Below are 72,089 nucleotides of genomic sequence, written 5' to 3' on the forward strand. Positions count from 1 at the left end.
AGCTTCAAGAAACTTTCTCAAGTTTCAAGGTATGGGAACATTTACTTAGGGCTTTTTCAGGTATGGGACCAGCTTTGGGTATTAGTAACAACCTCACTGGGCTAACCTGAGGAACTCTGTGAATACCTGGTAAAAAGTTTCCAAGAAGTATATCCTTATTCTTTGTCCATTTTTCCAACTGTGCCATGTATTTAGATAATTTAAGTATTCCCGGGTTATACAAGTCCTTATAAAATTTCAGAGTATTTTGCAAGTTGAAAAATATTTTGAACAAGCAACATTATCAACATCTTTGAAAGGCCTTAGGAAAGTCTAGTTAGAAATTTCCTGAAAACAAAAAGTTGGCATGTATGTGTGTTTGCTCAGTCATGGCCGACTCTTTGTGACCCCATGGACTGTAGTCTGCCAGAATCCTCTGTCCATAGAACTTTCCAGAATGTAAGTAGAGAAGAAATCTCTTGATTAAATATAAGGTCTTAATTTTGAAGAAAGTATGATACTGTTAGTTTTATCCCTGGTATGCTAGTAAATAAAGATTGAATAATTTAGGATCCAGGATAATTGTTAAGGAGAATAATTTCTTGAAACATGGTTACCAAAGTGTAAAATTTCTTATCTCCACTGAAAAGGGTTTTAGAAACATAAAATCATAATCACATCTCTTAACAACTCAATTTGGTCACAGGGAATCTATTGATTAAAGTCAATACAAAAACTCTTTAATCAATTAAAAAGTCTCCATTAATATGAAAGGGCTTTTTAGTAAATATTTTATCTTTTGTGTGTATAGAATAAAAATTCATTATACCTGGTCAATTTTCCAAGTCTGAATAATTTTTTTAATATATTTAACAAATATAATTGCTGGTCTCCAACTGAGAGGAACCAGACCCTTTGTTCTGGTATTTCCATCTACGTAACATTCCAAGACTGAGCCAGTCATGAAAACAATTTTCAGTTTGTCTCCTTTCCTCATCCATTGATTTATCTTTAATTCTGTCATCTAAATCTTCCTGAGAGATTTCATCTTCTTCATCACTAATTTCTTCTTTATTCGGCATGTTTTCATCAATTCATCACAATATTCTCTATTAAGAGTCTTCTCAAATCAACTTTTACTCCATTCCCATCTTAAGATGCCATTCTCCTACATTCCTCTTATTGGTTAGAAACCCAAAGTTTGACATCACTGCTTGGGTTATAATGTCAATGTTGATTAACTCTATGACCTTGAGAATATATTTTACTTTGAGTCTCATTTTTGTTATCTGAAAATTAAAGATTATTTCATTGTTTCCTTTGTAATATTGTGAGTATTAAATGAGCTAATGTTTGTAAAGTACAAAGAATGGCCAGACAGAGTAAACAATATTTGTTAACTATAACTATTACTTTAATAATTTTATTAGTGCATATCTTTTTCCTCTATTTAGTTCAATAAAGTACCCTCACCCTCTAATGCCTAGCATATAAAAACTAAAATCTGTGCTCAACTATATTCTTTTCACATGCTTTATTTTTCTCATAATAGCCATTATTTTATAAGGTGATGTTTGCTTATCTTTTTCTGCTGCTCCTTCATTGAACTCCTTCATTGAAGTCTGTATTTACTCACCTTCAATACAGCTACATTGAAATTCATACAGACTCATTAGAGAAATATTTTACTTTCTTTTTCATTTGTTGCTATACTACTAGATGCTTATTAATGCAGTAATACAAGATGATTCTTAAACTTGATATGGTCTTATTATAAGTTGAGTTTCCTTTACGCTATATTTTTATGCTAAAATGATAACTGAAATAATTTGCTAAAAAGGTTTAAACAGCCCTTTTAAACAATGCATTGCTTCCTAGGTAGACAGTGCATGCACAATGTGAGTACAATAATTTATTAGAACTTCCATTCCAGCAGTCATTTGTACTATGAAGAGGCACAAACTCATTTTCTCGCCACCAGTTACTCCTTCTGTCCACCAGACTACTCTAAGGATCTGTTCAGAGATCTTAGGACAGCATTGTTTACTAGGCAAGGAAGAGGTTCAAAGAAAGATTGTCAAGTCTTCACATAACTTCAAGTTGTCACTGTCTTCATCATGTACTTTTCTTTCAGAAGTAAAGATGTAAGAAGAAATAGGATATATCTGACATAGTTCTTGATCAAAAGAGATGGAAATCATTTGAAAACAAATGCATTTACTGAGAATATGGGATACTCAAAGAAAAAGTTTGTAAGCTGGGAGATTAGTTTAACAACTTGTCCAGGATCCAGGGATGTAGACATGGTTGGAATAACAACCATGTCAATGCTGCAGCACTGGAAAAGGCAATGGCAGCCCACTCCGTTACTCTTGTCTAGAAAATCCCATGGACGGAGGAGCCTGGTAGGCTGCAGTCCATGGGGTCGCTGGGAGTTGGACACGACTGAGTGACTTCACTTTCACTTTTCACTTTCATGCATTGAAGAAGGAAATGGCAACCCACTCCAGTGTTCTTGCCTGGAGAATCCCAGGGACGGGGGAGCCTGGTTGGCTGCTGTCTAAGGGTCGCACAGAGTCGGACATGACTGGAGTGACTTAGCAGCAGCAGCAGCAATGCTGAAGCAATAGTATTACAATACCGCCTTATCCATTACTGTTGGGCTGACATGGTTGGGCCAACCCTGCGGTACTTATAATTGTGAGACACTGTCAGCAAGAACTGCCAGGAAATTTAGGGGGAAAACAAAACAAAAGCTTTATTACTTACAGGATCTGGAAATTATACAACATACCTGGTGTCATAAAGCAAGGTCAAGGGAAAGGGAGTGCATATATCTGGGGTTCTGCTTTTAGTGGGACTGAGGGTAAGAGTTACTTGGTTTTAGCCTTTTTTGGAGAAGTTAGTATGTAAGAGTGTAGATTCAAGTGCAAGAAGAGAAAAAACAAGTGGCTCCAATGGCCAGTCACTGAAATCAACCAAGAGCACCAAAACAAAATTGCCTTGATTCTTTATCTAATCATGTGGCTGGCACTGTGTTTGTTCCAGATAGCTTCTTTGAAGTGGATGTCTCTTTGAAGTGGCTGCCTGGGTGATCAAAGCTTAAGTCAGGCCATTGGTTTACAAAGAGAAAAAAGCAAAACAAAACAACTGTCAAGGGTTTACACTATGCTGTGAGAGTATTTTGAAGACATAGTTAACATTCACAATTAGTCCACTTTAAATAAAAGAGATTACCTGCATAATATGGGTGGAATTAAGCCAATCAATTGGAAGCCTTAAATGCAAAATTTAAGATTTCCCAAAGGAAGAATCCATTAAGACTGTAGCACCAAACCTTGCCTGAATTTACAGCCTGCCAACCTTTACTTCCACTTTGGATTTACCAGCCCCCATAGTCATGTGAATCAATTCCTTAAAATAAACACATGTAAACATACACATATACACACTGTATTTATATCATCTATGTCTATGTATACTATTGCTTCTCTTAATAATTCTTCCAGTTTTCTATGAAGGTTTCCCAGGTGGTGCTAGTGGTAAAGAACCTGCCTGCCAATGCAGGAGACATAAGAGATGTGGGTTCATACTCTGGGCGGAGGGCAGGGCAACTTATTACGGAGTCCAAGCTTGTTCTGTTCACTGCAAGAAAAGCCAGTGAACCTGAGGTGAAGTGTTGGGACTAGGAAGGGACTTTATCCAGGAGCTGGCTGACTGAGAAGATGGCAGGCTAGCACCTCAAAATAATCATCTTTTAGGGACCTGGATGTTAGATCTTTTATGGATCAGAGATGGGGGGAGGTGAGGTAACAAAGAAAAAAGACTATTTAATTCCTGCAAATATCTCCTAGAATGGCAAGCCTCAGATAGGGGATGTGTTAGTCTCACTTCTTACAGTCATTTCATGGGTGGTGTTAAATGCAACATCTCCTGTCGTATCAACAAACAAAGATGTCACATTTATCTTTGATTCCGGCCTCCCCAAATGAGGAGGCCCCAGGTGCCGAGCCATTTGCCATACAAAGAATTCAAGAATGTCACAGTCCTTCACAGAGGCAAGGTCAGGTTAACTCCCCGAGGCAGGCCATTATGTATGCCTACAAACTGGCAAGATAAGAGTTAAAGTCACTGAAGCAGATCCAAAATAAATTCAAAATTAACCCTTCCTGGTTACAACCCTACTCCAGTATTCTTGCCTGGAGAATCTCACGGACAGAAGAGCTTGGCGGGTTGCAGTCCATAGGGTCGCAAAGAGTTGGTATATACTATTGCTTTTCTTAACAATTCTTCCAGTTTTCTATAGGTGATGAAAATTTCCCTAAACCAAGTCAAATCACCACTTAGCCCTTGGGGTTATGGCATGAGATCAATGGTTAGAACTGTTCGTTTACTTCCCAGGTCTTGAGAGGAGGGCAGACTGTACATTATTCGCCAGCTGTCCCTGAAGCACTAGACACAAAAATGTTGGGAGAACAAAGAAGAGAAGAAGAAAACAAATCTGGAACAAGAGATAAGGTGACAAGAGAGCAGACTTTTGAAGTGATGCAGCGAAAACCATGGAACCTAAGAATGAAAACATTCCCTGCCATGTCAGTAAACAAAGGATGTTGCAGCTGCCAAGAGGGAGCTCAGGATGGAGACAGTGGGCTGCCCATTGCCAAGCCCTCGGGTGCTGTAGCCATTCTCAATGGTGCAGCCCGATGGGACTCGGGCTGGGAAAGAATAGGAAACTGGCCCTGGATAACTAAGGAGCAGATGCACTCTTCCCCTACATAGAGAAGTGCTCAATTTATTAACTTGAGATGTCCAGATTTTCTTTAACTAGCAGTAATCTTTTGATGTTCTGACTGCCTGGTCTTTGTTGCAAAACCTCCTGTATATCCTCACTCCCTTACTGCTTCGGAGCAATCCCTCAGGGCCATCTGAGAGGTTGCCTCCCTGGATTGAAGCCTTCAGAATGTCCTCCAAATAAAACATAGTTCTCAACTTTTAGATTGTGCTTTTTTTTTTTTTTTTTTTTAGTTTTCAAACCCAGGAGACAGAACATAGTGAGGGAGATTCTAAGAACAGATGTGACAGGGATGAGAGACAGTGACCAAAAGGAAATGGAAGAGAAGTCACCAAGATCAATCACCTCTACAAAAATTATGCCCTAAGTTCTCCCTTGTTCTAAGTGTGTTGGAGAAACACCATCCCGGGAGTGTCTATCTTCTGCCCTTTCTGGATGGTTCTCTTAATCAGCAGTTTGGGCAAGTGAAAAACAAATAGGCTCTTGAGTCTCTTAGCTAAGTTCAAATCCAACCTGTGCAGTTAGTAGTTATGGAGCCTTTGGGCATGTTACCCCTTAAGTGCTCTGAGCCCTCAGTGCAATGGGAGTAAAAGCAGTATCCACCTCAAAGGGTGATTCTATGAAATGAATGGATACATGTAAAGTTTATGAACATGATAATATGAAGAGACACTGTTTTTACTATTATTATTACCGAACTGTGAGATATGTCTGTTCCAGGGACTCAGTTGAAGTGGTTTTAACACTTTAATAGAGCCTGGTTTTGAATAATGGTGGACGTGACATTTACATAAAATATCTTCTTACAGAGGATGTCAGAAGCAGTCATATCTAATTAGTGAACCAAAACAATCTTTCGAAATACAGTCGGGGTATTACCTCATGTCATAGAGTCAGTTTATGGGAATCTAACCAGGGTCACATAAAAGCCAAAGCTTTGAGAATGGAAAAATTACCTCTAATGGGCCCAACGTTGATTAAAGGGATACTAACTTAAAGCATGTTAACATGTAGTGATCTCGGAGAGGCAGCAGTGAGCCGGGCCTTGAAGTGAGATCTTAGTTCCCTGCAAAGGAACTGGACCTGGGTAGCCTGGATAAAAACTAGGACTCCTAGCCATCAGGGGCTAGGGGCTAGAAACAAAATTCCCCTGACCTTTGCCACTATTGACCAATGCATTTCTCAAGGAGGCAAAACTGTCAAGTCAGGTACAAAGTTTATTATTAGAGACACAGCACAAATGGGAGATCACACAGAGAAGCAATTTGCTTGTTTAAGACAGAGGCAAGGCAGAGACACCCATGTGGAGAGAAAGGGTGTGGGTGTTCCCCTTAAGGAGGAGCAACTCAGTAAAGAAGCAGTTAAATCATTTATATAGGACAGTTCTTCTGGGCGTTTATTTGCTTTTGGCCAAATATATGTTTTCTTTCCCATGCTTGACCTGCCCTAGGATACTCACCAACATGCAGGTGCAGTTTTTTCCCAAACTGGATTCCAGCCCAGAGGCCCATGGGAGGGCCTTGTCATCATCAACTACGGAGTGGCGCCCCTCCTTTCTGCCTCCCGAGGAGCCTTCCTGCACTTGGAGGAAGTGTTAAAACAGGGTTCAGTCCTCTTTTTCTCTGTCATGCGCCGTGTGTGTGTGTGTGTGTGTGTGTGTGTGTGTGTGTGTTAGTTGCCCGGTCCGGTGCAACCTCACGAACTGTAGCTCAGGCTCCTCTGTCCATGGAATTCTCCAGGCAAGAATATTGGAGTGAGTTACCATTCTTTTCTCCAGGGGATCCTCCCATCTCAGGGGTTAAACCTGGGTCTCCTGCATCGCAGGCAGATTCTTTACCATCCCAGCCACCAGGGAAGCATCTCAAAGTGTCCATAGGAAACCAAGAAACAGGAAAAGCCTGGCTGTTTATCTGGTTAATTTACCCTGATTCTGTTACCATTTCAAAGTGTAAACAGGAAGCTGATTGCAAATGCCTCACTTGCAGCCCACCTATCTCCTGTCTCAGAAAATGCAAACAGGAGGAGAGTAAGTGTGGGACTGAAGCCCATCTATCTCCTGCCTCAGGGAAGTCCCTCCCTTGCAGGAATCCAGGGAATATTAAAGGGACTGGGAGGCTCAGATGCCATTTGAGATGTAAAGACTGCAGGCTTTACCAGTCCCACTTCTGAGGATTTGCAGTCCCTGTGCTGAGAGGAAAATTGAAGCTCAAGTAATTGGGCTTTTACTCTTTATCTGGATCCATCCCTGTTATAGAGTGAGCTGTAGTGATTGGCAAAATCCAGGCCTCCCCAGAAGCTTTGCAATGGGTATTGTGACCTTGGTGGTTTCAGTCTCCACTCTCATTTTGACTGTGGAGATGAGAACTTTGGAAGACAAATTATTCTGGCCTCTGTCAGGTCATGGAAAGTTCAGGTTCCCAGTAATCAATTCAACACACATTAACAAGATGCTAACATTTTGGATTTATTGATGTAAGATTATCTTTGGGCTATCACATTTGTAGATCAGAATTTTTATTTAAAGTATGACTTTTTCCCTCAAACAATTTCAGCAAGTAATGAGTATTTAACTGCTGTAGACTAAACTTCAACTTTAATACCTTGCAAATCACATTGCAATCTTTTGAGCTGCTTAATTTCTACCTCAGATATATCAAGTTTCTATAGGATTAAAGAAATTAACTCATAAGGTACTCACTACTAAGAAGAAGTGTGGTGATGGTATGCAAAGGACATTATTCTGGTAAATTATGTCTCGAGAGGATTATTTTCAGTTATGTTCCTTCTAATGAGGGCTTTTTGTTGCTATGAGCAATCTTTTATTTATTCAGTTTTTATTCTGAGTGGTAGGAAGCATAGAAGCACATAACATTCAAAACCAAAAAAAAAAATAGCAAATATATAGTTAGTATCAGGAGCAGCATGGGATGCTGGTGAAAAACAAAATCAATAGCAATTAAAATCAGTCAAATCAAGCAAACCATCACAAGTCAATTTTGCAACATGTAGAGTAATATTCAGTCATTTATTTTTATTTTTATTTTCAAAGATTTTCAAAGATGGAGTGACAGATATTAAAGCCCTCAGCGTGTCATAGCTCTTGGGTCTTGGACAGACCGTGTTATAGATCTCAGGTCTCGAATGGACCATGTTATAGCTCTTAGACAAATCAGTATTGCAACTCCATGTTACAGCTCTATTTTATTTAGATAATAGCAGGAAAATCCATCTTCGAGGCATGAGGGCATGTCGACCCAAAGACGCGAAGAGAAGAGCTCCCCAGTGCGCTGGAGAGAGAGAAAGAGTGCACACACGCTGGAGAGAGAGAGAAAGAGAAGACAGCGAGAGGGCCAGAACCCTTTGACTCCTCTTTTTGTATGTTTTTCCCTCCCCCTGGGCCTGCCCTATGCAAACTGGGCTTGGCCAGGAGTGCGAAGTCCTCACTCCGGTCCTCAGACCTTCCTTTGACCTTCCTCTGTTCTATTTTTGCAGGCTTTTCCCTTCCTTGTCTTTTAGCCACCGCTATTTCGGACTCCTTTTCCCTATTCTAACTACCTAACATTTTGATGCATTAAATATTCAGGCTCTGCTGTTGTTGTTGTTCAGTTACCCAGTCATGTCTGACTCTGCAATTCAGGCTCTGAGTAAAAATAAAATCTATATACATAACAGAAGACATAAGAATAAATGGCCACCTAATCACAATAAAGATTTAATAGCAAAGAACATCAGGATTATGGCATCCTATACAATCTATTTCACCCACTGATTGCATTAATCCTTCAGCTGAGAAACTCAGTTTTACTGACAGCTCGTTTAACCTCAGGGTTGTGTTTGTGCAGTAACCTTTTAACATTTGCTTGACATTGATCCCAATTTTCAATTTATATCTTTCACAGTGACTCTGTCAGTCATACTTTATCTGTTTGTATTTTCAGTTTGTATAGAGTTGTTATTACCTTAAAAAAAAGTAATGATTCCTGAATATCCTTCTTCTTTGGTGTTGACTGGGCCTTCTAAATGAGCGATGATATCTTATTTTTAGTAATAATCTACGTTGTTCTTATAGACACCTTATTATGATGACTAGGTAGACACAAGGGTTTTTCAAAACCAATTTAAGTGATGTAGCTGTTGTGGGGTTTTTTTGTTTGTTTGTTTTGCTTTGTTTAACTCTTAACAGAATTATATATTTTATTTACTTTTAGAGACACCAATAAATAGTCTATAGTGACTTTGGGTATGTTAGTCACTCAGTTGTGTCTAACTCATTGCAACCCCATAGACGGTAACCCGCTAGGTTCCTCTGTCCATGGAATTCTCCAGGCAAGAATACTTACTGAGAAGTCGTTCTCTTCTGCAGGGGATCTTCCCCATGCAGGGATTGAATCTGGGTTCCTGCATTGCAGGCAGATTCTTTACCATCTGTGCCACCAGGGAAACCATTGTGATTATATCTGCAGAGTTCATATTTTTCACCTTTAATCCAGAATAGCATAGTTTAAGCATCATATGTCATGCTCACATGTTTTATATTCCTTTTGTAATTCACTGACCCCACTTTCAACATCTGTAAAATAAGAATGTTGTACTCATCGTATAAGCAAGATATTTTTTAATGTTCTATGATCCTGTTTTCACCATTACTAGTTACTAAGTGTTCTTTTTGCATGCTAAATTTTTATTTTGAAAATAAAACCAAATACCCTTAATATATATGTATATCTATATACTGTCTTTTGATTTAAGACAGATGGCTAAGAATTCTTATCACAACTAAAAATTATTACAGATATATGTGCTTTTATATGTTTTTTATTTTATCTTAACAGAATTTCATGGAATGTCGATTCATTGTCTCTGTTAGTTGCCTGATTATCTAATAAGTAGCCTATAAAATCTGTGAGGAAAGTGCTACAACTTTCAAGCCAAATATATGTTTTCAGCTTTACCTAAAGTAAAAGTCATAAAAGATAATTGCTCTTTAATGTTTACTGAAGAATCTAATGAATATTTAAATTTATGACTTGAAATAACTTGGGTTAACTGATTTTTATTTTCAAGACATTTCCTTACTCTTTATGAATTGATTTTTATTGCTAAAAATAAAACAAGTGAACATGTGCTTTTTGATGAGTTTGAGTTATAGTGCATGGCGATTAGTCACTCTAGCTGGCCTCAGATTTAATCACCTGGGATCAATTAACTTGAATTTAATAAAAAAAATCCACCATTAAGAGATTAATAACTTACAGCAACATGGATGGACCTGGAGAACATTTGGCTAAGTGAAATAAGCCAGACACAGAAAGACAAATACTGTGTGATAGCACTTATATGTGGAATCTAAAAAAAGTCAGATTCTTAGTAACAGAGACTAGAATGGCGGTTCCAGGGGCTGTGGGCTGGAGGAAATGGGCAGACTGTGGGCTGGAGGCTGGAGAAACTGTTCAGTTATAATTTTATAACATTTATAAATGTTCAGTTATAAAACGCATAAGTTCTAAAGACCTAATATATAGCATGAAGACTATGGTTGATAATAATGTATTGTAAACCTGAAAACTGCCAAGAGAGTAAATTTCAAGTGTTCTCACTAAAAACAACAACAACAACAACAACAACAACAAAAAAAACACAAAACTGTGAGATGATGCTGTTATTTTGTCTCTAAGTTATGTTCGGCTCTTTGCCACCCCATGGACTGTAGACTACCAGGCTCCTGTGTTCATTGGATTTTCCAGGCAAGAATTCTGGAGTGGGTTGCCATTTCCTTCTCCAGGGGATCTTCCCAACCCAGGGATCAAATCACATCTCCTGCATTGGCAGGTGGATTCTTTACCACCGTGTCACTTGTTATCCAATACCAAACATCTAGTAGGTGGTAAAGTCAAGATTCGAATCTGGATTTAAAATCCATGTTTCAACACCTTGCTGTTCCTAGAGTTCAGTTCTGATATTTAGGATAAATTGTGAATTGCAAAAGATGGTAGATTGACTTCTTTGTCTTTGCTGGCTAACGCAGATTGAGCATTAATTGGTAAGACTCAACAGAAATCTAGAAACAAGGAAAAAAAAATAGAAAAAATGAGTTTTGTTTAGATCATGAGTTTTTCATTGGTACACACCCAGGAAAAATTAAGGAAATGGTAGTATAAACCAACTGCAAATAGTTTTCTATAGCATTTTGTTTTAGTATATCAAATTTTACACCAGTTGAAATAAATATTAATGATACTTTGTGTATAACTGTCAAACAGGACCTATAATTTTTTTTTCATTCATTTTTATTAGTTGAAGGCTAATTACTTTACAATATTGTAGTGGGTTTTGTCATACATTGACATGAATCAGCCATGGAGTTACATATATTCCCCATCCCGATCCCCCCTCCCAAGGACCTATAATTTTAAATTGAGGATGGGCCGAAAATTTACTTTATTAGAGGAAACTTCATAAGGCTCAGAATTGCAATAGTGGGCCTAGGTCTACCAGAAAATGAGCTAAGGAAGAACTGTCGTATAAGCAACATGCTAATCTTACCTCATCTCCTCTAATAATTTCTCTTTTCACCATGGGATATATAATGCCTCAAGTCCTATCAGATAACTTTTAAGGAAGGTAAATTTTGCCAAAATTCTCCCAAGGAGAACAAGAAATTTCATGAGAGATAGCCTAGGTATTTTGAAGAAGAAAAATTCAAAGGATAATCTAAAAGGAATGTCCCCCATATCCCAAAAAAAAAGGAAGAAGAAATCTTCGCTTTATAGAACATTTCTCTAAGGTGCAATGTTGCCTTATGGGCTTCCCAGGTGGCCACTGCTGCTGCTGCTAAATCACATTAGTCGTGTCCGACTCTGTGTGACCCTATAGACGCAGACCCTATAGACCCTATAGAGCAACCTACTAGGCTCCTCTGTCCCTGGGATTCTCCAAGCAAGAACACTGGAGTGGGTTGCCATTTCCTTCTCCAATGCATGAAAGTGAATAATTGGTAAAGAATTCACCTGCTAATGCAGGAGTCCCAAGAGATGCAAGTTCAATCCCAGGGTCAGGAAGATTCCTTTGGAGAAGGAAATGGCAACCTACTCCAGTACTAATGCCTGGAAAATCCCATGGACAGAAGAGTTACCTGGAGAATTCCATGGACAGGTTACAGTCCATGACGTCACAAAGAGTCAGACATTACTGAGTGACTGAGCATGTGAATACAGTGGTGCCTAATGTAAAGTCTAGATTCTCTGTGCTGAGAGTGGTTGGATTATTACTAGAGAGAAGATGGTTTGAACAGCAGAAGTCACATAAATGAAGTTAAATAAATGGAGCTAATAATAAGATAATATTTGAAAAGAAAGTTGTGAGTGTGGTTCAGTTCAGTTGTGTCCAATTACTTGCAACCCCATGGACTGCAACACGACAGGCTTCCCTGTCCTTCACCAAATCCCAGAGCTTGCTCAAACTCATAGTTGGTGATGCCATCCAACCATCATATCCTCTGTCGTCCCCTTCTGCTCCTGCCCTCACTCTTTCCCAGCATCAGGCTCTTTTCTAGTGAGTCAGCTTTTCTCATCAGGTGGCCAAAGTATTGGAGTTTCAGCTTCAACATCAGTGCTTCCAATGAATATTCAGGACTGGTTTCCTTTAGGATGGACTGGTTGGATCTCCTTGTTATCCAAGGGACTCTCGAGAGTCTCTTCCAACACCACAGTTCAAAAGCATCAGTTCTTTTGCCCTCAACTTTCTTTATAGTCCAACTCTCACATCCATACGTGATGACTGGAAAAGCCATAGCTTTCACTAGATGGACTTTTGTTGGGAAAGTAATATGCAGTCTAGGTTGGTCATAGCTTCTCTTTCAAGGGGAAAGTGTCTTTTAATTTCATGGCTGCAGTCACCATCTGCAGTGACTTTGGAGCCCCCCAAAATAAAATCTGTCACTGTCTCCACTGTTTCCCCATCTATTTGTCATGAAGTGATGGGACCAGATGCCATGATCTTAGTTTTCTGAATGTTGAGTTTTAAGACAACTTTTTCATTCTCCTCTTCCACTTTCATTAAGAGGTTCTTTAGTTCTTCTTTACTTTCTGTCATAAGGGTGGTGTCATCTGCATATCTGAGGTTATTGATATTTCTCCTAGCAATCTTGATCCCAGCTTGTGCTTCATCCAGCCTGACATTCTGCATGATGTACTAAGCAGCGTGACAATATACAGCATTGATATACTCCTTTTCCTATTTGGAACCAGTCTGTTGTCATGTCCAGTTATAGCTGTTGCTTCCTGACTTGCATACAGATTTCTCAGGATGCAGGTCTGGTGGTCTGGTATTCCCATCTATTTAAGAATTTTCCACAGTTTGTTGTGATACACACAGTCAAAGGGTTTGAGTAGTCAATAAAACAGAAGTAGATGTTTTCCGGGAACTCTCTTGCTTTTTTGATGATCCAACTGCTGTTGGTAATTTGATCTCTGGTTCCTCTGCCTTTTCTACATCCAACTTGAACATCTGAAAGTTCATCGTTCACATACTGTTGAAGCCTGGCTGGGGAATTTTGAGCATTACTTTGCTAGCGTGTGAGATGAGTGCAACTGTGTGGTGGTTTGAACATTCTTTGGCCTTTCTTTAGGATATGAATGAAAACTGACCTTTCCCAGTCCTGTGGCCACTGCTGAGTTTTCCAAATTTGCTGGCATATTGAGTACAGTACTTTCACAGCATCATCTTTGAGAATTTGAAATAGCTCAACTGGAATTCCATCACCTCCACTAGCTTTGTTTGTAGTGATGCTTCCTAAGGCCCACTTGACTTCACATTCCAGGATGTCTGGCTCTAGGTGGGTTATCACACCATCATGATTATCTTGGTCATGAAGTTCTTCTTCTTCTTTTTTTTTTTTTTGTATAGTTCTTCTGTGTATTCTTGCCACCTCTTCTTAATATCTTCTGCTTCTGTGAGTGTGGAGAGAATCTATTGATATTGTCAAGATTCAAGAGCCTAAAGTAATCCATGATACACATGCACACCTTTGTTTGTGACAAAACAGCTGCAGGGCAATATCTGTCCACCAGGGGGCGAGTCACCATTGTTTACCATTTAGGAAATTTCTAAAGTAATTTTGAGAACTCTCTCATTCACCCTGTCTTCCCTGTTGTCTCACGATCATTTGGTTATCTTTCAAGACTACTTTTTGTCTCTTCTAATTTTATCTTGGAGCTCTAAGAGCTGAAATTGGCTGGGAGTTAATATTGTGTCATTTAAAAGCCAACAGGAACCATTTTAAGATTGGAATAAAACTCCTCAAGCTTTCCATATTTGAAAGCCTAAATTCTTTTTTCTGTGTAGCTTGATGTTTCTGTTGAGGTAGAAACTTCTGCAAATAGGATGAGCATGACCTAGTTTTCCATGATTTACATGCTTTGGATGGTTGCAGTCCATTGCTAATTTGCTGAGGATCTTTTAGACCTTACTGAGAACAATTCTCATTAAAATCAATGCCAAAGCAGTAATACTTAAGGACACTTAGAAAGAATCCTTTAATACTGTCTAATGTTTCTCAAAGAAAAAAAAGCTCATCACCCAAAATCCTTTATTTTCAGTTAATAAAGAGTATAGATTTTTGAAACTATATAACATAATCCTTGGTGTACAGAAGGTACTACTGGAGACATTTTGCTTTTGTCAACATAAAAAAGGAGATTTCTCTCTCTCTCTCTCCACACACACACACACACTCTCACACTCACGTACATCCTTATTATAATTTCAGGACATGTGGCAAATGTAAAACTGAATGTAAAAACTGAGCTTTCTCAGCCAGTTGATTTTTAATACTTGAACCTGAAGAAAACAGAGGCTGTGTATCAATAATAGAAAACATGATTTTCTACGTGCCTTGGAAGGCACAGCCTTTGTAAGACAAATGCCTTATAAGGATCAGAGTTAAGCAACATAATGGAGAACAGCAGTTGATGTGGTTTCTGAGGCATGTCATAAATCATGTTCTATTTCACCCTGAAAATGTCTCTGCTGGCAATCACCTCTGCATTTAGGGGTCAAGTGGAATACTCATCTCCTATTAAATCCAATGCAAACTACAAAGCAAAGCTTAGTGGCTGTGCTGTGGTTTATTTCTCAAGGGACTCTGGTAATTACAAGTGAAAAAGCCCTGGACGTCTCTCATGATAGACGGTTTTGTAAAGAAATATACCAATGCACATGTGTTGCTTAGCAACATGGCTTTCATAAGGAAAAACCAATGGTTGAGTCTTTCAGAAAGTCATCACTGTGAGTATACCATATCCCAATGCCTTTAGTGAGAAGTTGAGAAAATTGAAAAAAAAAAAAAAGTACAAACACTTTTGACCCCCCACCCACATTGATGGTAAACTAGTAATGCTTATGTGTAATTTGCAATATTTATTTACTCATGCAAGAAATCACATTTTTTGAACATCTGCTACAAGCTAAGCATGCACTCCAACCATGAGGTCAATATTTACCCCGTCAGAACAGCATCCACTATCTCTTGAAGAAGTAGCCAATTACAAGTAAAATGATTACCTTATCGTAGTGTTCCCATATTTGTTAATGGCCATAAAGTTAGAAAGAAGAGCAATATTGTAGGGATTATTATTTAAAACATGTTTTGTCTAGGCAGCCTTCTCTAATTACATTAAGTTCAAAGCAGTAAATAAAAATGGAAGTTCTAGTATATAATAAAAAAACCTGAGTTGGATGCTGTATTAGATTTTTAACAAAGTATGTACTCAAATAGTAGGAAACAGACATACAAGAACACCCCTTGTTCTTGAATACAAGAAAAGTGATTGTTATAAGTAGCAATCTCATAGAGCAGAGGAACACTTCTGAACACTCCTTACATGTTCTTCTATGTGTAAGAATACCCAGAGAAGCAGTCGAGCATTCCAAAATGTGAAAACAATAGAGCAATGTCTCAAACAAAAGCAAATCTGTATAAAAGTATTGGATGAGAGGAAATTGATAAATAATTTGGAGTGTGGAAAAAACAAATTAGAATAAGAAGGTTGGAACCAAATCATAGATTATTATGTGAAAGAACTGTACTGAAAAGATGAGTTTGGATTCACACTGAGCTAAGGTTCCCAGCTTCAAAAATTATTAGCTGGATGTTGTTTGGCATGCTATTTGTTTTCCCTGATTTCTAGTGCCAACCACACAGAGTTGTGGAATTAAGTAAGTTATCTTGTGCAAAGGCGAGACCTCATATTTAAATAGCAACAAGACACAGGCAGTTTATATAAATGAGCACAAGAGAGTCTCATATAAGGATTCAGTACATCATATTTCAAATAGTATCTTAGGTTCTATTTTTATTTTTTCATGAACACAGTTGGCCAGTATGGTTAGTGTATTCAGTATGTAGAAGTAATCTTTCACAAAGAAACATGTTCTTTCTTTCATATTTTTAAAAACATAGAGACCTCAATAATTTTTTCACTTTTGCTAGAGACTAGAGTTCAAGAAAGATTTCACCACTTTTTAAATTTTACCTTATGACAAAAAACAGTGCAAATATATTAACAACTTCTAATCACATTAACTCTCAGTTTAAAAGAAAGTGGTGAACTGCAGGACCATATCCCAGGATAAAAGGAAATATTTTAACAGTTTTAGTAGATTGCCCTTTAGGAGTCAGGCTAAGACTTACAAGATTTAAAAAATAATCAGAGTACCAATATATCTTTCGATCTCTTCCTTTTAAAATGTTGAAAACCTGTTCAATTAAAAAAAAAAAGAACACTGGGGCAATTAGCATATGTCATTTGAATAAAACTTGAAAGAATCCTTGGCCTTCAGAGATTCTCTATAACTACTTATTGAACAAATAAATGATAACTGAATGATTCATTGATTGAATAGATGAATGCAGGGCCAATTTGACCCATTGTATTTGAATTCTGAAATGAAGTATGTATCATAAATGCCAGCAAATAGTTCTCAGTAAATCTTTATTCTTGTTGTTGGCCAACCACTGAACAGCTTTAAGGAGAGGAATGACGTTATCTGAACTGATTTAAGAAGGAAATTCTGTTTTATCAATTAAATTTAATTGTATTCAACACAGAGACTAGGTTTATGCAGGAATAATCGGGGAGAGGAAATTCCTTGCAATATTGTCCTGACGAGAGCTTGAAAAAGTCTACATAAGAGAGAAGCAAAGAAATAGGAACAAATGGTAGCTACTGAGAACATTTTAAAAGAACAGGCTAATCTAATTTGTTGTAAATGAATATTAAGAGAAGGATAAAAACCAAACCAATATGAAGATTTTGAGTCTTGATGACAGAAGTAAAGGGCTTATCTTAGTAGAAATAAGGAGATATAACAAAGAGTCCAAATTTGACAAGCTGCCTTTGAGATATTGATGGTTAACAAACACGGCAAGGGATACATAGGAATTAGTTGACATGCAAGACTTTTCTTTGAAAACTAGTTAAGATTTTGAATGCAAATTTTTAAATTACCTGTAAAATTGATAGTGAAAAACATGAAAGAAGATGCAGCTATCCTGGGAGGAGTCATAGAGTATTAAAAAAACAAACGATCATGGTACTCCATTTTGCAAAATGCATACATTTTGAGGACTGAAAAGAAGGATATGACAATGGAGAATTTATGGTGAGGTGGATACTGAGAGATCCAAGTGATGCAGAATCAAATAAATGATTCAAATAAGAGAGTTTCAAGAAATGTAGAAAAGCGGTCCCATGAGATAGTTTAGAAATGTCAAGTAAGTATAAGAATGAGAAGAGACCACTGAATTTGATCACTAGCTGGGCATTGATGACCAGTAACCTAGCATTTCAGCAGAGAAACACCAGTGGTGGCCAATAAAGAGTGAGCAGGCAAAGAAAAAAAAAGAAGAAGAGACATCAAATATAAAGTTTATTTGTAGATATAAGAGTCATGAAGTTGAAAAGTAGGGATGGGGTTGTGGCAATCAGATTTCACCAGCTCTTGTCCACTTATTCTCTGTTCTCTTGATATGTCTTTATATGTTTTATTTGTTATAGGTTGATGGGTTAGAGTGTAATTGTGTTGAGTCAGTCTAGATGTTAAAATAACCATTGGCATGAACACCTTGGATTATTATTAATCTATTGACTACACCTGAAAGATGACAATGTGAAAGTGCTGCACTCAATATGTCAGCAAATCTGGAAAACTCAGCAGTGGCCACAGGACTGGAAAAGGTCAGTTTTCATTCCAATCCAAAAGAAAGGGAATCCCAAAGAATGCTCAAACTACCACACAATTGCACTCATCTCAAATGCTAGTAAAGTAATGCTTAAAATTCTGCAAGCCAGGCTTCAGCAGTACATGAACCGTGAACTTCTAGATGTTCAAGCTGGTTTTAGAAAAGACATAGGAATCAGAGATCAAATTGCCAACATCCGCTGGATCATCAAAAAAGCAAGAGAGTTCCAGAAAAACATCTATTTCTGCTTTATTGACTATGCCAAAGCCTTTGACTGTGTGGATCACAATAAACTGTGGAAAATTCTGAAAGAGATGGGGAATACCAGACCACCTGACCTGCCTCTTGAGAAACCTGTATGCAGGTCAGGAAGCAACAGTCAGAACTGGACATGGAACAACAGACTGGTTCCAAATAGGAAAAGGAGTACGTCACAGCTGTATGTTGTCACCCTGCTTATTTAACTTATATGCAGAGTACATCATGAGAAACACTGGGCTAGAGGAAGCACAAGCTGAAATCAAGATTGCCGGGAGAAATATCAATAACCTCAGATATACAGATGACACCACCCTTATGGCAGAAAGTGAAGAAGAACTAAAGAGCCTCTTGATGAAAGTGAAAGAGGAGAGTGAAAAAGTTGGCTTAAAGCTCAACATTCAGAAAACTAAGATCATGGCATCCAGTCCCATCACTTCATGGCAAATAGATGGGGAAACAGTGGAAACAGTGTCAGACTTTATTTTTCTGGGCTCCAAAATCACTGCAGATGGTGACTGCAGCCATGAAATTAAAAGACACTTACTCCTTGGAAGGAAAATTATGACCAACCTAGACAGCATATTAAAAAGCAGAGACGTTACTTTGCCAATAAAAGGTCCATCTAGTCAAGGCTATGGTTTCTCCAGTGGTCATGTATGGATGTGAGAGTTAGACTATAAAGAAAGCTGAGCACTGAAGAATTGAAGCTCTTGAACTCTGGTGTTGAAAAAGACTCTTGAGAGTCCCTTGGACTGCAAGGAGATCCAATCAGTCCATCCTAAAGGAGATCAGTCCTGGGTGTTCATTGGAAGGACTGATGTTGAACCTGAAACTCCAATCCTTTGGCCACCTGATGTGAAGAGCTGACTCATCTGAAAAGATCCTGCTGCTGGGAAAGATTGAGGGCAGGAGGAGAAGGGGACAACAGAAGATGAGATGGTTGGATGGCATCACTGACTCGATGGACATGGGTTTGGGTGGACTCCAGGAGTTGGTGATGGACAGGGATGCCTGGTGTGCTGTGGTTCATGGGGTCACAAAGAGTCAGATATGACTGAGCGACTGAACTGAACTGAAGACCTGGTAATGTCAGTGGAATGTAAGCTCTCTGAGATAAGGAATCATTCCAGTCTTGTTCAACACTCTACACACAGCAGGTATCAAAAGATGCTGTTTAGCTGATTGATAAGAAATCCTCTCTGACTCACTTGTTCCAGGGTTTTGGTTGCATATATGTTTCCTTGATTGAATTCTCATTATCTTAATGTCTAGAGGTGTCAGTTTTTAAATCTTCTGATTTCCCACATTTCCTTTGTAGATATGTGATATTTTTGAAAGGTTTCCAATAAAGTGGTGACAATTAGATTAAATTATAATTTTTCATCTGATAAAACTGTATCATTAGACTATTTTTAAAGGACTATTTTAGTTGTCCCAGCTCAGGTTTCCTGAGATGCTTGGTCTTGGCAAATACTCTAATTCAGTGTTTTGAGAATTAATGGCTAAAATTATGTGAAATGATTACTTTAAAAAGAGAAAAGATTTTTGAAAATGAAGTATTTTGCAAGATTTATTACATATAAGTAAGTCTCCCTCACCACTAACTCCCAGGAATTTTAACTAAATATTAACGCATGTGACATAGTTCTACCTGCAGTTTCAGTAAGGTGATGGATTCATTCGAAATCATGTGTAGATATTATGTCCATTACTAAGGCACAAAGGTTAGAATACTGGGTGAAACACTTTCTCAGACCACTCCCTAAAATCGAGCGCATCAGAACCGCTACCATCTGTCATTCTGGAAACTTCGGTTAGGTCCTTGAGGCTCCCTGTAGCTTCTTTCTTTCAGTCTTCCTATCCAAGCCGCTTTATCTATTTCTTCCTTGTGCCTTTCAAGACAATACCCAAATCCATGACGGCTGCCACGATTCTTCCTACAATGCCACTGGCTCAGCTCCTGTATATCCTGCCAAAGCTTTCTCTCTGTCTCATTCTGGACAAAGAATTTAATACTAGATAGTGGGATTATAGAAGTGGGTTCTACCGTCTGAGCAGATTGTAGGGTTTAATCCCTAGGTGGGGAAGATCCCCTGGAGTAGGAAATGGAAATCTGATCCAGTATTCTTGCCTTGAAAATTCCCGTGGACAGGGAAGTCTGATGGGCTCAGACCATGGCGTCAAAAAGAATCAGACACGGCTGAGAGACTGCACACACACATGCACATACATAATTCTCCATCAGGAGCACAGTGTAATACAATATCTTTGTAAAAGAAGCAAGTACCTAAATCTTTTGTAATACATTGTGTGGTGTTCATAATGTAATGTATGTGTATTAAAGTGCCATATAAACTGTAAAACATGATATGAACATTAAAGAACATTAAACTTCATTACGAGTTTAACTTGAAAGAATTCAAACTCAAACACGGACTTGTTAGTGTTTTTTTTTTGATTATGATATAAGCAGAGACATATGTGAGATATTTTTAATTGATTTAAATTTTCCTCAACATGCTTTTCTAATTATTATTTATCCCTTTTAGAATAACAACTCTGATTTTATCCTAAATTATCTTTCCATCTAAAGTTTGTAATTTTATCTGATAAAAAGTATCTAGAAATTTAAGATTTCTTTTGTGAACATCTAGTGACCCAGGTAGAACAGTCATCTAATAGGAATTTTGTTTCACTTACTGGGAAAGAGATAGTGTGCTGGTACATAAAATAGAAGAAAATGTTTGTGATAAGTTCAAGTAGGAAGACACGGAATTAGCTGCTTTAATAAATCCCATGTGGAAAATCTCCTTAGCAAAAGTTTTCAGTATGTGAGTTCTGTAGCATTAGTGGGCCACACAATCTATTTATTGATGGTGATCAGTACTTCTTCTAGTGAGAAATAATAGAATAGAATGAGATGGGATGGGATGGGATGGGATGGAATGGGATGGGATGGAATGGGTTGGGATGGGATGGGATGAGATGGGAAAGAGATGTTCAGAGTTATCTCACACATCTTTTTTCTGAAATTTTGATTTTTGAGAGAAATACATACACACACACATAAAAAAAGAAAGAAAGAGAAATAGATTTTGTAGTAAAATGTATTTCTCAGTCCAGATCAAGCTTACACAGATTTGAAAACCGCTGATCTACAAAAACCTTCCCTGGCTCCTGTTGCCCTGACTGCATGGTGTTGTCCACTGCATTGGGAACAGGGTGGACAGTCTCCTAGTAGAACTATTTAGGATACACTTTCTTTATTTTTAAAAGCAGAACGCAGTACATTATTTTTATTGGAGTATAATTGCTTTACAGTGTTGTGTTTGTTTCTTCTGCACAATGAAGTGAATAAGCTCTATGCATGATACTATATATATGCCTTCCCTCTTGGACCTCTGCCCCCCCAGCCCCCCATTCCACCCATGTAGGTCATCACAAAGCACCGAGATGAACTTCTTGTTCTCAGACATGAAATTAGTTGCTTCAATAAATCTAATGTGGAAAATCTTAGCAAAATTTTTCAGTTTGTGAGTTCTATATTTTTGGTGGGTCGGTCACAAAATACAGCAGCTCCCCACCAGCTACCTATGTTACATATGGTAGCATGTATATTGCTAATCCCAATCTCCCAATTCATCCCACCCTTCCTTCCTCCCCCCCACCCCCATAGAAAGAGAACAGTAAAATTTCTATTCCTGTCCATTTTACTCTCGAAGCACAACAATCTTCTTCTGCTAGATGGAGTCATTTATTTTTAATGGGGATTTTTTTTTCTTTCTGCTAATATTTAAGACTGCTATATAAATTGTTTGAGGTTAAGAAATGCCATTCAGTGTTAAGTATCAACTGAAGAAATCTCCCTGTTTTAGGATGCGTAAATTAAAACTAATAAAAATAGCAAGAAAGACCTAATGTTGTCGCCACCTTCCAATAGGTAATAAGTGTTTTTAATATAATGTCTCCGTTAGTCCCTAGACTAATCCTGCCATATATGCAATTTTAATCTAAGAGTAAAAACGATGAAATTGAGGCTAGAAGGTAAGTCACCAAGGTTCACCAGCTTGTATCTCAGGAATAAAAAAAAAAAAAAAAGTCATCCCTGATAACTAAGTTTAAAAGGAAAAAAAATTAGGAGGATTTCTCAAGAAGAAGATGTGGAAACTAAAAGATGTGTCATCCTGCCATAACAGCTCAGAGAATATTAAAGATCTCAATTTCTCAGTAAAATCAGTCTCTCTCTCCCTAACTTAGTGTTATCACTTTCAGGAAACACTTTAAAAATGAGAGCATTTTATTCTTAATAGAGCTCATTTTATATGTAAATAGAAAATGCTTTCATATACTCAATGGTTGAATATGCAATAGAATGAAAAATAGAGACAAATAATGAATAGTTATGTGTAGTCACTGCAATATAAGCCATCTTTGGGGGTTGAGGTGAACAATGGACAAGCTAAATAAATCTTAATTCCTCATAATATAATTTGTTCAAAACTGGTCTATTTCATGATTTAAGTGGCTAGAATGAATTTGATCACTGCTTCAAAGAAGTCTGGTACTATGAGTTTAAGCAATTTAGAATTTATCATTACATACTTGCATTTCTCTGTTTCAACAAGAAGCAAAAATATTTTGTGCATGATGTGTAAAAGAGTAAAAACATTTTCATGTTTCCTAATTTTAATTTTCTTGTTGGTAATTTTTGTATTCCTTCTATATTATGTGAAATCCAATTCCCTAAGTCAATTTCATAATAGCTGGGAATCTCTAGTTTGGTTGTTATGAGAATATGGTAGCCAAATGTATTTAATGAGAATGCATTATATAACATACAAGAAAGCCTGCTCCTTGCTTGGGTCTCCTGCATGAACATTCTTGTCTTTGTGTAGAAGGGTCACAATTTAAGTAGAACTTCTCTTTGCAAGCAATACCATCCAATTCTCCACACTATTTCTTTCATATTATTTCTCAATTTGTACTCCACTTGCTCAAAAAATATTCTTTGATATTCATCATAAGTATGGCTATAATTTATTCAGAGCATTATTCAGCATTCATTTTAACTTTTTCTGGGCTTTGTAAAATAAATATGAAGACACGCAATTTGTTAAGAGCATAGATCCTTAATAACAAAATGTGACATTTTCCCCAGGCCTTTGAAAACTTAATGCTCAATATTTCCTTGATGTCAAACGCTTAGAAGATATTAATAAGGAAAACAGATACTTTAGTACCCAGAGGATGAGATGGTTGGATGGCATCATCAACTCAATGCCATGATTTTGAATAAATTCAGGGAGATGGTGAAAGTCAGGGAAACCTAGAGTGCTGCAGTCCACGGGGTCACAAACAGTTGGACACACCTGAGCGACTGATCAACAGCAAATTACCCAGAAGATTTTAATGGCTCACCATCATCAGGATGTGTTCTTTTCCAATTAATCCATTTTTACTTCTTGCATAGGGTAATGTGTTAAAAAGAGTTTTAAAAGTAAAACTGAGTTTACACTATACTGCTAACCAGCTGTATGATCTTGGACAAATAAACTTCTCTCTATGCTATTTTAAAACAAGGCAAAGCAAACAAACAGAAAACTGAACTACTACCCAACCCAACTTTGTGTTTTTTATGGATTATAAGAGTATATGGTTGTAGCACATATTATTAAAAAGAAAAGTCCAAGGAATTCCCTGGTGGTCCACTGGTTGGGAGTCAACCTATTAATCCAGGGGACATGGGCTCGATCCCTGATCCAGGAAGATTCCACATGCCGCGGAGCAACTAAGCTGGTGCGCCCCAACTACCGAAGACCTTGTGCCCTAGAGCCCATGATTTGCAACACTGCCTGGAGAAGCCCCTGCACCACAAGTAGAGAGCAACTCCCACTCGCTGCAACTAGAGAAACCCTGTGCATAGCAAAGACCCAACACAGCCAAAAATAGATAAATACTAAGTGATGAAATAAAAGAGGAAAACCTGCAAAACTGAGCCTACTGCTTTTAAAAATAACACAAAAGTGAATGGATTAATGATTGTAATTGCAACCACTAGCTTTTATTTTTGTCTATGATGATTTTTTTTTTTAAATGTTGTGATCTTTTTTTTCAGCCAACAATAAAAACCTGACAAGATAATTTGGTACTAATGGAGGGACATTGTTCAAAACATCTTTCATCCCTTTACACAGAAGCGTGCTTAAAGTTGTCACTAATAAGAAATATGCAGTGCTTCTGAGATGAAACGTTCAGCCCCTTTGAGAGGATTGCTCTGTCTCCAGCGTTTTCCTGTGTCCATCAGGAAGCACACCTGTGTGCAACATAATGCAATATGTGTCAGAAACACCAAAAAATAATAGACATTTTCAATCAAGACAACTTCTGAGTAACAAAAGATATCAAGATAGTTTTCCACATTTAATAAACAATTTATATCTAAAGTGCTGTGCTCCCTTGAAAGAAGAGTGAACCAACTGCTAACATTTGATATTCTGAAAGCAACAAATTACATAGAAGGTACAAGTCTTGTCTTGGGGCTTCCTTTCCAAAAAGCTGGCAAGAGTTGAAAAAAAGGAGATAGCCCACAAACTACAAAATATTTCTAATCCTTTTCTGGCCAGAATGATAAAATACGAGAAAAAAAAGTGAACTGCAAATATATCACAAAACAAGTATTGACTAAAACAATAAAATGAAAGTTCTCATTTAAAAATCTGCCCCTCAAAATGCACATTAAATTTAGGTGACAGGATGAAATTCTAAAATGATTACTCAGAAATTTCTATTGAGCTCCAGTTTCCTATATAATATAATCTAAATTTGTGACCATAATATCCATGGCCAATAACCTTTCTAGTTCAAGCTCAAGATTTTTCCCACACACAAAGGGTAAGGGAGTATCTCCCTACAAACTGTGCATATTTCACGTGTCCCATTTCCTTTCTTGTGACCTTCCTCTGCCCGTTCAAATGTACTGTCTTCTAGGTTCTAACTTGATGTTTACTTTTTCTGGGAAAGGTCTTCCGATCTTCATGTCTTGTCTTGTGAGATCATATCAGTCTCACTAAAATTATAGTTAGTTTATAATATTGTTTATAACTGTGTATCAGTTCCATTACACAATTACTTAAACTTGCATTCTCCAGGACCTAGCTTAAACTCTGGTATATAGCAGGAACAAATAAATATTTGTTTAAATGAACTCATTTTCTTGTGTTTGAAATATGAATCTCTTTGTGTATATGCTTGTAGCATGAAATAGTTGGTAGATACAGCTGAAGAAGTTCATAGTAAAGTACCCAAATGATGAATTGCATTGAGATTTTGAGATACTTTTGAAACTGTGATGTCACCTTCAAACACTCAAAATGAATAAATGTAGTTTGAGATCCACTTCATCACTGCTGGCACATACAGAAAGAGTTGAAGTCTTTTTTGTGGAGTGTACTGAATGAGTCAGACAAATCAAAGAAAATTCTCAGAATGTCCAAGAGATATTGCAGAAGTCTATAAACCAGCAATTGGTCTCAATTGGTCTTGACTATTTGAAATAGAGTGAGAAGATAACCTACATCTTACTGTTACTTCTTGGTCTAGGATGATCAGAATAGGCGTGATCCTAACAGACAACTTAGCCATTCTAGAGCTGAGGAGCTTGTCACAAAAATACCATTTTCTTTCTCTAATTGCAACTGAACAAGTTATTACACTGGTGATAGTTCTAAACATAATTACAACTACTATATTTATATGCAATTGTGGAATAATATTTGCTAAGAAAGTATTCAACATTATTTATGAACTATAAATATATTTACTGGATAATCATCATTCACAGCACCTCATTAATGCATGAAATGATATACTATTGCATTTTTACTGTCCAAGCCCTATCTGAAATGTGGGTAGGTCTAGTGTTCACCGTCAAGAACTATCCAAAACAACTCACTCTCAGGACACCATCTAAATCCATGGTTCTAAACACAGAATAAGCTCACTTCCAGAGGACATTTGGTAATATCTGAAGACATGCTTGATTGTCACAATGGGGGTGGACAGGGATGGCACTGACATTTAATGGGAAGAGACCAGGGATGCTGTTAAACATCATACAGTGGACAAGACAGCCCTATCCTAACAAAACCATATCCATCCTAGATGTTACTACTGCCAAAATTTTGGAAACTGAGGAGGGTGAATACTTTTGTCAAGTGCGAGAAACAAAGCAGAAAAGTAGAAAATGATCAATGAAGGACATGACAAAAATGGGGGCACAAAAATGGCAAATGGATTAAGAAAATGTGACAAATATGATGACAGATGTAGGTTGGGCAAATAGATTAAAAATGATCTGGGAAATAAATTCTTTGAATATTGCCCTTTGTCTGAGCAAGTCTCTTATGCACAGCTGGGTCAGAGCTGTGTTCTTAGCAGAAATACACTGAAGAGGCTAAAGGGCTCATAAGCAGAGAAAAATTATTTTTGTGAATACACACAGACATTTTATTAAGAGGTTTAGTTCTTGTATTGAATGATCATGAAATTGTGCTAGTAATCTCTCTTAAAAATGGACATAAGAATCTGAGAAAATGATCATTTAAAAATATGAGAATAATTTTATAAACTGAGAGGAAGATTACTTATAAGCAAAATTCTAATTCACTATTGCCTTAAGTCTTGTGCAGTAATTTCAACTATATTTTTATGAAATAGAAACTGTCAGCCCAGCTTTTCTAGAAAATGGAGACTTTGATGGTTCTAAGTTATGTGTCAGCATGGCTAGGCTATGGAGCCCAGTTGTTTGGTCAAAGACTATAGTATAGCTGTTCTTGTAAAGGCATTCTGTAGATGATTTGTTGTTTATCATCAGTTGACTTTGAGTAAAGGAGTTTGCTCTCAATAATGTGAGCAGAGCTCATTAACTCAATCAAGACCTTTAGAGGAAAATATTTTCTGCCCATCTGAAGCATTCTGCCCGGCTCCGTTTCCATGAATAGTGTGGTAAGTGTGTGTGTGTTCACTCCAAGCTAAAAGCATCGTCTGCAGAGCAAATGGAGGCTAGCAGAGGGAAGCTGGGTGGGGTGCAGAGCTGGTGGAATTGAGGGGGATGAGCTAAGGAGAAGTTATGGAAGTGTGTGCTATCTGGGGAATGGTTTAGTGCAGAGGGTCCCATGGAGGCCAGCAGAGAGGTAAGAAAGGGATTTCTGGAAAACATACCATTGTCTCCTCCAGAAAAGAGCTAGTATTCAGACATGGGTGATAAGTGAGGATCCTCAACAGCAAAGGCAAACCACAGGTAGCACTTAGTGCTAGCTGAGTGAAAAGACTTCTTACATCCCTCTTGGTCATCTCAGAATATTACCGGACAATTTGTTAACTAAGCAAAGTGAAGTGTCAGAACTTACTGCAGCAAAGGGGAACACCATTGCATCGAGACATTCAGCTGTGTATGTCTCCGAGTTCAGTTCAGTTCAGTTGCTCAGTCGTGTCCAACTCTTTGTGACCCCATGAACCACAGCACACCAGGCCTTCCTGTCCATCACCGTCTCCCGGAGTCTACCCAAACTCATGTCCATTGAGTCAGTGATGCCATCCAGCCATCTCATCCTCTGTCGTCCCCTTCTCCTCCTGCCCTCAATCTTTCCCAGCAGCAGGGTCTTTTCAGATGAGTCAGCTCTTTGCATCAAGTGGCCAAGGTATTGGAGTTTCAGGTTCAACATCAGTCCTTCCAGTAAACACCCAGGACTGATCTCCTTTAGGATGGACTGGTTGGATGTCCTTGCAGTCCAAGGGACTCTCAAGAGTCTTCTCCAACACCACAGTTCAAAAGCATCAATTCTTCTGCACTCAGCTTTCTTTACAGTCCAACTCTCACAACTCATACAAGACTCCAAAGACAGGTGTTAGAAGTGAGATCGTGGGCTCAGCATGTTTCAAGGTACAGAAATGATTGGGACTGGGCAAGTTTATTAGTAGATAACATAGAACTGATGGGCATGGCAAAGAGAAGCTATTGACACCAGTCTCTTGATAAAAGTTGACTGTTGCATAATTTGCAAACCCATGGACTGTAGCCCACCAGGCTCCTCTGTCCATGGAATTCTCCAGGCAAGAATACTGGACTGGCTAGCCATTCCCTTCTTCAGGAGATATTCCTAACCCAGGGACTGAACCAGAGTCTCCTGTATTGCAGGCAGATTCTTTATGGTCTGAGCTACTGGAGAAGCCTCTTGCTTAATTAGGGGGCTGTTTTTCAGGTCTGCAGACTACTGTATCCAATACTACAGTAGTTTCCTAAAACATACAGTGAAACGATTTGTTGGTTTAATCTAACGTTTTCCCAGGAAAATTTTTCTGAATCAACTGGGTCATGTTGACCCAAGTGGTCTAAAGCAGATTAAGACAGATCACCTCAGCTGTCATTTCCTTTCCACCTAACCTTTCCCTTTGGCTTAGACAGAAGCCAAGAGCAGCACAGTGATGGAAGACAAGGAAGACCAACGAGGTAAATAAAGTGGTCAGGCCATTTCAAGTCATTGGTGACCCATGGAATCACAAGAGAGGCTTGAATAGAGAGGAAAAAGAGGAGCTGACTTTTAAAAGTAGGACTGACTTTTAATTTATAGATTAAATCTAACTACTTGTATGAAATCAAAATATTTTTTAATGTGATCATAGATCTGTCTATGATATTGTTCAGAAATTCAGAGAAGTTATGGGCCTTGGGTCAAATGTAAAGTTCTATAACAGGAGAAAAATGAGGGAATGTCCTAATTATGCCCTGATAGATCCTGTTTAGTACATTTAGTTGAATTTCAAATCAAACATTTGTTGTTCAGTCACTCAGTCATCTCTGATTCTGTGACTCTATGGAATGCAGCACCCCAGGCTTCCCTGTCCTTCCCAATCGCCCAGAGTTTGCTCAAACTCATGTCCATTGTGTTGGTGATGCCATCCAACCTCTCATCCCCTTCCCCTCCTGCCTTCAATCTTTCCCAGCATTTTTTCTGAGTCAGCTCTTCTCATTGGGGGTGCGGGTGGGGCAAAGGGTTGGAGCTTCAGCCTCAGCCTCAGTCCTTCCAATGAATAGTCAGGACTGATATCCTTAAGGATTGACTGGTTTGATCTCCTTGCAGTCCAAGGGACTCTCAAGAGTCTTCTCCAACACCACAGTTCAAAAGCAGCAATTCTTCAGTGCTCAGCCTCCTTTATGGTCCAACTCTCACATCCATATATGACTACTGGAAAAACCCATATAACTTTGACTATATGAATCTTTGTCAGCAAAGGAATGTCTCTGTTTTTTAATATGCTGCCTAGGTTTGGCACAGCTTTTCTTCCAAGAAGCAAGCATCTTTTAATTTCATGGCTGCTGTCACCATCTGCAATGATTTTGGAGCCCAAGAAAATAAAGTCTGTCACTGTTTCCATAGTTTTCCCATCTATTTGCCATGAAGGGATGGGACCAGATGCTATGATCTTAGTTTTCTGAATGTTGAGTTTTAAGCCAACTTTTTCACTCTCCTCTTATCAAAAGGCTCTTTAGTTCCTCTTCACTTTCTGCCATTAGGGTGGTGTCATCTGCATGTCTGAGATAATTGATGTTTCTCACGGCAATCTATATTCTATCTTGTACTTCATTCAGCCCAGTATTTCACATGATGTGCTCTTCATAGAATTTAAATAACCAGGGTGACAATATACAGACTTGACGTATTCCTTTCCCAATTTGGAACCAGTCTGTTGCTCCAGGTCTGGTTCTATCTGTTGTTCCTTGGCCTGCATAAAGGTTTCTACGGAGGCAGGTCAGGTGGTCTGGTATTCCCATCTCTTTAAGAATTTTTCCAAAGTTTGTTGTGATCCACACAGTCAAAGGCTTTCAGTTCAGCTGCTCAGTCGTGTCCGTCTCTTTGCAACCCCATGGACTCAGGCGTGTCGGTCTTCCCCGTCCATCTCCAACTCCTGGAGCTTGCTCAAACTCATGTCCATTGAGTCGGTGATGAAGCAGAAGTAGATGTTTTTCTGGAATTCTCTTGCTTTTTCTATGATCCAATGGATGTTGGCAATTTGATCTCTGGTTCCTCTGCTGTTTCTAAATCAAGCATGCTGCTAAGTCACTTCAGTCATGTCCGACTCTGTGCAACCCCATAGACGTCAGCCCACCAGGCTCTGCCGTCCCTGGGATTCTCCAGGCAAGAATACTGGAGTGGGTTGCCATTTCCTTTTCCAATGCATGGAAGCGAAAAGTGAAAGTGAAGTCACTCACTCGTGTCTGACTCTTAGTGACCCCATGGACAGCAGCCTTACCAGACTCCTCCATCCATGGGATTTTCCAGGCAAGAGTACTGGAGTGGAGTGCCATTGCCTTCTCTGGAAATCAAGCATAGCCCTCCAATAATTCTCAATTCTTTCCTCACATTCCATTGCAGGGTTTGACTTTCACTCAATGCATCCTATACAGGATCTAATACAGTAATTAGTCCTTCTTTTTTTGGATCAATGGAAATGAAACAAAGTATATTGAATGCAATTCATGGAAAAGTCTGTTTTCATTTATTGTTTTGCTATTGGTCATTACTTTGGCTTACTTGAAATCAGGATGCATTTCTGAACATGGAAGCTATGGAAATGTAGCTCTCATATGTCCCACTGCAGGGAGCATAACTGACTTACAGCCCCAGCTGTTAGTCTCTGAGTGTGCCCCCACATTTATGCCAAGGTCATGCTGTGACCTGTTCTTGGCCAGTGACTGAACTTGGCAAGGATATGCAGGCAGGGCTGTCTCTGTGACTTGCAAGTGACTCATCAAAACTTAGAACTGGCCTGAAGAAAGTTATTCTAACCCAAGCTTCCTTCCTTCCATCGTCCCTTCACTGAGTTCAGACCGGCATTGCTGTCTGACAGCTCTCCCAGAATCCTCTAGCTATCTCCCCATTTTCACCTGCAGGTATTTTCCTCAAATATGTCATGTCAAATCCTAGACCATAGCTATCTCTCAAAGGACTGCAACTAACACATTACATGAGCATGGTTTATTTTTTGCATGAACTAATAACATTATTGTCACTGATCAGTTTTGCATGATATTCTCACCCTTTTCTGAACTTCCTGTTCTTTGTGTTCCCATTGAAACATGCTTTTATAGACATTATTGCACTTACTAAATGACAGTAAGTTAAACTTGTTAAACTTGTGTGTGTGTGTGAACTCTGTGAAGGGAGGGAATTTAAGTCTTCATTCAGCATGAATGCCTGGACTATAACCAGAACTCAATAAGTACTTTTCAACAAATGTCTACCTAAAAATGAAATTTCTAAAGTAATTAGATGAAAAAAAAATGCACCTAGGAGAGGATATAAATCTCTTAAGACATAAAATGTGCCATATATTTAGAGTCTCTAAACTTCCTTTTTCTACACAGCAAAATATTAATGAAACAAAGAAAACAGGAACAAAATGTTTAGCTAGTGAACACAGTTGAAGGTACTGGATGCATTCACTAAATGTACCATATGAATTAAAAAATGGAATGCTGTAATTCATTCTAAAGAAATAAGTTTATTTTAAATGTCATATCTATTTGAAATGCACAAGTGAAAGAGTCTTAGGAGTAAAGTAGTAAAAGAGGATTCTGAGTAAGACAACAACAGGAATGATTCTGAGCATTGGCTCAGGATGAAAATTCAAGACATATCTCATACGTCTGATTAGAAGGTCAAGATTGCTTTGTCCACAGTGAATTGTATGCTTCCAGAAGGACTGTGATAGCAAGTCCCGATGATGAAGATGGTCAGTTATCAAAGATATTGGAAATGCCGAGGGTTAAAACTTCATAAAGTGTAGATATAACCATGAGGTGACTGGAGTCATTCAGAAAGTTGATTCACAAAAGCATGAGCTAAAGGCTGGTTAGTAACAAGATGACCGGCAACTCCTGGAGGAAATGTAAGCTGGGGAGCAGAAGTTGGATCCACAGCCCAGAGACTGGAAGCCAGTATTTCCACAACCAAAAGACCCAATGCCAATATTTCCAAACCCTAGAGATCCAGTGTAAGTTGTCTGGCAGGGACGGCGGAAGATGAAATTCTGTGGACGGGAGCAGGATGTCTGGAAAGATCTGGTCACAGCACAGGGTGTCTGGAAGCTGATGGGCCTAAAGAAGTTCTCCTGACAGCCACCGCAGAGAGTGGAGCCCAGCTGGAAAGTGCTGGGGGAGTAGATAACACTGCTGGGGTAGAAGGACTCACAGGTGGAAACTGGGACCCCCAAGTAACCTCCAAGGGAACGGGAGGAGAAGTTTCCTGTGCTGCAGTTGAAAGACATGTTGTCTGTCGGGAGTTCTGAGTTCAGCTGAGTTGCACAGGGAAGTTCGTGACTGTGAATGTTACCTTCTACACCAGATACTTAAATACTCTAGCAATGGGTGTAATAACATGTGTTCATTTTAATAAGAACGCTTAATTAGGCTCCAGTCAAAATGAAATGCATTAACCTTCAAAGACCTTTTTCATGATTACAGACTTTTAAATGAAAGAATTTCATTAGATTTTCAAAGCAGTTGTTCATGAAGCAAAAATGTTATTTCTCATTCATCTAGCTTGGGTAGGTGACTCTGATTGCACCATAATTGTACCTGTAAGATTGGGGTTTTATTCATCCTATCCTTCAAGATAGTGTATTAAGCGGCTAACACAGTGAGAACTTTGTTGTGTTTAAAGCTCTAAAAAGTACTTCGTAATAAGGAGGGAACGTTCATTTTGTTCCAAGTTTAGGAATAGAGGGGGGAAAAATCAATATCTGTTTTACATCCCAAATCTTGTTTACTTTATAGAAAAAATAACCCACTTATGATCCTTAATTGGTAAAAATGTTAAATGAGCATCTAACACATTTATATTCTAGTCTGCTTATAGCATAGGTAACTAAGCTGCTCTTGTATGTGTGAGTTTTTGATTTAAGAATAAGGGCTCCATATTTTCAGCAGTGCTTTGACGTTTCCATTGTAAAAATGCTTAAGAAATCCTTATTCTGAAGTTGACTTGCTTCTTGAGAGATCACATCAATAAATTTAATTTTCAAAAAAAAATCTCCACATAAAGTTAAAGTCATTTTTTAGTGGTGTTGACATCATTCAGAACAAAATAATAAGCTCTATACATTAAAAAAATGAACCTTTAGTCCCTTAGTTTTCTCTCATATGGCGGGATTTTTACCAAAGAAGGTAAGTAAAATCAAGAAGTAAGAAAAATGCCTACTAGCTGTAAACTTCACAGAAAGATCAAATTAAAAAAAATCATAATTAAAATGACCTTTGTAGATTGAAATGAGGGTAGAGAGTACTAAAATGAATGCTAATATAAAAAAGAGAATGAATCCTTTTGAATTTACCTCTGATGTGGTAAATATATTCAATTTTATGGATGTATATAATTATAAATCATATATATTTTTATTTATATATTTTTCATAGAGAACTAATACAAGTATTTTTTCTAGACTCTCCCATAAAGTTCATCATTGCTAACTGTAAATAGAGCAGCACATGTGTACAGAGAACAGATTAAAATAAACTGTGGTGATGGGCAAATCTCTTAAGATATCCGTCTTCAAAAACTGATATATTATCCAGTGGAAATGAGCTGAGACTCATTCTATGAAGATTTGAGATTACTAAATGGAAGTTTTTAGGAAAGATTCAACTGAGAATCTAAAACAAGTTACTTTTGAAGGTAATTGAGATGTCCATCTTGGGGGCACTTATTAGATATCCATCTGATAAGATATTGTAAATGGGATTCCAATGTGGCAGAGTACTGGAGGTAACTGCTAAACTCCCTTCTAAATTATAGACTTTATGACTTTGAATGTTTCAGTACACAAATTGGTCTTCAGTCATATTCCATATATTTGGTAGGTAACATAGCCTGTGCTCTGTTTCTAAAATAAACAATTCTTATTTATCAGGCTTCTTAATTATGAATAGAAAATTGCTTTCTAGTAGATTCCAAACCTTCCTATTTTGTTCATAATGTCAAAACATCCATATAAATATTTCACTCAGCTAGATTGAATTTGCTTGCTTCAATATCATCCACTCATATAGGCTATTTCTGTAGAAGAATATTCTATGAGATAAGATATTAAATAATACTGAACATTCTTTTCTCAACAAAATGGAATTTTTTTGCCACAAGTACTTTGTTCAAAGGTAGAAGGGAAATGTTTTTTTTCCTATGATATGAACAAATCGAATAGTGCAGAAGCCACAGGAAGATAAAGCTTCTCAATCTCTCTTCTTCAAGGTGTCAATCTGCATTACCCTACTACACAGAGAAGGAATACAAGTCATAGAATAACACCAAAAGATGACCACTACTTTAGAAATTGTGTAAGACTTGTCAGAAACACCTAAGAACAGTTGTCAAAGTCATGTATGTTGCTTTCAGAGGCAGATGAAGAATCTCCTTAAGATGGCTACATTGGTCAAATACTTCAAGGCAAATACCTTATAAAATTTCTTTAAAACAAAGGCATTTTCCAGATTTTAGGGAGTCTTTTGGTGGAAAACATTGCCCCTGAGTAGAGAGAGAAATACATTGGGCATTTTTGTCACATATTTTGTTCTTATTTTTTGATGTCTCTAAAAGTATCTTTGCCAACAAAGGTCTGTCTGGTCAAGGCTATGGTTTTTCCAGTGGCCATGTATGGATGTAAGAGTTGGACTGTGAAGAAAGCTGAGTGCCGAAAAATTGATGCTTTTGAACTGTGGTGTTGGAGAAGACTCTTGAGAGTCCCTTGGACTGCAAGGAGATCCAACCAGTCCATCCTAAAGGAGATCAGTCCTGAGTGTTCATTGGAAGGACTGATGTTGAAGCTGAAACTCCAATACTTTGGCCACCTCATGCGAAGAGCTGACTCATTGGAAAAGACCCCGATGCTGGGAGGGATTGGGGGCAGGAGGAGAAGGGGATGACAGAGGATGAGATGGCTGGATGGCATCACCAACTCGATGGGCATGAGTCTGAGTAAACTCGGGGAGTTGGTGATGGACAGGGAGGCCTGGCGTGCTGTGATTCCTGGGGTCACAAAGACTTGGACATGACTGAGTGACTGAACTGAACTGAACTGAAAAGTATCTTAGATAAATAACCTCTGACTTTTCAAAACAATAGAAAGAAATTTATACTACTTAACTCATTCCACAGTAAATGCACAGGCTTTCCAGGCGGTGCTAGTGGAAAAGAACCTGCCTGCCAGAATATGAGGTGCCTGACCCAGGGTTTGATCCCTGTGTCAGGAAGATCCCCTGGAGGAGGGCATGACAATCCAATCCAATATTTTTGCCTGGAGAATCCCATGGACAGAAGAGCCTGGTGGATTACAGTCATAGAGTTGCAAAGATTCAGACATGACTGAAGCGTCTTAGCACACACACACGCACACATAAAAGAGTGAATAGCTAAGATGACTCTTGCTAGTTTGCATACAGTTTTAAGCAGAAGCATCAGAAATAAGGGGATCTCTCATTTAATATTACATGAAAGCCATTAACATCGAGGTTCAATTAAAAAAATAATCGTCCTACATCTCCAGTGTTACCATTGCCACTTCTTTCTGGCATCACCCATTAGGTAAACCCAACACTTCCTGGTAACCATCAGTGTATGCTCATGTTTAAAAAACGACTTTGAGTAGATCAGTTAGCAATTTTGCTCTCCAGATGGCAACAATTTCGAGACAGATTGTGAAAGGGGATTCAATTATTTTTAATTAAGCCAGCTTCCCTCAGCCCCGTCACTGCCTCTAAAGTTTTCTGAGTGATCTGCTTGGCGACTTTGGTAGAAAAGGATGACTAAGAGCTTTGAAGATTTCATACTATTACCTGAATTTCAAGGCACAAACATGATTATACTCTTCAGCTGTGAAACCACAAACACTCCATGTGTATAACTACACTGATCTTTTGGATTCAATTAAAAAGATGATGGTAACTTGTTTTTATGAGCCACGTGGATGACACAGCCAAGGATAAAGATATATAAATGCCCCTGTCCAAGAAGTGACATTCAGACTCAGACCTTCCCATCGTAACTCACATCACCTGCGAAGATGTCCTACAACTGCTGCTCTGGAAACTTCTCCTCCCGCTCCCTCCGGAACCACCTGCGCTATTCAGGCGCCTCCTGCGGCTCCTCCTTCCCCAGCAACCTGGTCTACAGCGCTGACGTCTACTCTCCCAGCTCCTGCCAGCTGGGCTCCTCTCTCTACAGCCAGGAGACCTGCTGCGAGCCCATCAGAACCCAGACGGTGGTGTCCAGTCCCTGCCAGACGTCCTGCTACCGCCCGAGGACCTCCACGTTCTTCAGTCCCTGCCAGACGACTCTCCCTGGGTCTCTGGGCTTCGGTTCCAGTAACTTTCAATCTGTTGGTCAGGTCTTCCCATCTTTGGGGTTTGGAACCGGTGGTTTCCAATCAGTTAGCCCCAACATTTTCTCATCCCTAAGTTGTAGATCCAGCTTTTACCGTCCGACCTTCTCTTCTAGGAGTGGCCGGTGTCTTTCTTTCCAACCGACCTGTGGATCTGGCTTCTACTAATATCATACTTGAATACAATACCTACTACATCTAGAATTGTAATGCGATGCTTGCAATATTGAGATCTACACTATCTGTTGACCTCTTGTTTTACCTTTAGCTTATAAATTTGACTTCTACTGTTACCTATTATGGATTAGGACTAATTTCAATACCAGTAACTGAAAATGTATTCATTGAAGAAAGGTGCCATAACTACTACCTTGTAGCTATATAGACATGCGATACTGAAGCACATTTATTTCCTGTTCATTTCTCCTGTTATTTCCCCAAATGCATCTATTTCAAATTTTACTGGTAGGGAAAATGTTTAAGTTTAAATAAAGTATGGTATATGACATCCATATATTGGTTTTATCATTTTGCTTGCTTCGTTTCGTCAATGGGGGAGGGCATGACAGCCCACCCCAGTGTTCTTGCCTGGAGAATCCCATGGACAGAGGAGCCTGTCGGGCTACAGTTCACAGGGTCACAAACAGGCACAACTGAAGCAACTTCGGACGTGTCTTCAAATCTAATTCTAAATATCTGGCTGTATATTTCTGCATCGTGTATTCATAATTTAAATTTTTTCAATTTAAAAAGTAAAATTGTTCAGTGTCCTTTAGGTTTGGAAGAAATTATTACATCTTTCATGTTTACTCCTTCTGTATTAACATTCTGTTAATATGGTAAAATCTGAAATTACATTTTTAAGACTACATTTTAAGACTACAAGTAACTGTGACCTTTGGCTTTGTAGGGGGTTAGAAACTTGTATATTTCTATATAAATAATTATAAATTATAAGGTATATTCAATTGACTACATCACATAATTTTGGAAGAAAGATTACTCATAGATAGATTCTAAAATAATATATTCAGTAAGAAGTTAGTGAGTTATATTTGGTGAGAATTTCAGTTGCCCCAGATTTCCTGCTTTCAAGCAAATGAAATGGCTAATTAATTTATGATTGAAAACATCTAATACATCCCCAATACTTAGAAGTAAGCCCAGCATTTTTTGTACAATCATTAACACAGTTGGTTTGCAGCCACTTTTTAAGTTGTTCTGTTGATGAGATTAACTTAGAGAAAAAACAAACAAATGGAATATGAAACTCAAAAACAATGCAAACATTCTCATGTTACAACAGTTAACTAAATGTTTAGGCAGCTGATCACACCCGAGTCAGCAGTTATGTTCCAAACTTTTATCCATTAAGTCAAGGACAATATTACTAAAAGGTACAGATGACCTAGATTCTCACCCACAGAGTAACCATATGTCTTGGTTTATTCTGTTTGTCTCAGCATCCAGTCCCACTTGGTAATTGTCTTAGATTTCTCACGTTTTATATGTAATGAATAATTGAGTTAACATAAGTGATGATTGGTTTAGGAAACTTCCGCTTTGCTTTTGCTATGGCTTCATCTAGTGGAGTGCTTATAAGATGCATACAGGGTGAAAAGTTTTTACTTTAACCGGTGTTAAATCTGAAGACAAGCCATATCATATGCTTTGCTCTGCCTGAAAAAAAAGAACTACTCCTTTCATTGCTGAGGGATCACAGAAAACACATTACACTTAAATACAGTGGTAGGACAGCTCACATGTTCAAGTCTTGGCAGAGGTTCATTTGCTGTTTTCTTTTTTTAATATAAATTTATTTATTTTAATTGGAGGCTAATTACTTTACAATATTGTATTGGTTTTGCCATACACTGACATGAGTAACCTAGCCAGTACTGCGATGGCCATTTCCACATCCTCCAAGATGCAATAATATACACCAAGCTACCAGTAGGTGGAGATAGTGAGAAATTTAGGATTACTGATTAGGCGTACATAAAATACGGGCATAAAACTGAGGGTGGTACTCAGCATATACTTGCTTCCCGGGTGGTGCAGTGGTTAAGCATCCCTCTGCCAATGGAGGAGGCCAAGAGACTCGGGTTAGACACTTGAGACGGGAAGATTCCCTGGAGCAGGAAATGACAGCCCATTCCAGTATTCTTGCCTGAAAACTATCCTGTGGACAGAGGAGCCTGGCGGGTTACCATCCATGGGGTCGCGAAGAGTCAGAAATTACTGCGTGCACAAGCACATAGCATATAAAGATTAATCTAAATGCTCTTGCTGCAGTGGCTTGGCCGCATATTGTACTGCTTAAATCTACAACTATTTATTTTATTGTTTGGGTGAATTTTTATTTTTTAGACTTTGCAAAAGAAATATCTTATTAGGATCAATGAACTAAAGCTAAAAGTTCATATTTTAATTTAAAGGCGTGAATGTTAGTTTCTATTCTTAAAGCAAGTTGATGGTGAAATATGACTTGTAGAGCAATTTCTTGACATTTACTCTCCACCACGGGGTCAGAAGTATCACTTACCAGATGAAAAGTCAAAGAGACAATTTTGCTGGAGAAGCATCAGTATCTGTTTAAAAAGACAGAAGTTTTAAAAAGATTACTTCCAAAAATGATTATTTATGACTAGCAGTCATAGAAACTCTGTTCATATATCACTCTGATGCATAGGTTTCATTTAGGTCAAATAACTACTCTAAATAATATTCACCATGTTAAATCCTAAGTTTTCTTGTACAGGTAAAACATACACATGCATGCATGCGTGCGTGCGTTCACACACACACACACCCAAACAACAAAAGCACAGATGAAGCAGTCAGTAGTTGATGATGTGCTCTTCCATTAACGAAAGACAAGCTTCACTAAGGATTAATGAAACCACTATTATGTCATTATTGTTAAATGCGTCAAGTCAAAAATGACTCAGTTCCAATAGTGATTTGATTTCTTCATCCAGTCCAAAGAAAGCTAAAGAAAGTTCATAATAGTCTGGCAGCTCTAATGAAAAATTATTTAAAAAATTCAAATCAAAGATAAAATGACTGGTTGTCTCAGTAACAATAAAAGTAAAAATTTTGCTGAAGGACCACATCATGGTAAAAATAATCATGTAAGATCCCCATGAAGAAAAAATACAGTTGTCATTGCTGTAAATATATAACCATAATTGGATCCAAACATGCTGTAATAGTCTGCTATTCAATGTAGAAGCTGTAGTCTTAAAGCTTTTTTTTGTGTATACCCAGAGTAGGTGCTTTTGGCATGTTTTCCCTTACCTCATCTATCACCTCTTCCACCTCTGTTGTATTTTTATTTTCCTGGTGCCTTTTCTGTTGTTGATTTTTATGTCATTAGTATGTTATTTTATATAACAAAGCACACACGGCGGGGGATACATTCTTCCATGCTTGATTTGAAGTCTTTATTCCACGTTCTATGTTACTTTGACGTCCAGTTACACTACTTCTCCCTCTCAAGGACTTCCCCATGATTCTATCCTGACTGACTCCTTGGTCCTTCAGTCTGAGTCACCAAAATGGGAATGCAGTTAACAGATTAGTGAGACGTCATGGTTTGGCAATTTTACTTTTTTCTTTTTTAATTTTCAGAGAAAAGCTTCTAGGAGTGACAGTGTTTATGTTGGGAGAATTCAGAGGGAAGAGAAGAAATCTGTCAAGTTATATAGAAATCACCTTTATCTCTTATTTTAAAAAAAATATTAGCAGTAAGCTCATCTTCAATTTTGGGGTTGCTGGTATTAAAATTATGCATGTGTGACTGTGAAAGAGAGGTTTTGCGTGTGTGTTTGTTTTGTTTTTTTACGATTCTTATTCATAGTGGTAGTTATTGAGGAAGGGAACATTTTAATGTGACATCAATAATGATAAGTAAAGTGAATAATATGGGGTTTGTCATTGCACTCAGAATTTCTAGCAATATCTTCCTGAAGGATAATCATGTATTTCTCTTGGTCTATTATTAAGTATTATGGTTAATGCAAATCTTTTTAAGAGAAATTAGCTCATTTTTCCTTAACGTTCTTCTCCTAAACTCTACATTTATTTTTGTTTTTCTCTTTGTTATGAATACTACTCACGAGGCTAATGAAACTAGATCCAAAGGAGCTGAAGTCTATTCAGATAAAGCTATCTCTGTAGTAGGAGGTATACTCAAGGCTCTTGGTTGAAAAAGTGGGCAACAAAAAAAAAGCTCAGGAAAGAACAAGAATAGGTTAATTCAAGAGATGGGATTCTACTAGATCTTTGATGAACAAACAGGCAAATTTCTAAATCTTTTTGACTTTTGTTTCTCTTGTGTCTGGAAAGGTCTATAGCACATAATGTTTGTCTTTCTCATGAGGATGTTTGAGCATTAAATGCACATTGTGTATTGGGTACCCCTTGTACCCTCTGTTATTTTTGTGTTCTTCCAACTGTGATCCCAGACACAGCTATGGTGCCTGAAACAATTTCATGCAAGTTTCAACCCTCTTTGCACTGACAGTATCACCCCTCCGGCATAAACAACATTTCTTTCACTCTCTACCTGGGTTCCCAGAGGTCACAGGCGGGGATACAAAAGGAACACACTGTGAATCCTCTCACATGTTTAATGAGGTTCCGGGAAATTAATACACAGCCAGGCAAAATTCCAGCAATGGGAAGCACAAGTTGATGGATAAATGATTCTCCCTGTTTGTTGATCAGATCCAGGGGTGGACAATTCCAAAATCATACCATATGTTCCTAAAAAGACCTTGAAAGACTGAGTCCTCATTGACCATCATAAAGTCAGCAACAACAACAACAAAAAATATGTTCCTTTGTAGGATTTTTTCTCTTTGATTCTTTCACCTTCCATAGTCTCCTATACTATTTGCCTGATGCATGCTGTGCAGGCGTGCGCGCTAAGCTGCTTCAGCCGTCTGACTGTGCAATCTACTGGACAGTAGCCCACCAGTCTCCTCTGTCTGTGGGATTCTCCAGGCAAGAACTCTGGAGTGGGTTGCCATGCCCTCCTCTAGGGGATCTTCCTGACCTAAGAATCGAACCCATATCTCTTATGTCTCTTGCACTGGCAGGCAGGTTCTTGACCACTAGCCTCACCTGGGAAGCCCCAGTTGCCTGGTATCTTGTGACAAATACACAGTCTGTACTCAAGATTTTGACTTCAGCTCTGCTTTAGGGGGAAAAGGATACAGCCTAAGACTAGAGGATACAGATGTTTATTCAACACTGCTCCATGTGTGTTGCTGTTAGTAATTCAGGTTGAGCCTTGAGGAAGCATCGGGAGGTTATCCCACATCTCCTTAACCCAGCGGGCTTCCCAGGTGGCACTGTCCGTGCAGAGGACATAAGAGACACTAGTTCGATCCCTGGGTCAGGAAGATCCCCTGGAGAAAGAAACAGAATCCCACTTCAGTATACTTGCCTGGAAAATCCCACGGACAGAGGAGCCTGGTGGGATACAATCCACGGGTTGCAAAGAGTGAGATACGACTGGAGAGAATTAGCACCCACTCCTTAACCCTGTTACTCCCCAGTTAAAATCATTGTGAATCTCTTTACGAATGTTCACAGGTACGGCTCAGTTAATGGATCATGCGCTGGGACCAGGCTCAGGGAAGGATTATGGCACTTACATCAACCAACAGAGAACAAAGCATCTATCCTTGGAGTTGTTTAAAGGCTTATTTTTTCTCATAGCTGAAAATCTACATTCAGATACTAGACTTTCAGTATGTTTTTGGTCTACATATTATCTCATCTTGTAAATTATACTGGATTCTTATTGCCTGCATTTCTAGTTAACACCAGTTTCTCTGTTTTCCACTATTAGCAGAAATCCATGCCTCCATCTTCAGGCAAATATCACTGATATTGAGGCTAATAAAATATGGGCCTCCAGGAAATAATTACTCCCACTAGGAAACATATGAAATGACAATGGAAATTTGCTAAAATCTTTCAAATGTGTGTTTTCACATCCAGTTTCAGAGGCACATTGATCTTTATTTAAAATTCCCGAATCCTGATTAAACTATAGGCAAGATAATAAGACAAACAATACCAGATTTCAATGCCAGATGATGTAAATTTATTAGATTAAAATTTTCATTTTCAAATGCTTCCCATGAAAATCCAATAGTATATTTTCCATCCAATAGTACAGGTATTAGGACTTCATATTGGTTTACTCACTAAGTTTAGAGTCCCTCAAAAGTTGGTGATGCAAGGAAATGATGAGTTAAGAATAAAAGATTGGTGGTAAGTGTGAGAAGGAAAACGATGGCTACATTGAGAGAGACTTTGATCTCAATATGCAAGAGGATTTAGACCTTCAACAAATTGAACGATAGAAGCCAGATCCACAGGTTGGTCTGTAACATGATGAATGGCAGCTACTGGACGAAAAGTAGGTTGGAGGGCAGAATCCGGATCCACAGCCCAGGGAAGGGAAGCCACAGATGCCATAGCCCAGGCGTCTGAAGCCGCGGGGTCCACAGCCCACTGCGTAGCAGCTTCTGGATCCAGAGCTCAAGGAGCTGCAGCTGCTGGACTTACAGCCCAGAGACACAGGGAGAGTCGTCTGGCAGGGACTGGAGAACGTGGGGGTCCTCGGGCGGGAGCAGGACGTCTGGCAGGGACGGGACACCACACGGAATGTTTGGGTCCTGATGGGCTCACAGCAGGTCTCCTGGCTGTAGAGAGAGGAGCCCAGCTGGCAGGAGCTGCGGGGGCAGAGGTCAGCGCCGTAGACCAGGTTGCTGGGGAAGGAGGAACATGGGTAGCGCCGGTAGCTCCCAAGGGAGCAAGAAGAGAAGTTTCCAGAGCAGCAGCTGTAGGACATGTTGACAGGAGATGTGAGTTCAGTTGAGTTACGGTGAGAAGATTTTGAGTTTGAATGTCTCTCCTGCACTGTGGCATATTTATACTTCCAGCGATGGGTGTGGCATACCAAGGGATCATGATTCCTACATGGGATTTCCTCTTTTGCATATGTGTAATTCAGTAGACTTCTCGGTAATTGCTGTTGCATATGAATAGTTTCTCGAATTTGTTTTTATGGATGCTGTAATTCTGTTGTTATAGCCAAAGCCAGTGAACTACTGCTATGTCAGAAATGCTATGACTGTTTCCTACTAATGCACATCCCATCATGGCCAGGGAAGCGTCATGACCAGGAAAGCTTTTTTCTGATTTACGCTAACCCGCTTCCTGTGTATCTACATCTGGTTTTGCTGGTGACTGTTTTCCTCCTAAGAGTGTGGAATAAGATGGATTTTCCTCTGGTACAATGGATCAGAGGCACAGTTTCGAAGCTTTTCTGAAATGATCCACTTTGTCACCATTTACTCCCATTCTCCAAAATCACTCGGCGGTAATCTGTTATGGCAGCAATAGAAAATACACCAAAGATCACAGTTATACACTATGTCTCTAATCCAATGGAGACCAAAAATAGATAAAATAAGAGACTGAGAGAGAAATGGCTAGGAACATAAAGACAGCTTTCTGTGTATGTAAAGATAAGATAAGATGGCCAAAAAAAGAGGCTCAGCTGAAATATTATCCAGGGGAAATCAATCTGGCCCATGTCTATTTAGTTAAGATGGAGACACTGGTATAGTGAGAGAAGGAAACAATTGAAAGTGAAACACAGAGAAGGCTTAGGAAAAAATTTTTTTCTATTACACTGATATTATTACTTATTCCCTAATGCCTTTATAATTAAAAATGTCAAAATTAGTATATTTTATGAATTTTGATATATTGTTCCTTTTATCATCTGCTGAAGCTGCAGCTCCAATACTTTGGCCACCTGATGTGAAGGCCAACTTATTGGAAAAGACCCTGATGCTGGGAAAGATTGAAGGCAGCAGGAGAAAGGGATGGCAGAGGGTGAGATGGTTGGATGGCATCACTGACGCAATGGACATGAGTTTGAGCAAGCTCCGGGAGATAGTGAAGGACAGAGGAGCCTGGTGTGCTGCAATCCATGGGGTCGCAAGGAGTTGAACATGACTTAGCAACTGAACAGCAATGCAGGGTTTCTATTGTCTTAGAATATCTCTAGTTTTTCTCTGCATAGGCTTTGACTTCCTGGCATTTGCAGAGCTGCAGTTTTCTGCCTATATGTGAAGATTTTTTTTCCAGTTCTCTTTTCTTCTGAAGGGTGTATAAATCTCTTTCTCTCCTCTTCCTGTTCTCACCCTACTGTTTTTCCTTCCTCCTTTTAATGTATTTAACTTAGATTTTCTCTCTCTTCTGTTTTTCATATATATATATATATATGTGTGTGTGTATATATACATATAGTTTCTCTTTAACTATAGAATCAAAGGTTAAAAACAAAGTTTACTAAATTTTATCATATTCTGAATGTATAAATAGCTACTTTCAAAGTTCATTCACAAAATATTTAGTGTTAAAATAAAACTATATTCCAGACTATATATTAAATAAACTATATTCCAGACTCAAGCAAATGTAATGTTATGGTTGATAGCAATATTTTATTATTTTATTTTCTAATAAAGCTATTATAAACTTTCCAAAAATAGTAACATTAAAAATACTGAATATAACAAAATAAAACTGGAACAAAATATAGCACCAGAAAATACAATCTGAAGTCCATAATCCATATAATAGTCTTGGGAAAATTTGACATTAAACTACTTGTTATGAATTTAGTAGTAAGAAACAGGGAAATATTGCTATCAAGGAAGAGTTGTGTTTCAGAATTGAAGATAATTTGAGGATTTGGGGCAGAAAATGAAAACTAGACAACAGAATCTAACTGAAAGTTTAGAAATTTATAAAATTATAACTGATTTGGAAAAACTATTGAAATGCTTTATCAGTAGATTAAACATTGCCTAATAGATGATGCTTTTGAACTGTGGTGTTGGAGAAGACTCTTGAGAGTCCCTCGGACTACAAGGAGATCCAACCAGTCCATCCTAAAGGAAATCAGTCCTGAATATTCATTGGAAGGACTGATGCTGAAGCTGAAGCTCCAATACTTTGGCCACCTGATGCAAAGAACTGATTCATTGGAAAAGACCCTGATGGGTTCATTGGGAAAGACTGAAGGCAGTAGGAAAAGGGTACGACAGAAGATAAAATGGCTGGATGGTATCACCTACTCAGTGGACATGAATTTGAGCAACATCCAGGAGTTGGTGATGGACAGGGAGGCCTGGTGTGCCGCAGTCCACGGTGTTGCAGAGTCGGACATGACTGAGTGACTAAACTGAATAGACAGTTAGTGAATTAGAAGATGGAATAGAGGGAAATCCCAAACTACAGGGTAAAAAAGACAAAAAGACTGAAAATAGAGAGAAGACTACGAGAGGCACACATATATATATATATATATAATTCATAGTGTATTTTGCTTATAATTGGAATCTCAGGAAAAAAGGAGATAAAAGTGGGATGGAAACAGTATTTGAAGAGATAATTGTTTCACTGTTGTTGTTGTTCAGTCACTAAGTTGTGTCTGACTCTTTGTGACCCCAAGCACTGCAGCGTGCCAAGCTCCTCTGCCCTCCAGTATTTTCTGGAGTTTGCTAAGATTCGTATCAATTAAGTCGGTGATACTATCTAACATATCTAAACAATAGTTTAGGATTTATCAAAGTCGATGCACCATCTGATGTGTGAAATGGTACTCAAGAAATGAGTAGAACTGGCCTAAGGTTGAGGTGACTGAAAGATGGGCTTTAGCAGAAGTGACCCCGAGACAGACCTGAAGGTACAAAGATTTATGAGGAAATGGCTGTGAGAGAAGAATGTTGGGAAGAGGGGAAGAAGGCTAGGAGACTTGTCAGACTTCCATGAGAGTCTCATTAGGGTGACAAAGATTAGACAGGCATGCTCCAGGAAGCCACAGATTGTGGACAGTTTCTCAAGACCATTGGAGATCCTCAATTGTTGGCCAGCAAAGGATCGCATGTGTCCTAAGAAGGATGCCTTCTAATATCTCTCCTATCATTGCCTAGGAGCAGCCCTATAGAGAGAGAGGCTTTCCTACCAATGCAGTATTAGATTTTGCACCATAGCATGGAGTTGCAGGGGCAGGGAGCCGGAGGATGTCCTTGGTCAATCAAGACTCCTGTAGATGGAGATCTGAAAAGGAAATTCTTAGGGCTTCTACATGTACAGATGCCAATCTGTTAAGACTACAGGTCTCATATCAGGTCCACTGAATCTGAAACTCAACTGTTTCCTCCCCTCATCTCAATATTTCTTAGCTCTTTGATGTTTTTCATAAGGGTCCAAACTGTCCTTCCCTTGTGACTCTGTCTTGGTTCTGTCCCTCACTATCACCAAGTCTCTAAATAGATACACAGGTTTCTCTCTGGTTCTAGCCATCAATGGTACTCAAAAAAATGTCCTGGCTGATAATTTTTCCTCTCCATTGTATCTGAGACACATGCATAATAGAATGCAATAGGTGGACAATAATGGAGGATGAGAAGACATCAGTTCAGTTCAGTCACTCAGTCGTGTCCGACTCTTTGCGACCCCATGCACCGCCAACTCCTGGAGTTTACCCAAACTCATGTCCATTGAGTTGGTGATGCCATCCAACCATCTCATCCTCTGAGAAGACATGGGAACAAGTAAAGTCAGTATTTAGTAGGTTCTTCATTTAAGCCAAAGTTACATCTCTGATCCATTGACAAAGAAGAAAAATAATTTTATCTTATGAAACTTCCATTTGAGAAAAGCATTTTCTCATCATTGACAGAAGCAAAACACTCAAAGATTATGCCAAGAGGAAAAGGAAAGCCTTTCTTGACTATGATGGAATAAGCATTAGTGTGAAACAGTCATAGCATTTCTAACATAGGTGTAGTTCACTGGCCTTGGCTATAACACCAAAATTATAGCATCCATAAATACAATATGGGGAGAACCATTCCAACTGCAATTATAGAGAAGATTGCTAAGTTACACGCATGTAAACAAGGGAACACAAATATGGAAAAAATGACCCTGTAGGTTACCACACCTCTTGCTGAGAGTATATATAAGCACATCTGTCCAGAAGGCTACATTCAAACTCAGGATCTTCTCGCTGTAGCTCAGCTGAACACACATCTCCTGTCAATATGTCCTACACCTGCTGTTCTAGAAACTTCTCCTCCCGCTCCCTCGGGGACCACCTGCGCTATTCAGGCGCCTCCTGTGGCCCCTCCTTCCCCAGCAACCTGGTCTACAGCGCTGACCTCTGCCCCCGCAGCTCCTGCCAGCTGGGCTCCTCTCTCTACAGCCAGGAGACCTGCTGTGAGCCCATCAGGACCCAGACGTTCCGTGTGGTGTCCCGTCCCTGCCAGACGTCCTGCTGCCGCCCGAGGACCCCCACGTTCTCCAGTCCCTGCCAGACGACTCTCCCTGTGTCTCTGGGCTTCAGGTCCAGCAGCTGCAGCTCCCTCAGCTCTGGATCCAGAAGCTGCTACGCAGTGGGCTGTGGACCCCGCGGCTTCAGACGCCTGGGCTATGGCATCTGTGGCTTCCCTTCCCTGGGCTGTGGATCCAGATTCTGGCACCCAATTAATTTTCCCTGCAGAAGTTTCCATTCATCTTGCTACTGACCAACCTGTAGATCTGGCTTCTTCTGATTAACTTGTAGAAGAGCCAAATTCATTTAGAAATTTAGATTCTGTACCCTGATTATCTGTTATCTTAATCTGCTCCATTGAAGAGTATTCTAATATTTCCTGATCACTGGCAATTCTTGACCTCTCTAACCCTCAGACTGGAGGTGATAAATTAACTCTATCAACCTACAAAGTTAATGAGAAATTCAAATTGAATGGTAGATAGAATTTACGGTTTTGCACTCCTCCCAAAGATAGATGGAAGGTCAAATAATTTGATTTTAATAAACTCTTTATTCTGCCATCCAAATATGCTGTGAATGTTGTTCTTTATTAGCAATGTGTCAACTAACATTTGTATTGTCGTTGCTTCTGTTAGTGGGCTTTGGAAAGCTCAGATTTAGGGGGTTATGCGTAATTTTGGTGGTGCTCAGTCATTCAGTCGTGTCCAACTCTTTTCAACCCCATGGACTGTAGTCTCCTTTGTTCCATGTACCAGTCTCCTTTGTCCACGGAATTTTCCCGATAAGAATACTGGTTTTTGTTACTGTTCAGTCACTCAATCGTGTCCAACAGAGTAGGTTGCCATCTCCTACTCCAGACATTTTTCTTTCTTTAACCAAGAATTTTCCCTGGATGCCCGCAGCTTGTATATATAGCCTTACTCTAAAAGAAAATCTCAAGAGATTTGAATACTTTTATTCACATGGTAAACACAGACCATTTGGCTTGAAAAGCATCATGTACAAGAGTGGTTTAAAGAATACAGGAATAAAATTTAGGCTTCTGTGATGAGACCTGGGCATGAAGGGTATTAAAATGGAAGACTAATGTGTGGCTGTACATTTTTAGAGAAAAGAACACCTCTGAGCTTTAGATAATCACCTTGCAGGAAATTTTCTCTCTTTTTTTTTAATTGACTAAATCCCTATACCCCAATTACTGTTTTCAATCTGCTCAAATTATCACCATTTGTATAAGAAGACAGGCAACAAACTTAGATGAGAAGGAACTAGGCTCAGCAGGTGTGAGGTTGCACCTGGGTTCTTAAGCAACAGAGAAACAGAATATAACTGCACACAAGAAAGCTTTAATATCATCAAAAATGAATGTTTCAATTATATATTGAAATAAAATTGGATATTCTTTTTTAAGTGTCATTCTTCTCTCTTACATACAAGTGTTATAGAAAGTAAAGTAGTAACAGAGATAGTACAATGAGAACTGAAAATTTAATCTTTATGCAGAACAAGTAGTGTTCTATCTAGGAAAAATAAATATTTTCCTATTCTTTGTAAGATTTTCAAACATTCCTGAAATTAAGAAATTAGATGCAGAATATGAGAGGTTCATCAAAAATCTAGTCTTATAAACATTTCTCAGTCTTCTCATCATATTCTGTTTACTTTTTTTACTACTAACATGATAAAAGATAAAATAAGAAATGAGTTGTAGTGTTTATTATATCCAAGCTACTCATACTGCAAAGGTGGAAATTGAAACACAGAATAGTTAAATATCTTTTTACAAGATTACAGAGCAAGTTATTGTAGAGTCATGGAAGTAGAATGACTTTATTCCAACTGTACCATTCTCTCTTATTTCTTCCTTCATATGCTCCTTCTCTTTCTCATCTTCTTATCCTTCTTCCTTCTCCCACCCCATGTTTACAAGATAGCTACAGTGTTTGTATAACTAAAACCATGAAGGAATAGTGAAAAAAAAGGGGAAAAAGTCATCAGCCATTGAAATATAAAAGTTTAAATGGCAAACAATAAACTTCTATAAACAGTCTTGCTCATGAATTTTAATAATCCAAGTTGGTCTCATGTGCCTAATCTCCAATCAAAAGAAATAGTCAAATTTCATATCTCAAAACATAAGCAATAGCAGAGCACTCATGGGAAACAGCTGCAGATTTTTGGCTAAGCCGATGATTCTTTGTTAATGTCTCCAAATTTGAGACGCAGGAGTGGAAAGTTTTCTGACTTTAGGAATATACTAATATCTTAGTTGTTTTATAATTGCTATAACAAATTATTTCAAATAAGCCATATGCTGTATATAATATATGGCTTAATAACATTTTATTATAATTCTGTAGGACAAATGTCAGACAGTCTCACTAGACTAAAATCATGGTGCTAGCAGGGCTTCATTTCTTTCCAGAGGATCTAGGGGAAAGCCTATTTACTTGTCTTCTTTTTGTTTGTTTGTTTTCTAGAGGCCACCCAAATTCTTTAGCCTGTGCCCCACTTCCTCCTAAGTACTTCCTCCAAAGTCAGCAATGGTGGGTAAAATCCTCCTTGATATGGCTCTGGTCTACTCTTCTGCCTTTCTCCTCCATTTTCAAGAATGCTTATAAACACATTGGGTTCACCTGGTGATATCTCTATTTATTATCAACTGATTAGCAACTTTAATTCCATTACTACTTTCATTACTCTTGTTATATAACATACCATATTCACAACATATATGAATATATTTAAGGGGCCATTATTCTCCCTACCAAAACTAGTGAGCAAATTTATAAAAATAACTCCAAGATTGACTGAGTGTAAATAGTGATACGGTGAGATCATAAGCAATCACTAAAATTCAATGGTGGAGACAATGAATTTATAATGTTACAATTATGCCTGAAGTTAAATATAGTATCCCATTTCAGGTTTATAGTCAAAATAAGAAAATGGTATTATTTTACAACAGGAAACACATAACTCCTGAGCTGGTATTTTACCATTTCCACTCGGGAAGCTGCATCGTCCTCTGTTCCAAATCTCTGGCATTATAAACTTCCTGGAGTACAGATTTTATTCTTTCTATAATTTATCAGTTAATTGTAGGATAGTGAATAGCATAGTGTCCATTCAGATTTCACTAACTTAATCCTACTCTACACAGCTAGGCACAGACCAGCTGGCACTTGTCTGGCTTCCAGCTTCCTGATGCCTCCTGCTGCGTGCTCTCGCAGATGCCTAACACCGTGGAGATGCGAACACAGGGTTTTGTGTCCCAAGCTGCTGCCCACACAACTAAAGTTCCAGAAACTGCTGATTATCTGTCTACCAACTTGTTTCCAGTTCTGATTTCTGAGAATAAATATATCCATTCTCCCAGGAAATTTTCTTATGAGTCATTTTTAGGCATCAATCTCCATTTCAACAATTTCCATTTATTAATAGTTACCTCGTTAGTGATTACAATGAACAACTGTATCCTCCCCAAACCCCTTGTGCCCTTTTTTTAAATTAGTCACACCTCCGAACACATAGCCAAATGTTTGGCCAGTATTACTATTTTTCACAATATTTTCATTAAACCTTCACTGTGAGCCAAAACCTGTGCTATGGAAATATACTGTTGAATATATTTCTTTAATAAAATTATTTTGTGTATTACTCCATAATGAAAAATGAAAAACAGAGTGAGAAATGTATGCTATTTGTTCTAACTACAGTGAAAGTCTAACAGAGAAAGCGAATGCTATATAAATAATGAGCTGTGAATAAGTCCTTGATGATACACTAATATATGTTAAGCAACATATACCTTATAAGTAAAGAAAGAATTCCCAGAGAAAGAGCATTTGAAATGGGTCTAAAGAATAAGTACGGAGAAAAAAGGTTAAAAATAAAAAAAAGTAGAGGATAGATACGTGGGACATGGAGAACAAGTGTTTTAGCACCAAAGCTTTGACATGTGCACTATGAGATGGAAAGCCATTTTGTCTGGTCATTGAAGAAAAAGGGAAGAATGACTTGAAATTAAGCCAGAAAGATTTAGGAGCTCTTTTCTCTAGGTCTTAGATGTCTAATTCTGGAGCACTTACTTCTAAAAGCAACAAGAACTGTTTAATGGTTTTCAGCAGAGGTATAATAGTGTTGCACAACACATCTTTGCCCCCTTTTTAAAAATCACTTTTATATATCCAGTGATTTTAATACCATTTATTGAAAATACATTTTCCACATTTGAATTATTTGACATTTTGTAAAAAGAAATCGATTGTATACCTGTGAGTCTATTTCAGATCTCTATTTTCTGTTCCACTGAATAATCACCTATAATTTTCTCAGTACCAAAATACATTGACATATCTTTATATTAAGCCCTGAAATGACATAATAAAAGTCTTTCAAATTTAATTCTCTTTTTGAAAGTTGTTTTGGCTATTCTTACTCTCCCATATAAATTTCAGAATCAATTTTTCTGATTCTATCAAATGCCTCCTGGCATTTTTGGTCAGAATGTATTGAATCTATCAATACATTAAGATGTAATGACAGCTTTCAACCCATGACACATATCTCTATTTGAGTCTTATTTAATTTCTTTCTGAAACATTTTATAAGTGTTAATATGGGAATCTGGAATCATGAAATGTGTTTCTAGATTATATATGTTGTTTTTAAAACATATTTTAGACTTAGTTGTTCAAGTAATGTTGATTTTATATATAGAAATAAAATAGCTTTCTATAGCAATTTCATACATTCCTTAGGATGTTTTATGTAGACAATCATTCTTCTGTGAATAAAGGCAACTTTCTTATTCTCTTGGTGATATTTATGCCCTTATCTGTTTTTCTTGCCTTACTGTCCTGGCTAAGACATATAGTACAATGATGACTAAAAATGTGGAAATAAGTTACTGTATCTGAATTTGTGTCTGTTTACATGTCTGAGTAGTGTCCTACATTCTCTATTAACAGCAGTTAATAACTATGTATCTTTTTGCCTTTAAAAGTCTGTGGTTTATAGTACCAGATTGTATCTGAGCAGGGGAGTGAATGAAAACTGACTAATACTACTTACCTAGTTCACTTAGGAGGCATCTGCAACCAAGTGCCTGCTCGCTTATCCTCATAAGCCTGGGATCTCCGTTTTCAAACTCTTTAGATTAGGAAATGGGACCTTTGCATATAGCATTTTGCTAACTAAATGTCTTCTAATTTTAAACTGCCATACTTACTGCACCGTATTATCTTTATCACCCCACTCTTTAAATTTCACTGTAATTAATTTTAGCTCCAATTTCAAAAGATGAAAAGAAAATTTTTATTTGGTGGTGGAATAATTATAAAGGAAAGGGCATTTAAAATGCATCTAAAATTTGGAATTGTCTTAAATATCAAAAACAAAGAGCCATGAGAATAGATTAAGGAAAATAGATGAAGCTGAAATGAAATGACCAAGCAGAGGGTAAAAATACACAATTGTGTTCAGGGGAGAACAGAAGTTTAGTTGGTTTACAGTAAAAGGAGAAGTTTATGCAGAAATGAGAGACAGAGATAGCAATACATGATGGGTATGTGTAGGTATGCCGACTTCATTACTTAAGGTTTTGTTATTTCTGTTCAAATTGATGCAGTTATCTAATTGGGTACTGTGGCTCCAGTTTCCATATGAATAAAACTGTTTATCTCATTCTCCAGACTGAGTTTATAAAATACTATCTCTGGGAAGCTTTGTTGGCATTTCTGACATCTCAGATTGTTATTAAGATCTTGTTGTTAAATGTACTTATATAAGATGCTCATGTGCAGCTTTAATTACCATTGCAATTAAATTCTTATTTGATTAACCTTGATAGTTGGTAAGTTCAGAAAAATGGAAACCCATTTTAAAAATAATTTTAAACTTTTCTTAACATAGAGAATAATATGAATGAATGTGTTCTCCTTGAAAAAGAATGTAATAAAACATTTGTTTATCACACAAGTTGTTCATCAAGTATTCTATAAGAACAGAGTTGAAAGAATATTATTTTGTGGACTCACTGGTGCTGATAAGATGTTTGACAGGGTATACTGATGCATGACTAATAAAAAAAATATAGGAATTAAGGTTGGGAGAGAACAAAGCTGTTGTCTATAATCACTAAAGTGACAAGAGTAAATAAATAGAAATTGGTGAAATCAATTGCATGGAAATGACTCATGATGAGTTTCCTGGGAAACTGAATAAATTAATCCCTAGAAGTAGGAACCACATGCTGACTGGTAAAAAGATGACTGACAATTCCTGGAAATAAAGTAGCTTAGGCAGCAGGAGTTTGGGAACAGAACTGAATTCAAATTTCTCAGAGCCACTGAGTATAACATTTGGACAAGGAATACAGCAGGAGGACATCAGCTTAGTAGGGGCAGGATCTACAAGAGAGACAATGGAAATCTGGTAGAGAGAAGGCTGCTTTTGCAGGGAACTGAATACCCAAAATCACTGTTGCTGGGACAGAGACCCTTACCTTGATCCTGATAAATTCAGAATGTTACCAAAGACTTGAATCTGGCCTTTGTAGCCCAACACTGCTTTCAATCTCCTAGACAGAGTTTTGGTTGAAGTAGAAAAAGAATAGCTTTATTGCTTTGTCAGGCAAAGAGGGCCACAGCCAGCTAATGCCTTCAAAACTGTACCCAACTAGAGGCGGAGGAGGGTCAGAAGGCGTTCTGTAGTCAAGGAGCAGGGTGGCTGAAAAGGCTCAGGGTGCCTGCATATCCCTCATTCCTTCAATCCAGAGATCATCTGGCGTAAGGTGATGATGAGACAAACCTCTCTGGAATGAAGAGTGCTTCATCAAGTAGGTGACATCTTCCATTTGATGAGGTTTTTAACTCTGCTGCTGCTAAGTCACTTCAGTCCTGTCCGACTCTGTGTGACCCCATAGATGGCAGCCCACCAGGCTCCCCCATCCCTGGGATTCTCTAGGCAAGAACACTGGAGTGGGTTGCCATTTCCTTCTCCAATGCGTGAAAGTGAAAAGTGAAAGTGAAGTCGCTCAGTCGTGTCCCACTCTTCGCGACTCCATGGACCGCAGCCTACCAGGCTCCTCCATCCATGGGATTTTCCAGGCAAGAGTACTCTGCAAAGATATTCAAAGATACTGTTCTATGTATCCCTCAAGGAGGGGATACACATAGCAGGACTTTGCCCCAAGCCTGCACTACTGTTTCCTGGCTTCTCCTCACCTGTCTCTGCATTCCCCCTCCCTTTCCTGACTAGCAAAAGTTTGAACTTGCTCCCTGGAACTCAAAGAAGGGGACACAGAAAGACTTCTGTGCCCAGAACCCCCCAGGGTCCTGCTTGCTTTCAGGGATATGAACCGGCTGTTTCTAGAGCACCCTTTGTATGGGATTGCACCAGTTTCTGGAGAAATAATGATACAATTTTTACACTTTGCTTCTTACATCTTTAAGGATATAAAGAGTAGTATATTTAACTTCAGCACCAGTTGTGGTATTACAGATGTACTCTTCCCAACATTGTAATTTCTATCTGTGTGTTAGTACATCACTGTTAGTAGCTCAGTCGTGTCTGACTGTTTGCAGTCCCATGGACTGCAGCCCATCAGGCTCCTCTGTCCTTGGAATTCTCCAGGCAAGAATCCTGGAGTGGGTTGCCATTTCCTAATCTTCCTGACCCAGCGATTGAACCTGGGTCTTTCTCACTGCAGGCAGATTCTTTACCATCTGAGCCACCAGGGAAGCCCTATCACAAAACTTTATTGCTGTATAATTATTGTTGAATATATCCCTGATTGTTTTTTAAAAGGAAGCTTGCTTTTTAACTGGAGTATTTCCAGAGGTCAGAGAAACACTTTCACATCTGAAATATGCAGCTAATTTCTAATCATCAGAGACTGCCCGAAGCCAAAGAGGGGAATTGTATGTGGGGATAACTTGAATTATTACATTTTCAAAAATTATGGATGCTATAGACAAAATAAGACTGTGTTCACAGGGGAGCAACGTGACATTACTATTTCAGTTTCTGTCAGCAGATGCCAAATTAAATTTTCTGTTTTCTTTCATTATTTTTTTCCCTTTAGATTTCCCAGTAGCAGTTTAAGAACCCTGAAAATCTCCCAAGCATTCTGATAGCAGTAAAGATGGTGATGATAATGGGGAAGAGAAGAAGAGAGAGAGATGGCTGAATAGGAGAAAGAACGAGAACATGTGGCAGAAATGAAAATGCATTAAAATGAAGCTTAGGAGTTAGGTGTTCTGTTGTTAGCCTTACCATTAACTTCTCTTTGAGATCTAGAAACAAATAATTCTAGTTCTCAAGTTTTACATCCACACAATAAGTAAGATCTACTTGGGGATCTATACAGTGATTTGTGTCTCTTATATTTAATGCACCTTAGAAAGAGAGTAGAGCATTTTCATGTCCTTGAAGAAATGTCATCTTTGGCAAGTCTGATTCTCTTTGAGCCTCCCTTTTCTCTTATGCTAAAAGGACCTTAAATGTAATGAGTGAATTCCTCACAGATCCGTTTAAAGGTATAATGAAATAAGGCATAGAAATTTCTTTAGATTCCTTGGCTCTGGACAAAGATAAGCGCTTATTTTTATGTTTGGCTCATTTACAACAAGTTGTATTTTTATATATTTATAAAAGCATAGAAAGGAACTATAAAAAAATCAAATTTCATGGTGAGGTGCAACCAAAACAGACATATGGGCAGCTCTAGAAGCTCATTTTCAGTTGCTTTGAGTTTGAGACTTGGGAGGGCATCAAGATGAAACCCATGCCTTCTGAACCTAAACCCTTTCAGAGCTGCCTATATATCTGTTTGGTGGGGCTAGTGATAAAGAACATACCTGCCAATGTGGTAGACATAAAAGACACGAGTTCAGTCTCTGACTCAGGAAGAGCCCCTGGAGGAGGGCAAGGTGACCCACTCCAGGATCCCTTCCTGGAGAGTCACGTGGACAGAGGAGCCTGGCCGGCTGCAGGTAGTCAGAAACGACTGCAGCGACTTAGCACACAGGCATGTACCTAGGTTGAGTGATAACCTCCTTACGTATATGTTAGAGAAATTATACGAGAAACTGGTTGTTGAAATGCTAAATGCAGAAACTTTTGCCAACCAAAATGGGGTAAATCAACTTTACTTATTGAAAGCTCATAAACATTCTTTTTTCAAGCTTACAAATGTGTACTAGTCCTTTATTTACTTTTTTTAAATGTGAACCAAATCATGTGAACTAAATTATTTCCTTACTTTCTTAATTCTGTACTTCTGCAGAAACAGACACACAGTAAATTGCTCATGAGTGAATTCTGCTCTCCTCTGCTTCTGAGAGTTATAGCCAGAGAAAGTTATGACTTTAAACTATGAACTTCCAGGAAATTACTACATTAACACACTTAAAATTCTGAAGACATTAGTTAAGGACTTGGACACACTTAGAATTTCAAAGCCCATTCACAAGGGAATATTGATCTTTCATTTTAATCACTCAAATAGACAAGAGAACAAAATTAGAAAATCAACAGATAACAAACCACCACATTATTTTTGGATTAAGGGGTTTATTACATTTAATTCATGTGAATTTCATTTGGAGGAGAAAATTCTATTGCACATGCTGGCATTAGACTTTAACTTTGGTTTATTGGTCAACTTACTGCTGGCAATAAATTTTTAAAAGGTAAAAAATCAGTAGATATATGATAAAAGTAAACTACAAACTTTTAAATTAAAAAAAACCTCATATGACTAGAAACTAGTCAATACTATTCATAAAAATTTAAACATCAAAGAAAAAACACAATGGAAATTGAAAATATTTTAAAATGCATGATAATCATGGTACAACCCAGTAAAATTTAAAGATATAGCTGTGTAAAAGGAAAATTTTACATTTTAATGCACACATGATAATTCATATTCTTGTACCTGGGGAATGGCTTAGATGGTAAAGAATCTACCTGCAATGCAAGAGTCCAGGGTTTGATCCCTGAGTGGAGAAGAGCCCCTGGAGAAGGGAATAGCTACCCACTCCAGTATTCTTGCCTAGAGAAATCCATGGACACAGGAGCCTGGCAAGCTACAGTCCATAAGGTCGCAAAGAGCCAGACGTGACTGAGCCACTAACACTTTCACAGTTCAAGAAAACTTGAAAATTTAGTACTTTATACTGAGGCAGTTAGACAAAATAGCAATTTAAGCAAGAAGTAAGTTTACGACACAAATTACAGAGATAAGAACAGAAATCAATGAAATAGAAGTCAAACATAAAACAGAGAAAACCAAGGTCAAAATTTAGATTTTGAGAATATCAACAAAATCAATTATTTCATTTTTTAAAAGAAGCATCATATAAAAAAAAAGAAGCGACCAATAGCTTCACAGAATTTACATAATTATTTAAGAAACTACTTATTTTCCTATATTTCAAAGCAGAATTAATTCTTTTTTCATTTTCTGCAGTAATTGAGGTAAATATCTTTATGTTAACACTTCTTCAAAATAGCCGTCTTGTCAAACTTGAGTAATCACACAGTGAGTAAGGCACAGGACTATTCTTGGACAAGATGAAAAATAAATAAATTTGTTTTAAAAGGTGCAGAATCTTGGTACACATATCCTGTGTACCAATCAAAGAGGCTTTCCCTCCCAGTTTATTTTCATATCTAATTATACATTTGTATTACAATGAATAATAAAGGAGACTTCCCAGACATTTGGATCCTGGTCAAGCCAGCTCCAATCTTGTACTGATTATTACTGTACACAGTGAGCTTCCAGGAGAAGATTATTTTCTCAAGAAAAAAAACTGAATTATTTGTCAGTATCATAAAACTGAATGAATGACCTCAAAATATATGTGCTCTTTACTATAGAAATACTGATTTGCAATGTTTAGTCTGTGACTCTGCCTTCCTTAGATATGGATACAATTATTTGATATAAGAAGTGTTATCCATAGGTTATACTATCTTTCAACTACACCCACTTCTAGAAACTGTTAATCAAATTAATTATTTTATAAATAACTTTTGAGAATAAAATTTTTCTAAAAATATTTTCATTTCTCCTTTGTTTTTGAGGGATATTTTGTACTGAAGTAAAATCCTAGGTTGACTTTTTACAATTTTAAATGCTTAACTTGCTGTTTGAAATATCTATTAAGTTTTTTATGTCCATATCTCTTAAAATTTCTCATATATTTATTAAATATGTCCATGTTTTTCTTAAATAACTCACCTGTCCATCACCAACATTTCAGTCTATGCCAACTAATTATAATATTTGTGTTTAAAGTGAATTTGTTCCTTTTTTTTTTCTTTTTATTTATTTATTTATGTATTTTTTTTTTTATTAGTTGGAGGCTAATTACTTCACAACATTTCAGTGGGTTTTGTCATACATTGATATGAATCAGCCATAGATTTACACTTATTCCCCATCCCGATCCCCCCTCCCACCTCCCTCTCCACCCGATTCCTCTGGGACTTCCCAGTGCACCAGGTCCAAGCACTTGTCTCATGCATCCCGCCTGGGCTGGTGATCTGTTTCACCATAGATAGTATACATGCTGTTCTTTTGAAATATCCCACCCTCACATTCTCCCACAGAGTTCAAAAGTCTGTTCTGTATTTCTGTGTCTCTTTTTCTGTTTTGCATATAGGGTTTTCGTTACCATCTTTCTAAATTCCATATATATGTGTTAGTATGCTGTAATGTTCTTTATCTTTCTGGCTTACTTCACTCTCTATAAGGGGCTCCAGTTTCATCCATCTCATTAGGACTGGTTCAAATGAATTCTTTTTAATGGCTGAGTAATATTCCACGGTGTATATGTACCACAGCTTCCTTATCCATTCATCTGCTGATGGGCATCTAGGTTGCTTCCATGTCCTGGCTATTATAAACAGTGCTGCGATGAACATTGGGGTGCACGTGTCTCTTTCAGATCTGGTTTCCTCAGTGTGTATGCCCAGAAGTGGGATTGCTGGGTCATATGGCAGTTCTATTTCCAGTTTTTCAAGAAATCTCCACACTGTTTTCCATAGCGGCTGTACTAGTTTGCATTCCCACCAACAGTGTAAGAGGGTTCCCTTTTCTCCACACCCTCTCCAGCATTTATTGCTTGTAGACTTTTGGATAGCAGCCATCCTGACTGGCATGTAATGGTACCTCATTGTGGTTTTGATTTGCATTTCTCTGATAATGAGTGATGTTGAGCATCTTTTCATGTGTTTGTTAGCCATCTGTATGTCTTCTTTGGAGAAATGTCTGTTTAGTTCTTTGGCCCATTTTTTGATTGGGTCATTTATTTTTCTGGAATTGAGCTTCAGGAGTTGCTTGTATATTTTTGAGATTAATCCTTTGTCTGTTTCTTCATTTGCTATTATTTTCTCCCAATCTGAGGGCTGTCTTTTCACCTTACTTATAGTTTCCTTTGTAGTGCAAAAGCTTTTAAGTTTCATTAGGTCCCATTTGTTTAGTTTTGCTTTTATTTCCAATATTCTGGGAGGTGGGTCATAGAGGATCTTGCTGTGATTTATGTCGGAGAGTGTTTTGCCTATGTTCTCCTCTAGGAGTTTTATAGTTTCTGGTCTTACATTTAGATCTTTAATCCATTTTGAGTTTATTTTTGTGTATGGTGTTAGAAAGTGTTCTAGTTTCATTCTTTTACAAGTGGTTGACCAGTTTTCCCAGCACCACTTGTTGAAGAGGTTGTCTTTTTTCCATTGTATATCCTTGCCTCCTTTGTCAAAGATAAGGTGTCCATAGGTTCGTGGATTTATCTCTGGGCTTTCTATTCTGTTCCATTGATCTATATTTCTGTCTTTGTGCCAGTACCATACTGTCTTGATGACTGTGGCTTTGTAGTAGAGTCTGAAGTCAGGCAGGTTGATTCCTCCAGTTCCATTCTTCTTTCTCAAGATTATTTTGGCTATTCGAGGTTTTTTGTATTTCCATACAAATTGTGAAATTCTTTGGTCTAGTTCTGTGAAAAATACCTTTGGTAGCTTGATAGGGATTGCATTGAATCTATAGATTGCTTTGGGTAGTATAGCCATTTTGACAATATTGATTCTTCCAATCCATGAACACGGTATGTTTCTCCATCTGTTTGTGTCCTCTTTGATTTCTTTCATCAGTGTTTTATAGTTTTCTATGTATAGGTCCTTTGATTCTTTAGGTAGATATATTCCTAAGTATTTTATTCTTTTTGTTGCAATGGTGAATGGTATTGTTTCCTTAATTTCTCTTTCTGTTTTCTCATTGTTAGTGTATAGGAATGCAAGGGACTTCTGTGTGTTAATTTTATATCCTGCAACTTTACTATATTCGTTGATTAGCTCTAGTAATTTTCTGGTAGAGTCTTTAGGGTTTTCTATGTAGAGGATCATGTCATCTGCAAACAGTGAGAGTTTCACTTCTTCTTTTCCTATCTGGATTCCTTTTACTTCTTTTTCTGCTCTGATTGCTGTGGCCAAAACTTCCAACACTATGTTGAATAGTAGTGGTGAGAGTGGGCACCCTTGTCTTGTTCCTGATTTCAGGGGAAATGCTTTCAATTTTTCACCATTGAGGGTGATGCTTGCTGTGGGTTTGTCATATATAGCTTTTATTATGTTGAGGTATGTTCCTTCTATTCCTGCTTTTTGGAGAGTTTTAATCATAAATGAGTGTTGAATTTTGTCAAAGGCTTTCTCTGCATCTATTGAGATAATCATATGGTTTTTATCTTTCAATTTGTTAATGTGGTGTATTACGTTGATTGATTTGCGGATATTAAAGAATCCTTGCATTCCTGGGATAAAGCCCACTTGGTCGTGGTGTATGATTTTTTTAATATGTTGTTGGATTCTGTTTGCTAGAATTTTGTTAAGGATTTTTGCATCTATGTTCATCAGTGATATTGGCCTGTAGTTTTCTTTTTTTGTGGCATCTTTGTCTGGTTTTGGAATTAGGGTGATGGTGGCCTCATAGAATGAGTTTGGAAGTTTACCTTCCTCTGCAATTTTCTGGAAGAGTTTGAGTAAGATAGGTGTTAGCTCTTCTCTAAATTTTTGGTAGAATTCAGCTGTGAAGCCATCTGGTCCTGGGCTTTTGTTTGCTGAAAGATTTTTGATTACAGTTTCGATTTCCTTGCTTGTGATGGGTCTGTTAAGATCTTCTATTTCTTCCTGGTTCAGTTTTGGAAAGTTATACTTTTCTAAGAATTTGTCCATTTCATCCAAGTTGTCCATTTTATTGGCATAGAGCTGCTGGTAGTAGTCTCTGATGATCCTTTGTATTTCAGTGTTGTCTGTTGTGATCTCTCCATTTTCATTTCTAATTTTGTTAATTTGGTTCTTCTCTCTTTGTTTCTTAATGAGTCTTGCTAATGGTTTTTCAATTTTGTTTACTTTTTCAAAAAACCAGCTTTTAGCTTTGTGGGTTTTTGCTATGGTCTCTTTAGTTTCTTTTGCATTTATTTCTGCCCTGATTTTTAAGATTTCTTTCCTTCTGCTAACCCTGGGGTTCTTCATTTCTTCTTTCTCTAATTGCTTTAGGTGTAGAGTTAGGTTATTTATTTGTTTTTTTTTCTTGTTTCTTGATGTAAGCCTGTAATGCTATGAACCTTCCCCTTAGCACTGCTTTTACAGTGTCCCATAGGTTTTGGGTTGTTGTGTTTTCATTTTCATTCATCGACTGCTATTCTTTTTTTGGGGGGGGGAGGAATAACATTTACAAGCTTTTTTATATTTTTGGTAATATTTTATTGCATTACAAGCATCGTAAATAAAAGAACAGTGTATTTTGTAATATAAATATTTATCTTTTTATATACATATGATTACTTTCATGCACTATGGTTGTATAATTACATGATTTGATACATTGCTGTTCAGCTGCTCAGTTCTGTCTGACTGCTTGTGACCCAAAGGACTGTAGCATTCCAGGCTTTGGTGTCCTTCAATATCTCCCAGAGTTTGTTTAAACTCATATCCATTGAGTCAATGATGCGATCAAACCGTCTCATCCTCTGTCACCCCTCTTCTCCTTCTGCCCTAAATATTTCCCAGCATCGTGGTCATTATCATTAGTTGGCTGTTCACATCAGGTGTCCAGAATACTGGCGCTTCAGCTTCAGCATCAGTCCTTGCAATGAATATTCAGGGTTGATGTCCTTTAAGATTCACTGGTTGGATCTCCTTGCTCTCCAAGGGACTCTCAAGAGTCTTCTCCAACACCAGTTCTTTGGCCTTTGGCTTTCTTTATACTCCAACTCTCACATCCATTCATGACTATTGGAAAAACCATAGCTTTGACTGTATGGACCTTTATCAGCAAAGTGATGCTTCTGCTCTTTAATATGCTGTCTAGGTTTGTCATAGCATTTCTTCCAAGGAGCAAATGTCTTCTAATTTCATGGCTTCAGTCACCATCCACAGTAATTTTGGAGCTAAAGAAAATAAAGTCTGTCACTGTTTCCATTTTTCCCCATTTATTTGCCATGAAATGGTGGGATTGGATGCCATGATCTTAGTGTTTTCAATGTTGAGTTTTAAACCAGGTTTTTTACTCTCACCTTCATCAAGAAGCTCTTTAGTTCCTCCTTGCTTTCTCACATTATGAGGGTGTCATCTGCGTATCTGAGGTTACTGATATTTCTCCAGGCAATCTTGATTTCAGCTTGTGCTTCACCCAGCCTGGCATTTCTCATGATGTACTCTGCATGTTAGTTAAATAAGCGGGATGACAGAACACAGCCTTGATGTACTCCTTTCCGAATTTTGAACCAGTTCATTGTTCCATGTCCGGTTCTAACTGTTGCTTCTTGACCTGTATACAGGTTTCTCAGGAGGCAGATCAGGTGGTCTGGTATTCCCATCTCTTCAAGAATTTTCCACAGTTTGTTGTGATCCATGCAGTCAAAGGCTTTAGTGTAGTCAATGAAGCATAAGTAGATGCTTTTTCTGGAATTCTCTTGCTTTTTCCATGATCCAATGGATATTGGCAATTTGATCTCTGGCTCCTCTGTCTTTTCTAAATCCAGCTTGAAAATCTGGAAGTTCTCGGTTCACATGTTGAAGGATTTTGAGCATTACCTTGCTAGCATGTAAAATGAGTATATGTACGCACACAAATATACATAGGAAAATATTTTGATGTAATGTTTTCCAGAGATTGTAAGCCCTTTTTTCTTTATGTTAGAAAAGTAAATGCTAAGTCACTTCAGTCATGTCCGACTCTGTGTGACCCCATCCCTGGGATTCTCCAGGCAAGAACACTGGAGTGGGTTGCCATTTCCTTCTCCAATGCATAAAAGTGAAAAGTGAAAGTGAAGTCACTCAGTCATGTCCGACTCTTCGCGACCCCATGGACTGCAGCCTACCAGGCTCCTCCGTCCATGGGATTTTCCCAGCAAGAGTACTGGAATGGGGTGCCATTGCTTTCTCCATAGAAAAGTAAAGGGCCTATCAATAAGTTTCCACAAATAATTAAATTAGGTAGGCACTGTCTCCAATTTAAATCTGGTTGATTGAACTTCTAGTTTGCCTACACTTACACCGGATATGCTGCCACTCCCTGATCTGAGCCATTATTATATTTTATTTCAGATGGGAGATATATTGGCTGATAGCTTCAGAATGAGTTAGTTTACCTTTGAATTCATTTGCATTTTCTCATTTTTTACTGTGTTTTACAGTTTTTAAATTTTCATTTTTATATATTCTTGCACTGTGTCAAAATTCTTAAACTCATCATTAATTTCTCCAGAATAATAGCCACTATTATTATTGTGTGTATTTCTAATATGTCCATTATCTGGACCTCTTGTAGACTTGTTTGTACTCTGTGTTGCCTCTTGGTTTGTTATTTTCTGGCCCTTTTGTAGGGCTGATCATTTTAAATCAATTACTATAGGTAATTTGAGGCTCCTAATGGATCTATCTGTAGAGGAATTTACTTTGGATGTACCAAGCTATTGTAAGATTGCTAACATCATATCATCAACATTAAAGTAATTCTGTCTATGGCCAAACCACCCTGAACGTGTCTGACCTTGTCTAACTTGAAGTACCCAATCTGATGATGACAAAAGTTGTATTTGGTAAAGGGATTCCCTTGTGTGTAAAGAATCCCGTGGACAGAGGAACCTTTTGGGCTACAGTGGGATTCCCCAGGCAAGATTACTGGAGTGGGTTGCCATTCACTTCTCCCCTGGATCTTCCTGACCCAGGGATCAAACCAGGTCTCCTGCATTGTAGGCAGATTCTTTACCTGCTGAGCCACCAGGGAAGCCCTTCAACATGTTACACTTCTACATATTAAATACAAAGGTGGTTGGTAAAAAATATTTTTTTTTTACAATGCATGCAAAATCATTTAGAATAGACAAGCAATCTAGTGAAGATTATCACCAGAAATCTGTTCCAGTAAATTGACTAGGTGGAAAGGAAACCTAGGATTAATGTCTTTCAAAACACAAACTTCAAAATGATGGACTAACATGTAGCCATTAGAATTGTTGTCTAAACCTATTTACCAAATTAATTAATAGCCCCATTGTAAATTAATTGCCCAAATGTTCCTGGAATATACCAGATAATTTCTATCTCTGTGTTTCATCCATTTAATTTTATTTTTCCAAATTTTCTATATTCAATTCTATACTACTTCTGTTTTAGTTTTTCATAACAGTCTCCCACTTTTAGGAAAATCGTGAACAACAGTTTCGCTATGAGACTGGGATGTTTGACCAGATCTTGACTCCCTTTGAACTTCCATTGCCTCATGTTTAGAAAAAAAAAGTATCACACAAAATTTACCTTCCTCTGAGTACTATTTTAAATTCTGAAGAAATAATGACTTAAAAATCTCTTTGAACATATATTTACCTCAACACAAAGATAATGCTCTTTTATTATTAGATTTACCTCCTTTTCAAACTGTCTGACAGCAGTGTATCATTTTCTGAAATCTGTGTCTTGTTAAAAAGATTAGCACGTGACTATAAAAAAAGTAAAGAATATCCACTTCTGCTGACATAAAGGTTGTGATGATTCTCAGCCATTTATAGTTTGAGCCACTGGAAAGCATAGAGATAAAAACCCACACATCCTGAATCAAAATTCTTCACAAGAAGAATAATTGGCTTCCTTCTCACATGCTGTAAAGAAATGAATTTCATGGAAAAATACTCACCAAGATTCACGATTTTGATCACTTGTACCAACCAACCTTGGATGAACTTAATGGAAGTTACTTAAAATTTATATTTAGTATTTTCTGAAAATATACTGCCACAAGTTAGATGTATATTTTTGTTTTATGTACAAATCTAGCAGTATATCTAAATTTTATTCTTTCTCTCTGCATTCCATATATATCCACTAACTTTTGTTCCTTTCTTTTCCTGTGAAGAGAGATCTAAGGCCTCATGTGATTTAAATAATGAGGCTTTTATAGCTTTTGAGGGACTTCCCTGATGGCGCTAGTGGTAAAGTACCCATTTGCCAGTGCAGGAGACAAAAGAGACACGGGTTCGATTCCTGAGTCAGGAAGATCCCCCGGAGGAAAGAGTGGCAACCCGCTCCAGTATTCTTGCCTAGAGAATCCCAAGGACAGAGGAGGAGCCTGGCAAGCTATAGTCCATAGGGTCACAAAGAATCAGACATGACTGAAATGATTTAGCACATGGCACACACTTTTGAGATGCTTATTCATACTGATTCATATAAAAAGGTTAAAAGAAATCTAAATAACAAAAATTTTATCTCAGATTCTTCAATCTTTATTGTCCCAAAGTTTTCATTATAAAACAAATTAATCTTTTACATTTATAAATCCAGTAAGCAGTAAAAGAAACTCCTGGTCAATAATTAACTAATAATAATGATAACAATACTGTATATGGATACCAGAATAAGTGTGTTTATTTATATGTATGTTAGTTGCTCAGTCATGTCTGACTCTTTGTGACCCTGTGGACTGTAGCGCACAAGGCTCCTTTATTTATTTACTTAAGATAATTAAATAATGTTGAATTATGAAGTATATTTAATAACTGGGTGAGTTCCATCACCAGTGCAGCTATGTGATTTAAAGTTTAGGTCTATTACTTATTTTTACATTATGCAAGAACCAATTTCTAAGTGAGGCCAAGTGGTCTACAGATGGGTGAACAAGTTTTTGGGATCACAAAAAGGGTTGTTTCTTATGAGATTTAAGAGTTGACATTTTTCAAAAATATCTGTATATTCTATAAGTTAATGTCTAGAAGCAAGATCCACAGATTGGCCAAAAATAAAGATAGCTTGGGTGGCAGGATCTTGGTCCATAGCCCAGGGTAGGGGAACCCCAGACTCCATAACTTAGGGGTCTGAAGCCACTGGATCCACAACCAGGGAGGAGCAGCCTTTGGATCCAGGGTTCAGGGAGCAGTCCTTGCTGGACCTAAAGCCCAGAGACCTTGGGTGAGCAAGGACTGAAGAACGTAGAGGTCCCCGGGTGGTAGCAGGATGTCTGGCAGGGACTGGACACCACAGTCTGGGTTCTGATGGGCTCACAACGGGTCTCCTGGCTGTAGAGAGAGGAGCCCAGCTGGCAGGAGCTGGGAGAGCAGAGGTCAGCCCTGTAGACCAGGCTACTGAGGAAGGAGGAGCCACGGGAGGAGCCTGAGGAGTGCAGGTGATTCCGGAGGGAGCGGGAGGAGAAGTTTCCAGAGCAGCAGTTGTAGGACACATTGACAGGAGATGCAAGGACAGTTTCTACCTCCTGGACTGTGGCATTTATACACTGTTAGCAATAGGTATTAACAACTGCGAGGTCATCATTTCCACATTTCTACCCCCTCATTTGCATGATGTTCTCTCAATCATCATTTCTGTAAGAGCGGCAGCCTGGTTTCCTACACATTGTAGTTGTGCGGGCTGTAATAATTTTCATTACAACACAAAGCCAGTAAACTACTCATGTCACAAAAGTATGTCCCTTTTGTATCCATGACCACCCCATTGTGGTCTGTGTAGCCTGGTGGGCTACAGTTCACGGGATCGCAAAAAGTCGGAAATGTTTGAAGCTATTAACACACACACACAAAGAATAAAGGACTTTCTTCAGGTACAAAGAAAATATTACCAGGGAGCAACATGGGGATGTAAGAAGAAATGTGAATGTATAGATAAACACAAATTGCATTTCAGTAAAAACTTTATAAATCAATGATTGAAAAGATTTTTGGTTTTAAAATATATATATAGCATTAAAATGCATGAGGACAACAACATCAAAAAAGAGAACAATTGGACTTAAGGTTTTCCAAAGTTTTAGCATGATTGTGGAAATATTAAAATAATAATTTATGGTAACAAGAAGTAAAATCAGGAAGGTACACTGAAATTTCTAAAAAAAATCTAAAATCAGTAAAACACCACAGGTATTACATTAAAAGTGGGAAATGATAATATTAAAAGTTTTGTTAATCAAGAAAAGGAAAAAAGTAATATAAAAGATTAAATAATTTTAAAAATTCTAAAATTTTAAATATAAATTTTTATATGTACATATACATATGTGCATGTTCAGTCACTCAGTCCTGTCAGATTCTTTGTGACCACATGGACTGCAGCCCTCCAGGCTCCTGGGTCCATGGAATTTTTCTAGGCATGAATACTGGAATAGGTTGCTATTTCCTGTGTTTAATCACTCAGTCATGTCCAACTCTTTGCAACTCCATGGATTGTAGCCCACCAGGCCCTTCTGTCCATGAGGATTCTCCAGGCAAGAATACTGGAATGGGTTGCCATGCCCTCCTATAGGGGATCTTCCCAACCCAGGGATTGAACTGAGTCTCCTACATCTCCTGCACTGGCAGATGCATTCTTTACACTTTGCTCCCTGGGAAGCCCCATATGTGCATATATTTAGACATATCTTTATCCATATATCTATATGACACATAAAAGGAAAAAGAGTCTAATACAAAGATTCAGATTCAATTTTAAAAGAGTACCACAATATTCTGCTTTCAAGAGTAATCAATAAAAATAAAAGCATACAGAAATTTTGAAAGAAATGATATGAATTATCTAAAAAACAAAAGGGAGCTATTAATTTATTAATCTCAGTCATAGAAACTTAATTAATGATAAAGAGGAATGATCATAATTTTTAAAAAGGTGTGAGTTCTCCATGGATATCACACTCATAATGCTTAAGGATATGAAAAAGGAAGACAAAAACTAGTTAGAATGTAGAACACTTGACCAACACATTTAAGAGAACTGATCAAATCAAGGGTGGATGCATTGCACTCAAGGTCAACAAGCACAATCGTTTGAAGCACATAGGGAGTTTAACTGAAAATACTCTAATCATAAAGCAAACCTCCAACTCACATGATTATAATAACTCTTAGTATTGCTCTTGTCATCGAGGAAATAATTATAAGGCTGTGAAACATGATAGCTAGAAAAGAAAATCGCTAAATGTCTATTTGAAAATACACTTGTAAATAATCTGTCTTGGTTCTTTTCAGCTGCTATTACAGATTATCATGGAATGGATGCTTTATCAAAACATTGATTTCTTATGTTCTGGAGGCTAAGAAGTTCAAGTTCAAGGCACCATGAGATGTCTGAATGTCTGATGAGACCCTTTCCTTGATGACCATCTTTGCACTGTAACCTCAGTATCAGAAGGACCAGGAGTTGCCTGCGGTTTCTTCTTTCAAGGGCACTAATCTTATTCAAAAGATTCCCATCTCTGATAACCACTGTGTTCAGAATTAGAAGTTAGCATTTAGGTTTTGGGGGCAAATGACAGTTCAAGACATTGTGTAATCCATGATTCAAAGAAAATATATCAATATGGACAATAGAAAATTCCTTGATCAGAATGACATTGAAGATAAAACACTAAAACTTAACAGGTTTTGGCCAATTCAGTTCTCTGAGGGTATTTTATACACTAAATGGGTATGTTTGAAAAGAAGAAAGGCTGAAGATCAAGAAGTTAGAATAAGGAATAACAAATGAAGACAAAAGAAAACAAAAAGAAGAAACAAATTGAAGATAGAAATTAATATAAGAGTAAAAAATTATTTGTGTAGAATATAACCAGGTCCAAAGTTGGTTCTTCAAAATTAATAACAAGAGTAGCATTCAAATTGAAAAAGAAGCATTATACAAGACTCCTACAAGAGAGAGCAAAGTGAGGAAATAACTGTTCCAAATGTAAATAACTCTTTTGCACATCTTTTATTTTCAGATATCCCAAATTAGAATTTCAATCTCATTCTTTCGTGCCAACCAAGCAGGGAAAATTTTCCGCTTAGTAATATCTTGTGCGTCTATATTTTCCATTTTCTTTTATTGCCAAACTTTCTCTTTTTTTCCCAAAGTAGCTTTGATGGAACAAATTCAGAGTTGATGAATGAAGAGCAAGGTCATTCTCAAGCAAAACCTTGAAGTAAGTGCATTTTCCTTAGGAACTATTTCTTCTGTAAGAATATCTTTTACCACACTAATGCATAAGTCCAATAGTTCCCTGCATTTTCTCCTCTCTAGTCATTCCTTAATAATAAGATACAAGTAGCAAATATTTCAATGAAACTGCTAACTCTCAGACAGTTACTAAATGGAGATCACATGTTATATTGGTACAAATTATGTTTCTGAAGATAGGTTTTTTTTTTTTTCCCTAAAGGAAATTTGTTTATCAATATTTTAAAATATTGGAGAGTTTTAAATTAAAATGTTGGTTCCAAACTATGGAAATAATGGCCTCTAAAAATTGTTTTCATATCTGATTTCTATATATTTTTTTCAAATCTGTGGTTTATGGAACCATTATATTGTATAGATCCAATTTTTTCCACTCAATTATTTAAAAGACAAAAACTCCCTGGTGTCTCAGCTGATAAATAATCTGCCTGCAATGCTGGAGACCCAGGTTCGATCCCTTAGTTGGGAAGATACCCTGGAGAAAGGAACAACTACCCACTCCAGTATTCTGGCCTGGAGAATTCCAAGGGCTGTACAGTCCATGGGGTCGCAAAGAGTTGAACACAACTGAGTGACTTTCACCTAACTTACTAGCCATCCAGAGTATTCAACTTTGATTAATCACCTTAATAAGCAGGCAGGTATCATAAGTCATGACTTGGAATATTAAGACTGATGCCACCAGAAGGTGTCTTGTACACTTATTATCTAGAAAATTGTTATTGTTGTTCAGTCACTAAGTCAGGTCCAACTCTTTTCGATTCCATGGACAGCAGCACTCCAGGCTTCTCTGTCCTTCACTATTTCCTGGAGTTTCCTCAGACTCATGTCCATTGAGTGGGTGATGCCATCCAACCATCTCATCCTCTGTCATCCTCTTCTCCACCTGCCCTCAATCTTTTCCAGCATCAAGGTTTTTCCCAATGAGTCAGCTCTTCACATCAGGTGGCCAAATTATTGGAGTTTCAGCTTCAGCATCAGTCCTTCCAATGAATATTCAGGGTTGATTTCCTTTGAATTGGTTGGTTTGATCTCCTTGCAGTCCTAGGGCCTCCCAAGGGTCTTCTCTAGCATCACAACTCAAAAGCATCAATTCTTCAAAGCTCAGCCTTCTACATGGTTCAACTCTCACATCCATACATGACTACTGGAAAAGCCATAGCTTTGACTATATGGACCTTTGTCGGCACAGTGATGTCTCTGCTTTTTAACATGTTTCCTAGGTTTGTCACAGATTTTCTTCCAAGGAGAAAGTGTCTTTTAATTTCATAGGTGCAGTCATTGTCCACAGTGATTTTGGAGCACAAGAATATGAAATATGACTCTGTTTCCAATTTTTCCCCATCTATTTGCCATAAAGTGATAGGACCTGATGCCATCATCTTCATTTTTTGAATGCTGAGTTTTAAGCCAGCTTTTTCACTCTCCTCTTTCACCCTCATCAAGAGACTCTAGTTCCTCTTTGCTTTCTGCCATTAGAGTGGTATCATATGCATATCTGA

The 72,089-nt window shown here is 37.9% G+C and overlaps 4 protein-coding genes across 4 annotated transcripts; 2 read left to right on the top strand and 2 right to left on the bottom strand.

Annotated features, from left to right (window-relative positions):
• Positions 1-31,812: 31,812 nt before the first annotated feature.
• Positions 31,813-32,646, bottom strand: LOC122428914 (keratin-associated protein 15-1). Its single transcript, XM_043449056.1, has one exon. It carries the CDS (start codon positions 32,595-32,597, stop codon positions 32,184-32,186), a length of 414 nt encoding a protein of 137 aa, XP_043304991.1. The 5' UTR covers positions 32,598-32,646; the 3' UTR covers positions 31,813-32,183.
• A 3,685-nt stretch (positions 32,647-36,331) lies between these two features.
• On the top strand, positions 36,332-37,213 carry LOC122428811 (keratin-associated protein 13-1-like). Its single transcript, XM_043448920.1, has one exon. It carries the CDS (start codon positions 36,384-36,386, stop codon positions 36,867-36,869), a length of 486 nt encoding a protein of 161 aa, XP_043304855.1. The 5' UTR covers positions 36,332-36,383; the 3' UTR covers positions 36,870-37,213.
• A 5,736-nt stretch (positions 37,214-42,949) lies between these two features.
• On the bottom strand, positions 42,950-43,575 carry LOC122428946 (keratin-associated protein 13-1-like). Its single transcript, XM_043449107.1, has one exon. It carries the CDS (start codon positions 43,573-43,575, stop codon positions 43,066-43,068), a length of 510 nt encoding a protein of 169 aa, XP_043305042.1. The 3' UTR covers positions 42,950-43,065.
• Positions 43,576-47,851: 4,276 nt separating this feature from the next.
• Positions 47,852-48,508, top strand: LOC122428947 (keratin-associated protein 13-1-like). The gene has a single exon (XM_043449108.1). It carries the CDS (start codon positions 47,852-47,854, stop codon positions 48,332-48,334), a length of 483 nt encoding a protein of 160 aa, XP_043305043.1. The 3' UTR covers positions 48,335-48,508.
• The last annotated feature ends 23,581 nt before the right edge of the window (positions 48,509-72,089 follow it).

Source organism: Cervus canadensis, chromosome 27 (genome assembly GCF_019320065.1).
Source record: "Cervus canadensis isolate Bull #8, Minnesota chromosome 27, ASM1932006v1, whole genome shotgun sequence".
Classification (NCBI taxonomy): Eukaryota; Metazoa; Chordata; class Mammalia; order Artiodactyla; family Cervidae; genus Cervus; species Cervus canadensis.

Excerpts from the sequence above, each read along its gene's own strand:
- LOC122428914 (XM_043449056.1), bottom strand. The coding sequence starts at position 32,597 with ATGTCTTTCAACTGCAGCACAGGAAACTTCTCCTCCCGTTCCCTTGGA.
- LOC122428946 (XM_043449107.1), bottom strand. The coding sequence starts at position 43,575 with ATGTCCTACAGCTGCTGCTCTGGAAACTTCTCTTCTTGCTCCCTTGGG.
- LOC122428947 (XM_043449108.1), top strand. The coding sequence starts at position 47,852 with ATGTCCTACACCTGCTGTTCTAGAAACTTCTCCTCCCGCTCCCTCGGG.
- LOC122428811 (XM_043448920.1), top strand. The coding sequence starts at position 36,384 with ATGTCCTACAACTGCTGCTCTGGAAACTTCTCCTCCCGCTCCCTCCGG.